Below are 72,089 nucleotides of genomic sequence, written 5' to 3'. Positions count from 1 at the left end.
TTACTCTGACCTCTTTCTTCCAGTTTTGCTTACTTATTTTTACTTAGGTTTGTATTCAATCATTTGTATGCACACATGTGCACTATCAGCCATTTGTGCACATACACACACATACATAGGAAAAGACTTCACCACTTTCATACTTTTATCTTTTTGATTAAACATGAAATACATTGCATTTTACAATTATTGTTTCATGAATTTATTGAGTATTGCTGGTCCGTGGACAATAAATACGATTTGGCTTTTGAGATGTTTCCATCTTAGAATTATGTTTGCAGGATTTTCCATGAAAAGCTGTAGGAATTGGGTGAAATTCATACCTAGATATGCATAAATCCAATGTGTTCTCTAACACAGAAAGCAAGTCCAAAGGTCTCTCTTTCAGTCTCTTCTTGCCCGGGTGGATTCTGGTTCTTGTTTCTGATCTTCTCCTAAAATCAACACATGCAGTAAATACAGCTGGAGAAAAGCTCCAGAGGTCAGAGGTTTCCTGGGTGCACCTTTGTCTCAAGTCCTAGCACTTCACAGTTTAGTGCTTGAGCAGCTGTCTGCCCTTTAGACAGAGGGCTTTGTGTTGTATCTGATTTTTATCATTGATTCTGGTCCTCATTCATCCTATCTAAGAATGGATACTGGAGTTGGATTTTACCCAATTATAAATGGGCCTATATTAAACTTGTTTCCATTTTATTTATTATTTCAAATTTTCATGTGTTGAAATATATTTTATTATACCATACACCTATTTGACTAGTTTTTAATTTTCATAAATTTTACTTTTATAATGTCATTTCTAATAATATTACTTAACATCTTAGATTGAAAACTTAAATTTTTTCTCTTGAATGAGGATGTAGGGGAGGGCAAGAATAGCCAATACTTTTTAGGGCACATACCAATGACCAACCAGTCCCTAAGTTGAACAGTTTTTAAGACTTTCCTTTGGTCCACTGGGCTGAGTCATCAGTGGACTAACCTTTTAATGAAGTCAAAGCCCTCATAATCCAACCACTTATAAACACGGGACACCGATGACCTGAGGACTCGCAATTTATGCACTGCAAGACCCTCAGTGCAGATCAGTAAGATGATTGAGTTTTCTTTTAATTAATATCTGATATACAAACATGAGCCTAATAGTGAAATAAAATAATTGAAAAGTATTTGTTCGCTGCAATGAAATGGCACTGAAGAAATGACAGCCCACCTCTCAACAACTCCCACATTTGAGACTTCAAGCCCAAGCAGACTGTGAGGAGGCCTTCCAGGAAGGAGATTCTGAGGTTAGGAAATATATGCTTATATTTTGTTCTTAATTGTATATGGTATTTTTAAAATAAACTAAGAATAGTACATAGGATCTGTGTATTTATTGCAACTTCCTTTTCTAAAATTATCTCAAAAATGAAAGACATCAAACATTAAAATGACTAAACAGTTATTAACAAATTTCGATAGAATATAAACAATGACTTCATGACAAAAAAAAGACAGCTATTTCTCCTCTGGTGATGCACAGAAATGTAAAAAATCTTGAATTATAGGTCATTTTGAAAACTAAGGGAACTGCTATTCAGTCTTGTGGCTAGACCAAGTCTAGCATCTTTCCTTATCAGATTAAAGTTTATGTGATCCTAAAAACAATGGGGATTTAAAACTAGTGCACAGAACTGGAGATTGATCTGTTCATCTCATGCATCAACCTAACATCATGGTATGTCCAGAAGAGTATATCTCTAAAGGGGTTGATGAGAAAGAAGAAAAAGGAGAAAAACAGAGGAGGAATATGAGCATAAGGAGAAGGAGGGGAGTATGGAAGAGGAAGAGCATGGGTCAGAAGAGAAACATAAGGAGAAGAAAAAGATAGAAGAGGTAGAACACGAAGAAAAGGGGGAAGAATTGGAGGAGGGGACAGTAGGAGGAGGAGAACTAAGAGGAACATGGAGAAGAGGAGAAGGAAAAAGAGGAGGACCAGCAAACAGTGACAGGCTTTTCAGGTCAAGTAATAAAATTAATTTGCACCAAGAAACTACACCCACACAGAAAGTGGGGTCAAGGAGAGAATCAGTGGGCACTATTAACTGGAACACTGTATCATAACACCCAATAATTCAAACCAAGCTGGCACCTTATCTGTTTTGCAAGGTTAGTAGAATCCAGGCTATAAAAATCCAGTGCCAAGCATCAGCTTATTTCTGAAGTCTCATTAATCACAGAGAAAGTCTTTTAACATCTCTTTCACTTTCCAGAAAGTTTTCGCAGACCCTCTACCACAGTGTCACTGAGTAACACATCACCATGACATGTGCTCCTGAGCATTTTTCCTTTCAGATCTCACAGACTGTTTGGTTTTGTTAGGTTATCTGGAGCTTAATTATCCTTCCTGAGCCTATAAATGGCTGCATTTAGAGCATGTGCTACTATTGGGTGTATGATGTGTAAATACACTATAAATATAATTGAATTGCCCGTTTAACTGACTCATACTCTCTCGTCAGCTCTAAATACTTAAGATCATTCTAACTCTTCTCATGTTGTAACAGGTACACATTTCTTTTAAATATGAAAAGGAGGCTTTCTTTGAGTAAGGAATCATTCTTCAGCACTGAATACTGAAAAATATGAAAATATGAAAAAAAGTTAGAAATCTACCAGGTAAACAGAATTTGAAATCAGAAGGAGCTATACTAAATGAAAGGTTTGCCAGCACATTTCACATTTAGGAGACAAATTTTCCTGAGGCCAGCCAGAGGAAAAAACATCTGTTAATTTTTTCCCAAGAGATACTGGTTTTCAGGCATTTTATCCTTTTCAAAGTAGCTTTAACCATAAAAGTATTCACTAACACAACACAATTTTTATAGTTTGAACATTGTTAGTTATTTCAGATATAACTAGGTAATATATTAAATAATATTTTTGTTTTTAATTTTACAATTAATTTATTTCTACATATCAGCCATAGATTCCCCCCTCTTCCCTCCTCCCATGCCCCACCCCTGCCTTCCCCCAATCCACCCCCACTCCCACCTCCTCCAAGGCAAAGACTCCCCTGGGGATTCAACTCACCCTGGTAGATTCAGTTGAGGCAGATTCTGTCAGATGTGGGGTTGGTTAAGATCTTTTCCCATTCTGTAGGCTGTCATTTTGTCTTGTTGTCCATGTCCTTTGTTCTACCAAAGCTTCTCAGTTTCAAGAGGTCCCATTGATTAATTGTTGCTCTCAGTGTCTGTGCTACTGGTGTTATATTTAGGAAGTGATCTCCAGTGCCAATGCATTCAAGACTACTTCCTACTTTTCCTTCTATCAGGTTCAGAGTAACTGGATTTATGTTGAGGTCTTTGATCCACATGAACCTAAGTTTTGTGCATGGTGACAGATATAGATCTATTTGCAGCCTTCTACATGTTGACATCCAGGTATTCCAGCACTATTTGTTGAAGATGCTTTCTTTATTCCATTGTATAGTTTTGGCTTCTTTGTCAAAAATCATATGTTCACAGGAGTGTGGATTAATGTCAGGGTCTTCAATTCGATTCCTTTGGTCCACATGTCAGTTTTTATGCCAGTGCCATGCTGTCTTTATTACTGTAGCTCTATAGTGGAGCTTGAGGTCAGGGATCATGATGCCTCCAGAGGTTGTTTTATTGTACAGGATTCTTTTGGCTATCCTGGTTTTTTTGTTTTTCTGTATGAAGTTGAGTAATGTTCTTTCCAGGTCTGTGAAGAATTGTGTTGGTATTTTGATGGGGATTGCATTGAATCTACAGATTGCCTTTGGCAAGATTACCATTTTTACTATGTTAATCCTGCCTATCCATGAGCATGGGAGATCTTTCCATTTTCTGACATCTTCAATTTCTTTTTCAAGGACTTAAAGTTCTTGTCATACAGGTCCTTCACTTGCTTAGTTAGAGTTACCCCAAGGTATTTTATATCATTTGTGGCTATTGTAAAGGGTGATGTATCTCTGATTTCCTTCTCAGCCTGTTTGTCAATTATATATAGGAGGACTACTGATTTTTTGAGTTAATCTTGTATCCTGCTACATTGCTGAAGGTGTTTATAAGCTGTATGAGTTCCTTGGTTGAATTTTTGTGGTCACTTATGTATACTATCATGTCATCTGCAAATAGGGAAAGCTTGACTTCTTCCTTTCCAATTTGTATCCCCTTAATCTCCTTATGTTGTCCTACTGCTCTGGCTAGAACTTCAAGTACTGTATTGAATAGGCATGAGGAGAGTGGACAGCTCTCCTGATTTTAGTGGAATCACATTGAGTTTCTCTCCATTTAATTTGATGTTGGCTGTTGGCTTGCTGTAAATTGCCTTTATTATGTTTAGGTATGTTCCCTGCATTCCTGATCTCTCCAAGACCTTTATCATGAAGGGGTGTTGGATTTTATCAAAAGATTTTTTCATCATCTAGTGAGAAGATCATGTGTTTTTTTTCTTTGAGTTTGTTTATATGGTGTATTACATTGACGGACTTTTGTATGTTGAGCCACCCTTGCATCCCTGGGATGAAGCCTACTTGATCATGGTGGATAATTGTTTTGATATGGTCTTGGAATCTGATGCCAGTTTTTATTGAGTATTTTTCATCAATGTTCATGAGGGAGATTGGTCTGTAGTTCTCTTTCTTTATTGCATCTTTCTTTGGCTTGGGAATAAGGGTAATTGTAGCCTCATAGAAGGAGTTTCATAATGTTCCTTCTGTTTCTATTGTGTGGAACAATTTAAAGAGTATTAGTATTAACTTTTCTTTGAAGATCTGGTAGAACTCTGCACTGAAACCAACTGGTTATGGGTTTTTGTTTTTTTTTTTGGTTGGGAGACTTTTAATGACTGATTCTATTTCCTTAGGGGTTATTGGACTATTTAAATAGTTTATCTGGTCTTGATTTAACTTAGGTATATGGTATCTTTCCAGAAAATTATCCATTTCTTTTAGATTTTCCAGTTTTGTGGAGTAGAGGTTTCTGAAGTATGACCTGATGATTCTCTGGATTTCCTCAGTGTTAGTTGTTATGGCTCCCTTTTGATTTCTGCTAATTTGGATTCTCTCTCTCTCTCTCTCTGCCTTTTGGTTAGTTTGGATAAGGGCTTGTCTATCTTGTTCATTTTCCCAAAGAACCAACTCTTTGTTTCATTAATTAGTTGTATTGTTCTCTTTGTTTCTATTTTATTGATTTCAGCTCTCAATTTGATTATTTCCTGGCTTCTATTCCTCCTGGGCGACTTTGCTTCTCCTTGTTCTAGAGCTTTCAGGTGTGCTGTTAAGTTACTAGTGTGAGATTTCTTCAACTTCTTAATGTGGGCATTTAGTGCTATGAATTTTCCTCTTAGCACTGCTTTCATAGTGTCCCATAAGTTTGGGTATGTGGTGTATTCATTTTCATTTATCTCTAGGAAGTCTTTAATTTCTTTCTTTATTTCTTCCTTGACCCATTGGTGATTCAGTTGAGGATTATTGAGTTTCCATGAGATTGTAGGCTTTCTGTAGTTTTTGTTGTTGTTGTTGAAATCTAACTTTAAACCATGGTGGTCTGATAGAACACAGGAGGTTATTCCAATTTTTTTTTTTGTGTCTGTTGAGATTTCCTTTGTGGCCAAGTATGTGCTCGATTTTAGAGAAGGTTACATGGGTTTCTGAGAAGAAGGTATACTCATTTTTGTTAGGATGGAATGTTCTGTAGATGTTGATTAAGTTCATTTGAGTCATGATATCAGTTAAGTCCTTTATTTTTCTGTTAAGTTTCGATTTGGCAGATCTGTCCAGTGGTGAGAGTGGGGTGTTGAAGTCTCCCACTATTAATGTGTGGGATTTTATATGTGATTTAACCTTTATTAATGTTTCTTTTACATATGTGTGTGCCCTTGTGTTTGGGGCATAAATGTTCAGAATTGAAATTTCATCTTGGTGGATCTTTCCTGTGATGAGTATGTAATGCCCTTCTTCATCTCTTTTGATTGATTTTAGTTTGAAGTTATTTTGCTGGATATTAGGATGACTACACCTGCTTGCCTCTTAAGACCATTTGATTGGAAAGACTTTTCTCAGCCTTTTATTCTTAGGTAGTGTCTATCTTTCAATTTGAGGTGTGTTTCTTGTATGCAGCAGAAAGATGGGTCCTGCTTTCATATCCATTCTGTTAGCCTATGTCTTTTTATAGGTGAATTAAGTACACTGATATTAGGGGATATTAATGACCAGTTATTGTTCATTCATTATATTTTGTTGGTGGTGTGTGTGTACTTCTCTTCTTTAAGGTTTACTGCTGTGATGTTATGTATTGCCTGTGTTTTTGTGGGTGTATCTGACTTCCTTAGGTTGGAATTTTCCTTCTAGTGCTTCCTGTAGGGCTGTGTTTGTGGATAAGTATTGTTTTAATCTGGTTTTGTCTTTGAATGTCTTGTTCACTCTGTCTATGATGATTGAAAGTTTTGCTGGGTATATTAGTCTGGGCTGGCATCCATGGTCTCTTAGCATCTGCATTACATCTGTCCAGGTCCTTCTGGCTTTCAAAGTCTCCATTGAGAAATTGGGTGTTATTCTGATGGGTTTGCCTTTATAAGTCACTTGACCTTTTCCTTTTGCTGCTCTTAATATTCTTTCTTTAGTTGTTTAATTATTATGTGGCAAGGGGGCTTTTTTGGGGTGTCTAGTCTGTTTGGTGTTCTATAGGCTTCTTGTATCTTCATAGGCATTTCCTTCTTTAGTTTGGGAAAGTTTTCTTCTATGATCTTGTTGAATATATTTTCTGTGCCTTTGAGTTGGTATTCTTCTCATTCCTCTATCCCTATTATTCTTAGGTTTGGTCTTTTCATACTGTCCCAGATTTCTTGAACATTTTGTGTTATGACATTTTTGGCATTGGTATTTTCTTTGACTGACGAATCCATTTCCTCTATTGTATCATTTACACCAGAGATCCTCTCTTCCATCTCTTATATTCTGCTGGTTATTCTTGCATCTGTGTTTCCTATTTGTTTACTCTGATTTTCTATTTCCAGCATTCCCTCTGTTTGTGTCTTCTTCATTGTTTCTAGGTTTCTTGTTCTTTTTAGGTCTTGAACTGTTTCCATCACCTCTTCATTGCTTTTTCATGATTTTCTTTAAGGGATTTACTGTTTTCTTCCACGTTTTTATTTGTCTTTTCCTCTAGTTCTTTATAGATTGCTTCCTATTTTTGTTTGACTTTTTCTCATTTTTGTTATTGATTTCCTCCACTTGTTTGTTTATCTTTTCCTCATTTTCATTTTTGATTTTTTCTTGAAAGGCCTCTAGCATCTTCATGATGCTATTCTTAAGGTTGCTTTCTTCTGCTTCTTCCACCTTGTGATGTTGAGGTCTTGCTGTTGGAGGAGGGCTAGGTTCTGGTGATGCTGTATTGCTCTTTATGTTGTTGTATGTACTTCTGCCTTGAAGTCTGCCCTCCTCGTCTAATAGGTATAAGAGGTGCCTGTGTCTGAGAGAGTTGCTGTTGGTCCCCTCTGTGTTTGTTGTTTCTGTGTCTCAGGGGGCCCTTGTGGGTCTAAACTTAGCTCTTCATCTGATTGGAGCAGACAGCTTCTGTGTCTCAGTGAACTGTTCTTGGGTCAACCTAAGCTAGTTGATTCTATGATTCACGTATTCGTTCTTGGTCTTATCAGGGCTCTTGGTCCAGTCAGAGCTGACAGATTTGGCATTTCAGGAATCCTCTCTTGGTCCAGTGAGAGGTGGCAGATTCTACTGCTTAGAAAGCTACTTTTGGTCTAATCAGGGCTGGCAGATTCCCTGACTCCTGAGTTTACTCTTTGTCCAATGAGGGCTCTCTCTTTCTCTGGGCTGGATGGGAACTCTGTGGACTGGGTGGGAGCTCTGGCCTGGATGGGAGCTGGGGGTTGGTCTTGAAGTTTCAGGAAGTGGCAGGGGTCATGGGCAGATGGGTGTAGGTACAGGGCGTGTAGATTGCAGGGTCCGCTGAGGGGTGTTGGAGATGGGGAACCTTCCCATGTGAGCCCTGTCTGCTGGCCCACAGCTGGGCCCAAGTTGGGTGGGTCTTCCCTGGGAACGGTTGGGGCCTAGGTATGGGACCTAGGGGCAGGCCTCCCTGGTTATGAACCCAGTCACTCACCTCTGGGCCAGATGGAAGCTCTGGGCAGCACACTAAATTTTTATAGCTTGTTTTTAGTCAGTGCCAGTTATTAATTAAAAAATAAATAAATAAAATAATGAAGCTAGGGGTATAGTTTAACATCTAACAGAGCTTGCTATTCAATCATGAGGATCAGATCCCAGCCTCCATTTTGTATGGCTTACAAATTCCTGTTACAAGGTGTTTACTTGAAGCCATTGCGATAGTCCCTGCTGACACTGGACTTAAATATTTGACATTGTGTGACAAAATTAACCTTTTCCCCTTTAAGTTTGTTTTTCTTTGATAAATTGTCTCACCAACAACAAGCTAAGATAAGCTCCTAACTAGTTAGACTTTTTGGTGTCTTCTTATATTTGCTTTATGAATAGTATTCATGTTTTGGTTGCATTTAGTGACAGAAATAGTGAAAAGGATATTATATTCACATTTTCAGAATCAATAGGTGATGTTCATAAGATCTATATATGATCTCCCTGGCACACAGATGGTGTATAGCCTGTGGCTTTTGATTTTCTCATCTTGCCCCTTAGGGACTGTTGGAGATGTTCACCTCTACAATCACATGTTTACCACCAGGTAGTATTTGAGTGATGAATAAAGACTCAACCTGCAATCTATAGAGTCCTGTTCTTGTTTGTTGTAAGTAAAGTAAGGGTATATGAAGAGGATAATAGCAAATATTTTCAGCAAGGGACTGAAAAATAAACATAAAAAGAATCCAATAAAACTGAAAGTTACTGTATTCTTCCTTGTGGGTTTAGGAGAGTTTTGACTAAAGAGAATGGGAAGCCAATAGAAATGAGATTATGGTGAAGAACATGGTTAAAACCCACTGCCCAGCTTGTATATTGTTGAGATCCTTTTCCCAAACCCTCCCTCCAGCAGCCCTTGTTTCTGCTTACCTTTAATGTCCCTTGTATCTTCCCCTGTATAACTAAATTTGGTTTCTACTTTTTGTCACTGAATAACAAATAATTCAATAGTTTAGACAATCATGGAACACATTTTTTTTTGAGACACCACCTTGCTCTGTAGCTCAGGCTAGTCTCAAACTTGTAACCTTTCTTCTCTCAGTCTCCTGAGTTCTGGGATGACAGCTACACACCACTAAGCATAGCACATTTTAACTGTGGAAAGTATTTCATAGCATCTTTCATTTTCACCTCAGCTTACATTTTTCCTTTCTCTTTTTGCTTCTTCTGTCTCTTGCTTTATTTGGCAGTGGGACAATAGCAGACAGACAGACAGAGTATTAGTAGAATACAGACAGAGTATTAGTAGAATATTTTAGGACTTGTCACTTCCCAACCACAATCCCAGTGGAGATTCACATAATACTTCCTGTATCTGCCAGTAACTGGGAGTGGCTGGCAGACAACTAATTATACATTAGAAGTAGAAGATGGATATGTATGGATTTATTTATAAGTAGATTTATGTATTCCCCACTTTGAATACAATTACATTGCAGGCAGAGAAGTTGAAATATTTACATAGAGTTTATTTTAGAGACATGAAATATTTATATAGCAGGGCCCCTAACCCATTTCAAATAGCTGCATCAAGTATGTTCTGGAGGACCTTTTGGCATTTAGAATTTCTCACTATTTCCTTCTTTTAGAGGCAAGTGCCAAAGGTGACTAGAAATTACAGTAAGAGCACTCACTTCTGCAAGCAGAATGGCTCAGGATGGTGAAAGACTCTTCATAGGTAAGGCTTGGGAAAAATAATAGATATCAAGATCCTAGAAGTTGCTGATGCAAAAATCACAGCTCTCACCTCAAAGGAGACAAGAGGTGGGTATTTTTTTGAGCCAATATGAGTGACCATAGCAACATAGGTTCATCTTACACCAAACTCCATGTTCCAATATAGTAACAGTTTGATGAGGTTTTACAGGAACAGAGCAAAGGAGTCACAAGTCAAGGCACCTTTACAATAATTGAATTTATGGATGAGGCATTAGGTGGGTGGGTTAAAGTGAAGTGTAGAAATCTCTGCTATGGGCCTCAGATGTGATCTGATTCCATTCTTAATTTCTGCTTAGTATGAGCTAGCTGCCCTTTTGTACTTTCTGAAGGATTTACATAATCTTCACAAGTATGTTACCTCACACACAGACCAAAACAATAAATAGCTATGTAGAAGGCTATAGATAGCACAAGATAGTTTGTCTCTGTACTTGTAACATTCCAAACTTCCTGTAGTCACTGAGGTTGTAATCCTGTAATCCTGGCAGAAGGCACACTAGAAGGTGCAAATTCATTAAGAACTTTGGTTCGCAAATTCTAGATAACATCACAATGTCCATTAATGTCAACATAGAAAGTGAATTGATGAAAGGCATCCTTGAAATCATTTTCAAATGTTATCTTGGTGTCTTTTTGTTTGATTCCATGCAGTTTCCTACAACTTCCCAATGCTCAGATCCTCACTATTATCAAAGCAAGCAATGTTGACAACACCATTGCCCTGGAAACTTCCAGGCAGCCCTGGCCACATACACATACAAGCACTGCTACGTGAAATCACTTAGGGTGTGTAACAATAAATATTTATAAAGATACATACAGTTTGGGAGGAGAAGAAAGATAAGGGAGGAGTTGGAGAGGTAGAGATGGCAGGGAGTGTGGATGCAGTGCTTATGTTTGAAGGTCAATTGGCACATAAACTATTTAAAAAGATGAAAATAACACCAGACAAGACATGTCTGGTATATATACCTCTTAAGATCCTGAATACATGAGTTCTTCTGGTTGAGTTTCCTTTTGAGAATGGCTTATATTAAAAATCATATTAGAAATGGCAAAATGTTTGGAAAGGGACTAGAAAAAATATCCTCACATTAAAATAGAGAAGAAGAGAAACCTGAAAGCTGATTATTTTCCTGAAGTGTTTTTTTCAGGCTATATATTTTGATCATATTTTTTTTTCCTCCCACAAGTTCTCCCCCAACCCAACTTCATGTTCTTTCTCTGTATTAAACAAAAAAAAAACAAACAAACAAAAATAAATAAGTAAATCATGCAAATAAAAAAATAACACACCCACATACAAACATCCAGTCCAATTTCTATGGGCCTACTATTCCTGAGCATGGGACCTGACCTGGAGTGTGGTTGATGTACCCAGTATCATTCATTGGAGAAAAGGGATGTTTCCCTCTCCCAGGAGCTATCTGTTGTAAATAGTTTCTTGGTTAGCAATGGAGCTTTGTATCAGCTTCCTTTTCTCCATGCTAGGAGTTTGTCTGGCATGAATGTGCACAAGTCTTGTGCTTCATGCCTGTTCTGTCTGGAAAGCACTGTTTCTTTGGAATTATCAACCACCTGTGGATCTTACAATCCTTTTCCCTTTTCTTCAACACAGATACCTGAGCCTTGTAGGGAGGGGACCTGCCACTGTTAATGAAGCCAGTGACTCAATAGGTCATGATTCCTAGTGGAAAACCTAGACTACCGTTTTTCTAAAGCAATAAAATGACTCCCGATGACTTATTGCTGTACCCATAGATCACTGCCTCACTCAGCCCTCATCAAGAAGCTTCTTCTGTAGAAATGGGAATTAACACAGAGATTCACAACTGTACAATGTTTTCAACGTTTAATTTTTGTGAAATGTGTGCAACATGTGGTCAAATGATAAGTTGGGGGCAGGAGTATTTTCTCTTTATCCATCATTTGGGTTCTAGGAATGGAACTCAGGCCACCAGGCTTGGCAACAAGCACCTTTACCTGCTATGCCAGCTAACCAATCACCTATACATTAACTCTTACCACCAAATGTTAAATAGATTTTCCTCAGTTAGGTTACCATAGCCCATCACACAGATACTTATTAAAGAACAGAAAAAAGAAGGAAAAAAACAGTAAATGACAGAGTGATGATTTTTTGTGGTCTTTGTCTGTAATTCTGGCACCCAGGAGACTGAGGCAGAAATATCAAGCATTCAAGGTCATCCTTGGCTATATAGTGAGTTTGGGGTTAGGCTGGGCTATAGAGGACCCTTTTTGAAGGGTTTTTGAAGAGGACCTTTAAAGGACAACAGCAACTCTGTGCTCATATGTTAAATGAGTGAGTTCTCCCTATTCCCTGGACCCCCTCTGGCCCCAAAACAAAAGTGATAAGCAGATTTATGAACCAGTTCCCATTAGGAGGCTCTAAGGATTGTAAGAGAGCATGTAACTTGTTCACAGTCACACCAGGGGAGCTATGAAGCCATGATCTAAACTCAGGTCCGAGTACAAAATCTATTTTATGTGAGTCATATCTCTGTTTTTGGTCCCTAAGTGCAGGAAATCTACCTTTACTGTGTTCATATTTGCCACAAACAGTTTTACATGGAGTTAATAGTGGCTCAAATGTTCTAGTATTTCTCTTTAATGTCAGCATTTTGCGAAAATTATCTAATTTCTTTTAGAAAAATACAATAAGATCAGCAAAAGCAAAGAGATCTATCACTTTATATCAAGTATTGATCTTACATAAAGAACTTAATTTTCTGATCAAATTTAAACCACTGTACAGTTTCAATGACTGAATGTTGTATGGTATTTTGTTTGTGTTCTGATAAATAAAGCTTGCCCAGAGATTAGAGGGCAGAGCTAGCCACTAGTTAACCATGGAGTCCAGCCAGTGGTGGCACACATCTTTGGTCCCAGCACTTGGGAGGCTCACATTTTTAATCCCAGCACAGTTGGAGGTGGAGACAGGAATATAAGGAGGCTAGAGAGAGAATTGCCTCCCTTTTGGTCTGAGAATTCATAGAGATAAAAACTCTCTAGTGGCTGGCTGCTCTGTTTCTCTGATCTTTCAGCTTTCACCTTTGATACCTGACTGTTTTTTTTTTTTATTATTAGGACTAATTAGGATCATGCTTCAAGTGAATCTATATTTCCCTCCTTCATACAATCTTATAATTTTCATTCTTTCATATTAACCTCTCAAAGATGTGTTCTTCACACAGTTCACGTGTTTTATCTCTACAAGACATGGTAACCAAGCCAGTCTCAGAGACTGAAATGATAACATCATTTTTTTTTCTGTTTGTTTCACGGAAAGATTTCAATAAAACCATAATGTATATGCTCTTCTTGACTGAACACACGTTGGATGCTCATCTACCTATCATTGATCTTGCTATCTCAGAACAGGGCATGGTCCAGGGCCTGCCATGTGCAAAGGAAAAGAGTTCAGTATTGTGGGCTGGCAAAGCCCAGTGTCCATTGTACCAAGTGTTAGAATAAGAAACAGCCAGATTTCCTCTGTACGGCCACATTTGCCTGTAAGATTGTGAGAGAGGAAGAAAAAGGTTTAGACAGAGGAGATATGTGAAGTGAGACTTGAAGGAAGACAAGCCTGCCTGGTCTGTTTACCCAGGGGCATCAGAATGCTAGGCTGCACTGAGTAGCCCAATCCACAGGCATTACTTTGTTTTCCTTCAGTCCACAGGTGCACTGTGTAGTGGGTAGCCATTCCAGCTTGGATCTGGAAGTTCCAACCCCCATTGAGACTCTGGCAACTGTCACACCTATGAGGCAGGGCCAGGGGAGGCACCTGGAGACCCGAGACCCGGATGGGCGAGCACTCTCTTTGGTCAGGACCCTAGATGGTGGAGGTGGACCAAGCAGAGCTCCAGAGAACACCGCTGGACTTTGATACACCTTCCCCAGACCCCACAACCTTCTTTCCCTTTTTTGCAAGTTATCCACTAAATAAATCTTCCTTTTAACTATGTGGAGTGGACTTAATAATTTCACCAATAGCACTATCAGTATAGCCTACACTGTAGTGAGATCTCCTCAGGGTTACAGACTCCGTTTTTACCAACTGCTCATGTGGCCTTTCCTTTCCTCATGTCACAAAAGAAGTGTTCTTTCTTCTTCCATTCACAAAGACATGGATCCCATCATGTACTCTCTATTCTAATTCACTAATTCTATACCAACACACTCCTAAAGGTTCCATCCCCAGGAGTCACACCATTACATTAGAGCTTCAGTGTATGAATTCTGTGGTGACAGAAGAACTCAATCCACAACACTGGTCGTAATTTCAGCAATATGGTATGGTCATGAAGCAGGTGTTGTGTGCAGTGTCTGTATACAGAGTAGCTAGTGTGAAGCAGGGCTCTGTTACATTCCTGAATTAATACATTAGGTATAATTTATGGAAGTCTTTAGTGGTTGTCAATATTGTTATTTGGTTTATTTGGAGATGGGGTAGCCCAATAGCCAAGGAATAAATAACAGTTACTTACAGGTGAGTGTAAAACCAAATGGGGGCAATGTTTTATTCTCTGAGTCAACAAATCATGTTCCTTAAAATGGATTTGGGCAGTGATCAATATTAGGAAGAGCGAAATCCAGTCATGTGAGCAGCAGCAGAATGTAAATGCAAGTTGTTGGAAAGCAATTGAGATCCAGAGCCATGTTCTGAGGATATGCCTAGTGAATGTGGAATAAAACAGTGTAGATTATGATATTCTAAGGAAGCAAAGTTCCTGATATGTCTGTTCTCTTGTCTGAGGTTCACACTACAGTTGCAATATTTCAGCCTTTGTGATGATACTCTAAGCATTTAAGACAAAGAATGAAAAATGGAATTTTTATAAGTAGAGTCAACATCCCCTCCCCCATTCTCAATAGCCAAAACCTAGTTATAATGCTGAGTTTCAAAAACTATAATCATTTAATACAAAAGTGAGGCTTCTGGTGAATAATAAAGTAGAAAGAAAAAAAAAACAGATTGTGGTCTCTGGCTATCTTAGAGTTTTTATTGCTGTGAAGAGACACTGTGACCATGTCAACTCTGATAAAAGAAGATGATTAATTGAAGGGGCTCACTTATCATCATGGCAGGGAGCATAGCAGCATGCAGGCTGCTCTGGTGATGGAGGACTAGCTGAGAGTCCTATATCTAGCAGGCAACGGGAAATTGACTGAGATACTGGGTAATATCCTGAACATAGGAAATCTCAAAGTCCACCCCGACTGTGAAACACTTCCTCCAACAAGGTCATATCCACTCCAACAAAACCAAAACTCCTAATAGTACCACTTGCTATGAGATTATGGGGTCTAATTACATTCAAGCTACTACACTAGCATAACACATAGTATATCTGTCACTGTGTGGATTAAGTGCTTCCATAAATCTAGGCAGCATTGCTCCATTGCTATCCCCATTAGTGATTAGAGTTTAGCAATTTTTTTCTGAAAGATTGCAAGGACAACAGACACTGCGACTGTCTTTACTAGGACAGAGAAGTTACATAAACAGCAGGTTTTGAGTGTTTTAAGCTGAGTGGTGACATAAAATTGATGAGATCAATTTGATCCTCATTAAGCTTTTACTGATGGTGGTCACAACTGCCCATAATGCTGTTTCTGCAGGCCCAATGAAATCACTATAAATGAGGCTATCATAAATATTATACTAGTAATTTGGAGTCCTTGTAATCATAGCTTCATCCCCTGTGGGGACAGATGGCCTAGAATGGTGTGTGTGGGCTTACAACGGCTCCCACTTTATTCGAGCTGTGGGCCTTTTCTGTACTCTCATCTCTGAAATCAGGCTTAATGAGAAACCCACATTTACTTGCAAACTGCAAATGATACTTCGCATGAAGGCCTTGGCCTTGCTGTTTTTCAGTGCAAACCTGAGTTTCACAACTAATGAGGCAGGGGTCAGGGCCGAGACTCATCATGCCCTCCAATAAGCTAACAAGGAGAGCGAATTTCTTAGATGACTACTTGAAGCCATTTGTTCTTTGTCACCACAGAGCTTCTGTTTAGGGGTCACCAGACAAGTCACCCGGGAGCTGTAAGGTGCTCGATTCTCTTGAACTACTATAAATTTTGGTAACATCAGCTCCAATAAGCGAGTTACATCAGAGGCTTCATCTGGGAAGACGTTGAAGCACCAAGGAGACTTCTGCATGCCTTTGCATACTTACACTTGGGGGGCTTGAGAGTTAAATTTTCAGTTTTTATATTTCTTGTTTACTGACTCATGAACATGCTCAGTCTACTCACTCTGTCTTCCAAACCACCACTGTTTTATGGTACCCATTGTTCCAACTGTCACTAAGAAGACCTCATTTCTGAGCCCCTGCTTGTGCTTGTGATCACCGTAAGAAGACCTCTGCCTGCAGCACAGCCATCCAACTGTCAGTTTACACAAATCTCCTTCTCTTATGACCCCTCTATCCCCATTTTTTCTTTTCAGTTTTTTTAGACAGATTCTCATGTAATCCAGGCCGGCTTCAAACTCACTGTGAAACTTACCTTGAGGCCTGATCCTCCTGCCTGTGTTTTTCAGGTGTTGCAATTACAGGTGTGTGCCTTGGTACCTGACTTTCCTTCTCCTTCTTCTTCAGTTGGATTTGTACTGTATTTATGTCTTCCTGAGACTCCGATGTCTCATAGCATAAGTTTCAGAAAATGGCATTTTTCATATTCATTGTGTAACAGCTATTTTGACTAAATGTTAAAAATACAATCTAGTTTTTAAATGTTTTTAAAGTTCTGGAATTTCCATGACATAACAAATATAAGGAAAACAATCCTGAGGATAATTTGCCTACTTTTGCAGTTGTTTCATTCACCAGAACATATTCCTTAAGAACCCAGAGTGTGTCAGCAGCCACTCCAGGTAGCATGAGACTTTCTAATCTTTTGGGTTTTCTTCCAAGAATAGAACATATTAAAATAGCAAAATTGTGTGATCCTTTTGATCTCTCATTAGTATTTATGTTAAATTTAAATTATAAAGCTTTTGAATTATCAAACCGTTATAATCCATTTTGTGGAAAACATTATTTTATACTGAGTGCTTCTTGATATTTAGATCAGGATTTCACACTGCGAACATATGTGAAAAGAAATAATGAGAAAGACAGGCAGAACTGGATCCTAGAAAATAATCTGTACAGTGAATCACAGAGGCAGCAAACAACAGGAGGAATGAGAAATGTGCTTGGAGAGGACTCAAATTTGAAGAAATAAATCAGAATGGATCAGTTGGGAAAGTGTTACATGAATTTTAAAAGGTCTTATTAAATAAAAAACACAGAGCCAGATATGGGGTTAAAACCTGAGAGAACTGAGGAATAAGAAAAGCCATAGCTAACCTCACCTCACCATCTCTGCAGTTTCCAAAGAACCTTACTTCCTGTATACCCATGCCTATATGCCTTTCTGTTCTGCCATCTCATTTCCTCTCTGCCCAGATACATCACTTCCTTTTCCTGTCCAGCTATGTCACTTCCTGTCTCTCTGTACAAACCTCCAGACCTTTATGGATATTGCTGGAATTAATGGTATGTACCACCACTCCCGGCTCTGTTCCCAGTGTGTCCTTGAACTCACAGAGATCCAGACAGATCTCTGCCTTCTGAGTGATAGGATTAAAGGCATGCGCTACCGTTGCCTGACCTCTATGTTTACTATAGTGGCTGGTTTTTTCCTCTGATCCTCAGATAAACTTTATTGGGGTACACAGATAAAATACCATGACATTTACCTTTTTTTTTTGTCTAATATAAAAAGAATTTTAAAAAGTTATAAGAAAAACTATGTACAATAAGTATAATAACTATACACAATGTATACAAGCAATAAATAAATCAACAATGTCTAGTCCATTTGCATTTGAAAAATTCAGAGAAAATATTCCATTATCTATCCTATTTTTGTGAATCCAAAGGATGGGTATCTAATTTGCCTTCTATACTAATTTGCATTACCAAACTGTCTTTTGATGTCTTTCAAACTTATACACTTAACACCTCTTAGTGAGTTTCTTTTCTGAATTTTTTTAACAGGGAAAACTATAACTATAGCTATCTAATTTTCAACTCCCTCAGAAACCCGAGAAGCAAACATTACCTAGTAAAACAGGAAATGCAAACAAGTGACTTGCAAAAAATTTAAGAAATGACAGAAACAGCTGGCTGCCTGGACAGTCACCTGAAGTTTTTCTGAGATATTGAGGCATCATTTTGGCCACAGTCTTAGCATATCTGACAGACTCATTTGTGAAGCAGGATGTACACAAGGCCTACAGCTTGACCCCACGTTCGGTACAAGTAGACCATGTACCAGATAAACTTGAATTCCACCAGTGTCATGTCATGATTCAAGATTTTAAATTCAGGAAATTACTGGTAATTTTGGAATTCAGCCTCCCATTCTTCTTGGCTTGTGGGTTGCTTCATCTCCTTTATTAAGTGCCAGTCTACTATCGAGAGGCCAGACTCTGTCAGCCTAGTTACTCCTCCAAGAATAACTGCTCCAGCTACAGTTCCATTGCACACCAGGATCCATCTGCCCACTGCCTGCTCAACTGCCTTCAAAGAAAGGGGCAATGTACCTTTTCCGGACTGCAAAACCACTTCAGTGATAATGCCATATTTCCCTCACCTCAGAGGATGCCTATTGCCAAAGCTGCAGCCACACTTGTCTTGGCAAAGATCTTCAGTCCTTTGTTTTGTGTCCTGCATGTCATACTGCCAGCAGTCAATACAAGGGCACTTTCTTGCACAGCAGCTAACTTTTGCCACAATGAAAGTTAACTCCATGTGGAGGTTCTTCAGTGCCCATCATTTTCTCTGAAGTAGATTGGTGTTGCCAGGAGCAGACATGTCTCACAGTCATAAAAAAAAAAGAAAAAAATCTATGTTACTAAAACATCTTAAATGTCATATTCTGCAGATCTCTGAAGTGTTTAAGATGACCTGTCTATTTAAAATATATCTCTGCTTGACCTTGAAAACATACCTAATATGACTACAAATTTGATTGTAATGACTAACTACTAACTTTCATGTCTTTATATCTTAATTAGTTGGTAATAATAACTTTCAAGGATTAGCAATTTGCATTACATTGTTAAATGAACTGTATAGGTACAATATCTTGAACAAGATTAGAAATATATGTATAATATTTTCTAACAAAATCAATCTCAAATTTGTATCAATATACATAATTTGTATATAATATACAAAAGTCCAATCCAATGTAGTAGTTTTAAAAGTAGATTATATAATCTAGCTTATTATCTATATCATACCTGTATCCTCTCTTTTTTCTTTTCAGAGTAGATTCAATAACCTACCCTTTATTCTATCATTTCTATATCTTTTTTTCAGGGTAGATCCAATAATATACATTTTGTCTATATTCTCTTTTTTTAAAAAAGAAAAAAACAGAACCTTAAATGTAATCTCCTTTGTTTAGCCCTTTTCCTGACCATTAACAATAACAACTTGTAACCAACCATCCTAAACATGACAATTACCCAAAACTCACTGAAAGACCAAAACCCACCCACTCCATCTCTTGGAGATGTGGGCATCGTGTTCTTAAAATTATTTTCTGCTCTTTGGAGGTGAAGCCATCTTTAGGGGATCCTGAAAAGAAAATTTTGAATTAATTCTCAAGTCCTGGGAGAGATAGCTCTATCATTTGTTGTCCAGTCTCTGTATAATGCAAAAGTGCAGGGCTTGTCTCTAGTCCTTGCTTGAGTAGTCTGTGAGGCTGGATCATCTCAGCTAGCCATCTTGAAATTATCCTGATCAGTTTGTAGTCCAAAGGTGATCTTTGGTTGATGTTTATCAGCTTAGTGATATTATCATTATCCTAATGGCATCTCATTGTGGGGCCCCATCATGTTTTTGGAGACTTCAAATTTGCTGTTAGTCATGGTCATGATTCCCTGCAGAAAACTGAGAGAGATGAAAACATATATAGACAGCTAGATGAAGCCTTATGTGGCTAATATAGCTATGAATTTATGGGGCTGTGATCTATTACAACAATGGAATACCCACATTAACATTCCTCCAACCTCAGAAACAAACTATAAGCTAACACATGCTTCTGAGAGAAATATTAGGAGGTGTTATAAAGAACAGTCACCAACCATCCAGATTGTATAAGAACAGGGCACAACAACTGCTGATCTTTCAAAGACACCAACAGCTCTACCCTTAAAATAGTTAACAGACAAGCCTTGATTTAATAAAGATAGCTAGACAGGAGAGGATAGGCAGGACTTCCAAGAAGAGATAGGAACTCTGGTAAAGAATCTGAGGCACAAAAGATTAGCCAGCCAAATGTGGAGGAAGTCAGCCATACAGTACTAAGTTATTGAAGAGAGGTAGTGAGCAATGTGGCAGAACATAGATTAATATAAATGGTTTAAGTTTTAAAAGCTAGTTGGAAACAAGCCTAAGCTAAGGCCAAACTTTCATAATTCACAAAAAGTCTCCATGTCATTATTAGAGAGCTACTGATCTAAAAGAAAATCTGATATAACTCTCACATCTAAAAACACTGAAATTCAAGTTTTTTTGTATATTAGTTCATGACTAGAAGCTTCCATACCAGCTAAAGCAATAGATGTCCTACTAGGTGAAGCTATGGCAAATGACCACTTTGTGTAGAATAATGGTTATCGTGTTTAGAGTGTCTGGCTTTCTTCTGCTTCCACTCAGAAAATAGGGTCTCTTTTCTTTTTTGTTTTCAGACTTTATGCTTAAATATATAATCCTTTTTGAGTTCATTTTTTAAACGATGTCAATCATAATAAGGGCTCTCTTTTTTTCTCTGCATTGGGAGGTTCCACTTTCACCAACAATCCTCACTGAGGTGCTTATCCTGTCTCTAGTGTATATTCTTGGCCCTTTGTCAAAGACCCATTAACTATGTGTCATAGCCTCATAAATTACACCCTGAATGTAATTAATTGTTAATTGATGTGGGAGAGCCCAGCTCATGTCAGGTGGTACCATCTCTAGGCAGATGGTCCTGGCCTGTGTAAGCAAAGCAGATGAAAAAGCCAGAGCAAGTTAACCAGTCAAGAGCATTCTTCCATGTTCTCTACTTCAGCATCTCAGTTACTGCCTCAAGAGTCTGGCTTTACTTACTGCATTATTTTCCCTTGATGGTGGGTACTGACTTTGGTAGTACAAGTCAAATAAACACTTTCCTACCTAAGTTGCTTTTGGTCAAGGTGTTTATCACAGCAACAGAAACCAAACTGGACAGCTCAAATTTGTGTGAATTTGTATCTCAGCTCTCCATGGTGATTGTCATGTTTATGTTTTAATGTCAGTGCCGTGTTGATTGGATTACTTTAGCCTTATAATAAAGTTTGAAGTGTGAATTGCTGGGGTCTCATGATTTATTTTGCTTCCCAATGGTTTGTGAGAGCATTTTGATCTTTTGAGATTCCAAACAAATCTTTTGATTGCTTTTCTATGCCTAAGAAATATCATTGGTATGTTCACAAGTATTGAGGTGATCTACAGACTGCTATGAGATTAATTTAAAGTAAATTCATTACTCAGATGCATAGTCACAGTTTGTAATCTTTTTCAGTTCCTGAGATGACTATCTTATAGTATCTGGTATATAGAATTCTACTTCCTTGGAAGTAATTTGCTCCCAGCAAATTCTTTTTTGATGTTATTGTATATTGATTAGTGTATATTTGTTTTTTTGGGTGGGTTTGTTTTTTGTTAGTGTATGAAAATGCAACAGGTTACTACATGACAATTTTGAAGCCTCTAACTTTAATGAACTTTTTTAAAATCTGTGTAGTATATGTTTTATTTACTTTCCTTTTTTTTTCTTTTTTCTCGAGTAGAGGGTGATATCATTAAAATATTCTGTGTGGGAGACCACAGTCTTCATGAGCACAGCTAGTCTGTCTGACTCATTTCCTTTTCAATTTAGAAGACTTTTATCCTCTTCTTTCCTAATACCTCAGGCTACAGTCTCCAAGACCATGCTGAACATGAAGAATTTTTGCCTTGTTCTCATATTACAGTTAGCACTTTCAACGTTTTTACCACTGAGTAGAAAAACAGATCTGGGTTGGTCAAATAGAAAGAACCTTCTTTATGTTGATGTATGCTTCTTTTGAATGGAGGTTTTGGAAGTAATTTATTTTTTGTTTTAAGCTTCACTATAAAAATTCTTCAGACAAAATTCATAATTAAATAATTTAAAACCTTGTCACTTACTTTCTTGTATACACTGAGAATGTAATGTTACCAGCTTTTGCATTTTTACTGTGTAATAATGGTTAATTGGTGAGCATTCCAAGCCACCTTTCATCCATAGACAAATCCTGAGAGATGTTCTGTGTGCTTTTCTCAACCCACTGTGGTAGTTTGCTTCTCAGTACCTTAGTGAGGGCTTATGCATCTATGCTTTTCAAGGATGTTGCCTGTGATAGTGTTTTCTTGTTGGGTTGTTATCTGACCTTAATATGAGGATAATGGAGCCTCATAAGACAGGTTTAGTAATATTTTCTGCTATTCAACAGAAGTGCGAGGAAACTTGTCAGTAATTCTTTAAATGTTTAAAGATTTCATCAGTAAAGGCTTCTGTATAACCCTGTGGTTTTCTCTACTGAAAGGAAAGTATCTAATAAATCAAAAACCTTCATCATCGCTTGTCTAGATAGTCTATTTCCTTTTGATTTAGTAAGTTGTACATTCAAGGAAATCACCTGTTTTTCTATTTCTAAGAAACTAGTCAATTTGTGAGTATAGAATTCTTCATGAATGTATATTAGGATTCTTCAGATCTGTAATACTAAGTGGAATGACTTGTTTTGCACAAATAATTTTAGTTATTAAGTTCTTGTCCTTTTGTGGGGGATAGGTTAGTATAGCCTGTTGTTTGTTTAATTATGTTTTCCAAGCCAACTCTTTGTATCCTCATCCTTTCTCATTTTCTTTCTGATTTTGATTTCATGGATTTCTGCTCTAGTTTGCATTCATTCCACTGTTCTTTGAAATTAGTGTTCTCTCCTTTTTCTAGTATGTCCTCTGAAATTAAGTTGTTTCATTTGTATTTTTCTTTTGTTCTTATGTACATATTTATTGTAATGACTTTTATTCTTAGAACAGTTTTTTTCTAGACCTTACTGCTGTGGCTGATTGATTATATTTCAGTACGTGGCCAGTTTGTTCATCATCTTTTACATTGTTGCGCCTCTACCTTATCATGGTTACATTTTGTTCCAGGTTCTTCTGAACAGGTTTTCATTTCTTCTTTGCATCTTTTGTTGATGAAGAGTGTTCTGTTTAATTTTCATATTTGTTTTCTTTAATAATTGATTGATTAATTCCCAAATATTGTACTATTTTGGCCATAAAAGATACATTAGCTGAATATAATCCTAAATTCATTGACATTTTGTACCCCAGTGTCCAGTGAGGTTTGAGAAGAACTTGTCTCCAGCTATTATTGCACTCAATGCTATTATGTGTCTGCAACAGCCTTCAAGTGATGATATTCTGTCTCCTTGGTGAATTTTAGTGCATATGTTCTTTGTTCATTGTAATCCAATATCTCTGCCTTATTTTTAAATTTTCCCATAGTTAGCATTTTTGCTTGCCAGAGGCCAAATGTGGTTGGGCCAGCCTGAGCACTCTCTTTTGCGTACCCCTATCTAGAACAGAACCATCTTTCTAAGTTTTCTAATTCAGAGAAACTATTTATGAAGAATGAATTTGTATGGGACTCTTCCACTATAGTCAAAAGTGAAAGAGATGCACAGGCAGGGAGGAGACTACTAGTCTGTTATACCAGCGCTGTGCTTCTGAAGCTGTGGCCAGACTTTGGGAAGAGGTGTGAATAAAGGAGAGAAAACACTGAACTGTGCTCATTATTTTTAAAGCTTTTGAATATCTGTAATATTTTTTCCCTTTTATTTTTTATTACAATACCATTCAGTTCTACATATCAGCCACCCTGCTCCCCCTCCCCCTCCCCCCAGTCCACCCCCCATTTTCCTTAGCAAGTAGAGGACTGAGATCGACCTGGTAGACTCAGTTCAGGCAGGTCCAGTCCCCTCCTCCCAGGCCGAGCCTAGCGACCCTGCATAAACTCCAGGTTCAAACAGCCAACTCATGCAATGAGCACAGGACCCGGTCCCACTGCCTGGATGTCTCCCAAACAGATCAAGCCAATCAATTGTCTCACCTATTCAGAGGACCTGATCCAGTTGGGGGCCCCTCAGCCTTTGGTTCATACTTCATGTGTTTCCATTCGTTTGGCTATTTGTCCCTGTGCTTTATCCAACCTTGATTTCAACAATTCTCGCTCATATAAACCCTCCTCTTTCTGGCTAATTAGACTCCTGGAACTCCACCTGGGGCCTAGCCGTGGATCTCTGCATCCAGATTCCTCAGTCCTTGGATAGAATATCTGTAATTCAATGGATGTGTAATGTCTATAATGCATGCTAGCAGTAGATAGAAAATCTCTGAGCTAGCAAACACAGGCACTACTTTTGGGTTAAACACTGCTATGTCCACTCAGGAACGCACTTGTGTCATCCATAAAGCAAAAAATGTGAGCAGGATAAAACTCTCAAGTCTCTCTACTTAAAATTCAATGATTCTGACTCTTTTGAGTGGCATTGTTGTTTTATCCTTTTGCAAAATGAAAAGGTTTGTTATGGTGGCTCCCTTCAGTGATGGTGACAATGTTTTTCAAAGATATTGAGTGATATATAAATTCAGAGTAATTTCAGGCAGGTTTAGATAATGTTTAATGCTCTCTGTTAGCTTTCATAAAACTATGACAACATTTGAGCATTTGCTGTATTGCCTAGTACACATATATGTGCTATTAAATAAAAGAATAAAGTCTTGAAATATGTGTTTCCTAGAGCAGGTGCAAAGCATTTGTTTATTTTTTCCTGGCAAAAGTATTGAATAAAATGGAAATTAAAACCCGCTGCTAATCTAAAAAATGTTATTTGTTATAATTTTTTTCTTTCTTTTCCTGCTGCTTCACAGGAACCTGGAGAAGACTTTGGGCATTATTCGTACTGGGGGTAGATTTCCCCACTGTCCATAAGCTGACTTTATGTTAAAGTTTGGACAATTCTCCTTCTGTACTTAGATTCTCTGCATCAATTGATTACTCCCACTGTCTGCTTTATTTTACTGTTCATCCAGAACAGTAAAATAAAGCAAACAGAAAACCTCACATAAATGCTGAATTGTAGAAGTTACAATGCCTCTAATATATTTGGGAGCTTGGGCCTAAGAATGTTCATTTGTTTTGTTTGTTTTAGAACTACACTGGCAAATCACTGTGTTAAAATATTTTCACAGCATTTGTGAATCATAGATATTTTTTGAAAATGATGTTCTTTATGTTAACTACCTCTTTACTTATTTGTGATACAAAAAAGGAACAAGCTTCTAGAAACTCACTTTGTCTAATGTGATTGTGCTCCAGCTGGTCATTCTCAGACCTCTTGGCATGGTTCACTTTCTGTTCCATTAAAAACAGTCAATCAGCTGGGCAGTGGTGGCACACGCCTTTAATCCTAGCACTCAGGAAGCAGAGCCAGGCGGATCTTTGTGAGTTCAAGGCCAGCCTGGTCTACAGAGTGAGATCCAGGAAAGGTGCAAAGCCACACAGAGAAACCCTGTCTCGAAAAACCAAAAAAAAAAAAAAAAAAAAAAAAAAAAAAAAAAAAAATTCAATCAACAGACACATAATTGCTAATTCATACATTGTTTAATACTCTATTAAATTTCTAGGAACACAGAGAGATCTTGTTCATTGATGTATATCCATCAGCAGGGCAGTCTACAGGATGGAGTAGAATACATGTTTGTTAAAAGAAAGAAAAAAGGAAAGGAAGAAAGAAAGAAAGAAAGAAAGAAAGAAGGAAGGAAGGAAAGAAGGAAGGAAGGGAAGGGAGGAAAAGAAGAAAGGTGGTTTATAGTTATCTCATGGTTATTATAAAATATCTTGAAATTAGAGTTGAGATTAGTCTATGTATACAAATAAATAAATAGCAATAGGTCACTGCCTTTTCTTGTTTTGAGTGTCTGAATATGATAACAATATAATTATAGTTTTGTTGTAGAGTTTCCACCTGGAGAAGAAATAAAACTGTAAATGTTTTCCTGTAAAATTACTAAAATACTGATTTATTATGATACTTAATTTTAGAAACCACAGCGTCCAGGATATCTTCAAGCTATTGTCATTTTTATCAGTATTATTGTCTATCCGTAATAGCTAACAAACATTCACATATAATAAAAAAGGAGCTGATCAAAGAAAACCCATTTCTTCTTCTTTGTCCTTTTAAAGTACATATTTCTGTGATGGATCATGGAAATAGTCTTTCCTACATGTATCTTTGTGTGCTCACAGCTTGCCTGGGGACAGATTTGCTGTGTGCTTCGGGAAAGGGACAATATCAGAGTTATCAAGTTAGAGTTACTCCAAGATATTTTATGTTAAACTTTTACAGAATATATATTCTGGAGAAGTGGTCAAGCAAGTAAATTAGTAATTATTATTCAATCTACTATCAAGAATTATGGTGACACAGAACCAAGGAGGTGTGAAGAATGGCTTTGATGACAGCAATGGTTTCAGTACATTTTTATACATGAGCTCAATCTTAAGGTATAAGGGAAATTGAAATAGAAATTAGAGAAGGGCTCAGACAGAATGACATAATGAGGAAACATGGAGTTCTGAAAGATTCTCAATAATTTTCTAGCACTAGGAGACAACTAAACATAGATCTAGAAGTTGGGAATATAGAAGGATGGATAGCTACCAGCCTTTAGCATGAATGTTCAGCTGGCTTTCAATTTCAAATTCAGAGTCTGAGGACAGTTAGACAAGGATGTAGTCTTTGGTGGTATGGGAGACATAATACAGAGGAAGGCATCTATCTATTACTGAACACCTTTACTACTGGAGTGTGTGTTTGGTAATCATTTGTCAAAGCTCAAATGCTTTATTATCACTGAGTTCATCTTTGCATACCTGAATCCTACATGGTACTTAGGCAACCTTGATAACTGAAATGTGTAGAAATTGTATTTTTTGGCCACATATGAATGGTAAAGACCATTAACACATATCTGAATCACAGGCAGATGACCAAAGTATTGAAGCCATAGATTTCAATACAATTGGAATTACATGTAAAATATTGCTTGGGTAGAGAAGCATATGCCTATAGTCATGGCTACTAATGATGCTGAAGTAGGAGGATGGACTGAGTCAAGGTATTTGAAGCAAACCTGGACAACGGAGTTCCTGTCTGAAAGGGAAATAAGGAATAACACCTGGAAGGACACTGTGAAAGACAAATTAGCATGTGATCCATGTCCAAGATCTGCTTCTCAGAATTAAAATGTTTCACTACACCTTCTAAGAGGGCTCATGGCTGGTGGTCAGAATTAAAATGTTTCACTACACCTTCTAAGAGGGCTCATGGCTGGTAGTCATCATTTGCCAACTCACACAAGTTGATTCTGATGTAGCTATAATTGCCTTGTCCATGATCATGCTCCCCATCACAGGGCTCTTGCATCTAATTATTGATAGTTGTAGATGGGAAATCATTGACCCTTCTTAACTCAGAATTGAAAAAAAAAATGATTAGTGAATAACTCAGAATTTCCACTGAGTTCTTCTAAACTATGCTGTATGTCTGATTTCCCAAAAGGAGCACTGCCTGCTCTAATTTATTTTTAACTCCTTTTTTTAAATGTTATTTCTCAAAGCAGCAAGATGCTGCATGTGGATTTATTGGGAAGAACTCAGAAGAGATAATCAAAAGGAATGAGGAAAGGAAGGCAGATTGGAAAGGGGCCAGAGGAGGAATGACCTGCAGCATACATGGAGCTAAGGCCCTTGAAGATACATTGAGATTCTTCTGTTGAGAATTCTTTGTTTAGATTCATACCCCATTTTTAATTGGATTATTTGGTATTTTGATGTCTAGTTTCTTGAGTTCTTCATATATTTCGGATATCGGCCCTCTGTCAGATGTGGGGTTGGTGAAGATCTTTTCCCATTCAGTAGGCAGCCATTTTCTTACTGACTATGTCCTTTGCTGACAGAAGCTTCTAAGTTTCAGGAGGTCTCATTTATTAATTGTTGCTCTCACTGTCTGTGCTGCTGGTGATATATTTAGGAAATGGTTAGCTTTGGTCTCCTGTACCAAAGCGTTCAAGGCTATGTCCACTTTCTCTTCTATCAGGTTCAGAGTAACTGGATCTATGTTAAGGTCTTTGGTCCATTTGGACTTGAATATTGTGCAAGGTGATGGATATGGATCTATTTGCATTCTTCTACACATCAACATGCAGCTATGTCAGCACCATTTGTTGAACATGTTTTCTTTTTTCCATTGTATAATTTTGGCTTCTTTGTAAAAAAAAAAATCAGATGTTCATAGGTATGGGGATTAATGTTGGGGTCTTCACTTCAATTCCTTGATCTATGTGTCTGTTTTTATGCCAATACCAAGCTGTTTTTTTTTTTTTTTTTTTTTTTTTTTTTTATCACTGTAGCTCTATAGTAGAGCTTGAAGTCAGGGATGGTGATGCCTCCAGAGGTTCCTTTATTGTACATGATTGCTTTGGCTATCCTTGTTTTTTTGTTTTTCCATATGAAGTTGAGTATTGCTCTTTCCAAGTCTGTGAAGAATTGTTTTTGGGATTTTGATAGGGATTGCACTGAATCTGTAGATTGCTTTTGATAAGATGGCCATTCTTACTATGTCGATCCTACCTATCTATGAGCATGGGAGATCTATTTTCTGATATGTTCTTCAATTTCTTTCTTCCGAGATTTCAAATTCTTGTCATACAGATTTTTCACTTATTTGTTTAGAGTTACTCCAAGATATTTTAGGTTATTTGTGGCTATTATAGTGGATGATGTTTCTCTGATTTCTTTCTCATCCCATTATCATTTGCATATAGGAGGGCTACTGATTTTTTGAGTTAATCTTGTATCCTGCCACATTACTAAAGGTCTTTATCAGTTGTAGGAGATCCCTGGTAGAATATGAGGGTCACATATGTATACTATCATATCATTTGCAAAGAGAAAGTTTGATTTCTTCCTTTCCAATTTTTATGCCCTTGATCTCCTTTTGTTATCTTATTGCTCTAGCTAGAACTTCAAGTACTATTTTAAGTAGACAGAACAATCTCAAATGGCTAAAAGACATTTAAGAAATTGATCACAATCCTTAGCCATCAGGGAAATGCAAATCAACACAACTCTGAGATACCATCTTACACCTGTCAGAATGACTAAGATAAAAAAAAAAAAAAACACTGGAGAGGATGTGAAGTAAGGGAAATACTTCTCCACTGATGGTGGGAGTGTAACCTTATACAGACACTCTGGAAATCAGTATGGTGACTTCTCAGAAAATTGGGAATCAACCTATATCAAGACCCAGCAATACCAGTCTTGGACATATACTCAAAATATGCTCAACCATACCACAAAGAAACTTGTTAAACTATGTTCATAGCAGCATTATTTGTAATAATCAGAACCTGGAAACAATCTAGGTGCACCTCAACTGAAGAATAGATATATAAAATGTGGTACATATACACAATGGAGTACTACTCAGCAGAGAAAAACCATGATATCATGAGGTTTGCAGGCAAATGGATGGATCTAGACAATATCATCCTGAGTGAGGTAACCCAGACTCAGAAAGACAAACATGGTATGTACTCACTCATAAGTGGATATTAGATGTAAAGCAAAGGATAACCAGGCTACAATCCACAACCCAAGAGAAGTTAGGTTAAAAAGAAGGACCCTAAGAGCTACATGCATGGATCACCTCAGGAAGAGGAAATAGATAAGAGGGAGGAGTGTGGGGAGGGGATACGAGATGGAAACATAAGAGATGGAGAGGGAGAGCAATGAAAGTGATATCTTGCTGGAGGTAGATATTATGGAGTTAGAGAGAAACCTGGTGCTAGTGAAATCCCCAGGAATCCACAAGGATGACCCCAGCTAAAACACCTAGCAATAGTGGAGAGGGTACCTGAACTAGCCTTCCCTTGTAATCAGATTGGGACTACTCTAATTGTCATCATAGCACCTACATGGAGTAACTGACAGAAGCAAATGCAGAGACCCAGAGCCAAATACTTGGCCATGCTCCTGGAGTGCAGTTGAAGAGAGGGAGGAAGAATTATAGGAGCAAGGGGGTCAAGATCACGATGGGGAAATCCACAGAGACAGCTGGCCTGAGTTCATGGGAGCTTAGGGACTCTGGACTGATAGCTGGGGAACCTGCATGGGACTGAACTAGGCCCTCTGACTGTGGGTAACAGTTGTGTGGCTTGATCTGTTTGTGGGGCCCCTGGCAGTGGGACCAGGGTTTATCCAGGGTACATGAACTGACTTTTTAAGGACCATTCCCTAATGTGGGATACCTTGCTCAGCCTTGATGCACAGGGGAGGGACTTGTTTCTGCCCCAACTTGGTATGCCAGCCTGTATTAACACTCCAAGGGAAGAAATATATACTATGAGGAATGGATGTAGGGTGGGGGGAAATTGTTGGGGGTGGGAAAAGGGGAGGAAGGGGAAATGTGGATGGTATGTAAAATGAAAAAGACATAAATAAAATTTTAAAATTACAAATTAAAGATGGTACTTTGGAAAGTTTCTTCTAAGTGTTGTTCTTACAGAATCCTTCCCACTTGAGGAAGGAAGCATAGGCTCCTGTCCATAGATGAAACTGTCTCTTAGCAGTTGATGTTCCAAGGAACAGTTAGTGAAATGGGTAAAGCAGCTTTCTCTTCACAAAGACAGTTCTCTTTGAAGGAAACAGGGATGACTCATGTGATATTTATATTTTCAGCAGAGAGGGGGGAAATGCAGACCTTAAAGAGGAATTCCAAACGAAGTTTCTAAGTCTTCCTTACAATTATTCAGTCAGTAGGGCATTCGCTGTATCTGATAGTCTGCTTGTGGTCTCATTCTTTCTTCACTAATTCACTCTCTCTATCTTTCAGAAGAGAATCATGTCATTGTCATCATTTATACCTGAAGATAAGAATATTTGTTCAAGATTATACAGTTGTTATGATATAAACTACATTGTTATTATGCACCAACTCCGTATATTAAATATATTTCTTTGAAATTTCTCAAGAATATCCACATCTCAAAGGTGAGCAGGTTCACTTAAACTGAGTGAGACAATAAGTGTGTTAAGTACTATCTGGCAAATAGAACTGAGCCCTCAGAGGATATTTTGTTTTATATCCATTTCTCTCACAGAGGTAGGTTTCATTACACCTCCCACTTGCAAAACATGAAGAATGTCAATCAACATAGGAAAGGATAGAAGGTATTTTTGAGCTCAATGAAAGCCACTTGCTTAGACTATGAAAAGCCCTGTAGTCCATTTTCAGCATTACAAATACATAAGTAAATTTCCTTGCTACACGAACAACTGTGAACGTTTCTCCTGTTATCCAACACTCCAGAAGGTGTTTACATGTGAGAAGAGGGGTAAGCTAGGAAGGGGACTCACAAGTAGAAACTAACATTTCCTTCTCTACCCTCTTAGAGTGAACCTAATGTTGATTCTACCCACTTCCTGTTCTCTATCAGCTTCGTTGTGACCTTGAGAACAATAACCTCTGTGCCCCATTGAAAAGATGTTGATATGTGTAGTTAAAATGGGCAATATTCTCTAAACAGAAATTGAGACTGAAAAGAGGAGTGTACTAATAGGGAATTTTACCTTTGTCTTTATGTGGAGCTCAACCCACATTAAAATTAGCAAAGACAGAAAAATAGCAAGAGCTTCTTGCTTCTGTGAGTTAAAATGCTGTCTTGCTAATACCTTCATTCTTTACAATGCCTAAAAGATGCTTGCAGAACTAGTTCTCAATTAGAATAGATGGGAGTCAGACAGGGCAGTTAGAATACTCCAAGTGTATGCATCACACTGTACCAAATATCTCAGACAGCTAGTGTCCAGGGTAACCTTAATGTCACCTACATCCTTGTAGTTAGGTTTTATATCTACCATAAGAGTGGTGCTTGTTTTAATTTGCTGCATACTTGGAGAGCTTTAAAGCTGGAATACCAAAGTTTATTACCCAAATACATTTTTATACCATTTTAACCCAAAACTTGTACAATCAGTTTCTTTCAAAGAGACATAGTCTCCATTTGAATCCAGTTGATTTTTGCAGTGAATCCTGAGATCTCAGCATAAATCTGTACAGTTGTTTAATGAACAGTCTTATTTCCATAGATACTATGTGTACAGAGTACAGTGGATGAGAGCTGGATATATATTTAATGGAAAGAAAAGAGGCTTGAACTAAATAAAGACTTAAATGTTACTTGGATTTAACAGTTCCTTTCACATTTGGGAGCTGAAGTACTAAAGTACAATGAAGGAATATGTGCCTCGGATAATTCCAATGAGGCAGTGCTTAAAAACAAGAGGAATCTTAACATTCACAACTTCAAAATGAAACAAAACAAATGAACAGCTAAAAGATAGGAAAAAGAAAATGTGGATGGAAGCTTAGGGAAACTGGATGGAAAATTCATTTAAAGAATGGCTGAATGTGACTTTCAACAAGGTCTTCCACTAAGAATCATTACATTCTATAGCTTTAGGGAAAAATAACATGAAATTGGTAATGCCCATCAATTTGAAATGGCACAAAACCTATATGAAGCAGATAAAATGGAAGTTGAAATATGGTCTGGAAGAGCAAATAGCCTGGATGGATATCTGGGATGGGCTTGGGTGTTGACTTTATGCATGGTTTCTTAGTACCCACAGTAGGCCATGTTTAAGCTGATATTGTGACCAACATAGTACATAGGATAGCCAGCCAGCCTTGAGGGACATACTTGCTTTTTAGCAACAGTATGAATTTCCTTCCCACAAATTGATGGTGAGACATACTGTATTCCTGCTCCCTTCCTATGCCATGGTGGCTATAAGGTTCACTAGTAACTGGCTATAGATGGTTTTCCTGTGATCTCATTATTCTAGTTTCCAGGGGACCGCAAATTGTCACATTTTTTTTCTCTCTCTCTCTCTTTTTTTTTTAGTTTTATAGAGAAGTTAAGAAAAATCTGGTATGAATTATTCCTTCATGCCTAGAAGCATAAATCTTATTATTAATTGTATTTCAAGTTAAATATCAGTGTAGACAAGAGGCTGACAAATCATGTGATCAGAGTCAGGTACAGTTAGCAAGGGTGGACTAAGCTTTAATGGTTTATTTCTTTTTCTGTTTATTTGTATGATTCATTATGGGAAGTAAATAGAGGTGTAATTGTATGCTAAAATACTCACCAAGACAAACAAATATACATGTGAAAAAGAAAACATACTTATTTCTATGAAACAAGAGATACTACTGATTTGTAAATGTAGGAATAATTTAATTACTCAAAAAAGGACAGAACAGATTTCTTAATCAACATGCTAAAAATATGACAGTACTTGAAAATAACTATTAATGAACTAAAAAACCTTATTGAACAAGGCCATTTGTGTAGTAAGGCATTTCTCTGCTCCTTCAAAACATTTCCACAACTAAGTCATCATTGGGAATGATGTGCCCTGAAGGACTGCCTGTGAGAATTCTGGTCCAAAGCAGATTTAAATTTACAGCTCAAGCCTTGCATTTGGACAAAGGATTTCCATATTATACATGTAATGTTAATAGTTCTGAGCAGGTATGTGGCCCATAGTTATAATTTTAGCACTTGGGAGGCTGAGGTAGGAGCATTTCTAGGAGTTGTAGGTTAGCCTGATATACATTTTAAGACCCCATATCTATCCTCCACCCCCTAAAAATACTAATTAAAGGCATTAATTATGGCTGCCTATGTTTTCAAGCGCATGAACTTTATCACAGAATAATTTGCCCATGGTACTGCTAGCAAAGTAAGGACCTAGAGACACATGCATGGGTCAAAAGAGGTTTCCTTGCACAGAACTGTCACTCAAGAGCTCCTGCATCATTCATGTGAACTAGAAAAACTGAGGAGGATGAAATTCAACATAGTAAAGCTGTTCAGAGACGAATTTGAAGGCACTGGCTTGGCACTCTTAAAAAAAACATTTATTTTGTTTTCATTAGCAATTTTACTGTTTTGCATACAAATAACAGGAGTCTGTTTTGACCCTGTGTTCTTCTGTATTCTTTCAGTCAAGTTGGACATTTTTTCCAAATGGATAACTGGTCTCATCAGACAAAGTTTCTTGTCAATAGTTTTAATTAGAAGTGATAAAACAGTGAGGCCAAAAATAGGAAAAAAGTTTTCAGGAAAATATGTGAATAATTTTTATTTCTTTTAGCTCTCTTTTCCCAGATTTACATATTCAACTGTGGAATATTAATAATTGACTCATAGAAACTTACATAAATTATAATTTTATACAATATCATTATCTTTCTTAACCCTTAGAACAATTAAGAAATTAACAAATGTATCAGGGGGAAATGTTCTTTAAGATGAAATATCATGGAACCAAAAATGAAGACAAAGCTTACATAAGTGGAATCTAATATTTGAGGGCAATGTCTGAGAGGCTTCATGACTACTCAGATGTCTTCAGCTGAGTGAGCTGCAGCACGAGTAATGCACTTAAGAGAATCCCCTTGAAGGTCAGAGGTTTATTTGTGAATCAAGAAATGGAGAACCCAGGGATAGAGCTCTACTGACTAGAGGAGTGGCATAAATGAATATGTATAAAAGCTGCATAACCTGGTGCATGAGCTGGCTTTTTGGAGCCCATTACCTATGGTGGGACATCTTGCACAGCCTTGATGCAAGGGGAAGGGCTTGGACCTGCCTCAGCTGAACATTCCAGGCTTAGCTGATGCCCCATGGGAGGCCTTAGCTTTTTGGAGGAGGGGATAGGGGGTGGATTGGGCGAAAAGGCTTTGGGGGGGGAGCAGGAGAAGGCATGAGAGGAGTATTTGTGGTTGGTATGTAAAATAGATAACAATTTTCTTAATAAAAAAAAAGAAAAAGAAACAAAAGCTGCATAACAAGGTGATCACTTACACAGAGACAGAAGCAGAAGGAAGGCCTGAATCTCAGGTTTAGAAGTTGGGAGACTGAGTTAAGGAAATAGAAAATATTCAGTGACAGAGGAGGGGCCATAAAAGGTTTCTATGTTATTGAATTTGGCTCAAGGTATGCCAGGAAATATGTTTATGAAGTCAGTGAAGAACTTCATGCTGAAGATAAAGTTCAGATTCATAACCATACTGTACAGAATAAAAACCATAAAAAGTAGCAAGTCCAACTCAGGAGTAAAACCATAGAATTTTAAACCATGAGGTCAAAATTGAAATATTAGATGCTGTTGTAGTTTATGATATGGCAGCATAACATCCAATCCATCCAAATTTTTTTTTTTTTGAAATAAGGTTACTCTGTGTGAATTTGAATCCTGTCTTGAAACTCACTCTGTAGCCCAGGCTGGCCTCTAACTCACAGAGATTCATCTGCTTCTGCTTCCCGAGTGCTAGGATTAAAGGCATGCACCACCACCACCTGAATTCCATCCAAAATTTAAGGAAAATAAAGTTATTATTGTGATTGAGAAGAAATAACACAGCAATGAACCTGGAGAAAGAATAACCCTTTCTGTACCATTGTTAGCCATGTACCATGAAAGGGGCTTGACCACTCCTACAAACCTATAAAAGTTGACTCTAAACAGATTAGGGGTAAATTATGTTGTGTGGCATGAATCCTGGACGTCATACATGACAGGTCAGCACTCTAAACCGAGCTGCACCCCTAGCCCTTTGTAGTTTGTTCAGAGACAGAGTCATGCTAAGTTTTCCACATTGGTCTCAAACTTATTATCCCCCACCTCAGTCTCTTGAGCGGCAATTAAAGGCTCAGGACACTAAACCCAGATGGGCCTACTTTTCAGAGCTTAAAACATCAAAATATTCAGAAAAAGCACAGATACGACTATTAACACATTTTCTAAAGCACATATATGTGTGTGTGTGTGTGTGTGTGTGTGTGTGTGTGTGTATAATTCTAAAAACATAAGTAACAGACAATAACAAATAAGCTAGACCTCATTAGAAGAAGGATCATTGCAAAGCAAGCTGGCACATAACTATAATCACAGCACTTGGGAGGTAGAGACAGGGTCAGGAGTTCAAGGTCATCCTTAGTTATATGACAAGAGGGGAAAAAAAGGGGGAAAGGGCCACATAAGGAAACTCTGTGCTCCAAATGGAACTGTCTAGAAGATGTGAAGCCACGTACGCATTGGGAGACATTTACAAACCTTTGTACCCACAGATACTGAATTCAAACCGATACAGAACTCTTAAATCTCAAAATAAGATTAAAATAAATCAATGGGTCAAAAATATAAATAAAGACATCTCTAATAATACAAGTATAAATAATTGCATCTCCCAAAATGTGCACATATTAAACAAATGGAAAGAGTCTTAATAATGTCATCATGGCACACCCTGGTACTATGGTACTCCACCTAGAACATCTATAATAGCAAAAGGGAAGTAGAGAAATTAGTATCTTCATGCATTATTTTAGGTATTTTGGAAAGCAGTTTGGCACTTTCTCAAAATATTAAATATAGGATTGTCAGATCACTCAGCTATAAATCCAATATAATTTTTAAAAACTGGTGGAAACAAAGAAAATCCTTTACATTTATCTTGGTAAGATGATTCATAATAAATTGAAAGCTTAATGTTTGTTAATTTTTGAATTAGCAAACCACATGTGCATTCAGTGTCCATTCAGTGTAGCACCATTTATCAAAAGAAAGGAATGAAGTATTGATGCAAGCCATGTCATGAATGAATGAATGTTGAAACATAAATATGAAAGGGACAAATCACACAGGACTGGCCAATCTGAAATATTAAGAATGGGACTCCCCAAAGATGGGGAGAGGAAGAGATAAGGGGAGTGGTGGTGAGAGAATTCACTTTGTCTTTCTGAAGCCAGAAAATCAACTTTAGAGCTGAATTTTCTTCCTGAATTGTGGACATACTGTCATAGGAAAATGAGGCTCAAACTCATCTATGATTTTCCAAGGAGTAGGGGGTGCAAATCTGCTAAGAGGTGTCTGCATTTTAAGGTAGATACCTTTCTATCTTTTTTTTTTTTTGTTTATTGAAACATGGTCTCTCTATGTACCCCTGGCTATCCTAGAGCTCATTTTGTAGACCAGGCTATCCTTGAACTCAAAGAAATCCACCTGCCTGTCTCCCTAGTGCTGGGATTAAAGGCATGCACCACCACCATTTGGCTGAATGTAGATTCTTAAACATCTAATCCTGCAAGGGTTCCCCAAACCTCAGGATCACCTTCAGGCAAGGGCTCCTTGATGCTCAAATGCCCTTTAATAAACTTTTATAGGTGTCCAATAAAGAGTACAGCAGGGCTTGGAGATCCAGTCCAAGCAATATTCTGACTCTTCACTTCCTTAGGGGATAATCCTAAAATTTCCCCTTGTTTCATGTTTCATGTCTAGTGGTAAAGTAATAAAATTTATGTTGGAGAGTTACATTATGGTATCACAAAATATTTTTTCTCACGAACATATAAATCATGGAGTGATGTCAAAAGAATTTGAAGAGCTACTGCTTTGTAGAAATTACTAGTGACTGATGGCAGGTACTTGACCACTCTGAATCATACAACTGTAGAAGAGGCAAACAGTGGGGATGACCACACTGGGTTAGTTAATGCAAACTTGGTGTATAAGCAGAATTGCATCCTTCAAATGACTGGTATTTCTTGATATACACATTTTTGTTATTATTATGAAGTGGTATACCCTTGTTAATACGCACCTTAGATAGTCACTTTTAAAAATAAGGAGAGAACTCAAGAGGCTGAGACAGGAGGATTGCTGCAAATTTGAGAATTACCTAGGCTACAAAGCAGAACAAAACAACTTCACTGGTCTCCTTCCCCCTTGAAATCAGAGCTTTAAATTTCCATAGAGCTATTGTTGTGGTGGTGGTTTTCTTTTCTTTTCTTTTTTCTTCTAAAATACAATTCAGGAGGGAGCTACTTTGTGTCTGACTATATCTATAACTATTGTAGATGTTACTACAGCCAAAAGGGTTGGCATTCACTAAAATATTAATAGTCCTGTTTTAATAAGTTGAGATTCTCACAACAAAGTTCTTCAGTAAGTGCACCTTTAAGTTTAGCCTCATCAGTAAGAAAACTGGAATAAAATGGTAAATTCTAAGGAAATGCACTACTTTTCCACCCTTTATAGAGTCTGGGGATAAATGCATTATTTTATCATCAAATACTTCTTCAATACTGAGTTTATAGCAGATTGTTCTTTGAAATTTTCCTTACAAATGGCTTGCTGAACAGAACATGGTCTAACAGCTGAGCAGTCGGGACAGCACCTGCTGCCCTTCATCCTTTGAGTCTTGCATGGGCTTGATTCTTTGATGTAGATCAACTTCAGCTGTGGCATTCACAGTAGCAGCAAGGTTGTCTTAAGACTTAGGATAACTAGCTTTTTGTTTAGAAAACAAAAGTCCCATCAAGATACTGGTGGTCCTTGTTTTCCTCTAATTTATGGTGTCTACTTCAGTACATTGATTCTTGAAAGGAATGTCATGTCCATTTTCTTCACACACACACACACACACACACACACACACACACACACACAGAGAGAGAGAGAGAGAGAGAGAGAGAGAGAGAGAGAGAGAGAGCGCAAGAGAGAAGCGCAAGAAACACTCATTTCTAAATATCTTTATGTGAAGTCAGCCTTTCTTTTAAAATGGATTTTGCAAAATGGTCGAGTGCTTTAAAATTATGCTGTTTCCTTTTTCTGGCAAAATTCCTAAATAAAGCTTGTTAAACATTGGATGCTTGATATACAGCATTTAGAAACTACACAAAATCCGGTGATAGATAAGGTACTCTGGCTTCTCCCCCTACCATGAGTTAGTGACAATTGTCTCTGTGGTCTTGCTGAGGAGTTTGTCCGCAGGAAAACAATCCCTAAAGGTGTATGAACTCCAGCAGCCAGCTGCACACTCTTGAGTAGCTGACAGGCACAGAGATCAGAAGAGAGAGAACCCAGAGGCACCAGGACCAAGAGCTGCAGACTTGGTGTTGGTCCTGGACCCTTTCCGTGATAGAGACCTCCTAATGTCACCTGGGTAAGGGCGGGGCTTCTGAACTGCCCTGACTGCTGTTTCACTCTATCGCAGCAGGTAAACCATTATGCATCTAATCAGAGAAGTATTTTAAGCTTGCTCTCCAAAAAACATCTCTGCAAAAGCAGCTCAAGCTGATAAGAGAGACGTCTGCTCCGGACCCTAAAGAGTCTGGAGTCCTTTCCAGCCAATTGTCTCTCACCCTGCGGAGCACACAGTTTATTTATTGAAGGAGGTTGGTCCTTGCCACTGCCCTCCCCTCCTGTCTTTAGAAGGAGCGGGGAAGAGGAGATATCGGGAGTGACCAAGTGCAGCTGGCTACCAGGGCAGCGACCTGGGCGCGGCTCCTCCCGCAGCTATGGCCGCCCCGTGAGCCCTGGACCATCCTGGACTTGCCTTCTAAAGTGTCGATCTGTGTGTGTCAGGGGACTGGGAGTGGGGAGGTTGGGGTTGGATCTCTGGAGAGGACTCCTGGTTTCCTATGGAGAGAGGTCAGTGAGCAGCGACTGATCAGACCAGAGGAGGCAAAAGAACAGGGGCGAGTGAAGGAGTACCCCAGAGGGGGGCGACATGAAATTCAAAGATGCACACTACCTGCTTTTCTTGCTGCCTGTATGTTCTCAGCACCAGGTGAGTTCAGAAGCATGAGGCCCCAAGCCAGGCGGCTGCTCTGGTCAGGGGAGAGGCACTTCCCACCTAAACAAGATGCTAGCTGAGTGATTAAGGATCAGAAGCTTTGGAGAGAGCAGAGTCCTTCCACAAGAGCCCTTCCACAATTTCCCCAGGTTCCTAGCGAAAGTCTCAGGATTGCTTCCCTTCAGGGATCAAGAGCTTCTCTTCAGAGCAAAATGTAGACACCCCATCCCCCAGCCAAAGTTGAGAGAGAAAGGAATGTCCCCAGAGTACATGTTTACATTAGACCCCTGCTAGCAATTAGAGACACCCCCCCCTCGTGTCCCTCCCCCTCGTCCCCCAGCGTCCCAGTTCTCCAATGGAGGGAATTCTAAGGTTTAGGGAGCCTGGGAAAGCAGAAGGTACTAAGACTTGTGCAGTAGTCCTCCAACTCCTCTGGTGACCAGGCTGAAGTCTTGAGTGGTAGCAGGTGGCTTCCTTTGGCCATGTTTAAAGTTACAAGATAGTACCCAGGCAGAGAAGTACCTAGTTGGGAACAATGATCAGGCACTGTGCTCCATCACTGGCCGCAGATGAGAATTTCAGCCCCAGTACAGAGGACCTATTTTTAGTGGAGATTTCAAAGGCACTGACTGAGAAGTGCTTTGTGACTGCTGCTGAGGATGGAGTCTCAAAGTGGGTTTGGCCTGTTTCAGTTCCTTGGACTGAGTTTATTCTGCATGCCTTGAGCACCCTACTGGCACCAACCCATTTCCCTTGGCCTCTGTGAAATAAAATAACACACAGGGTGTGGGTTCTTTCAAATCCGAATGAATGGAGACACTATCTGATTGCATAACTTACCAAAAATAAAGGAAAGACACACAACTGTACAAGATTCAGAGAGAAAGGATGAAGCAGGCTCACAGGCTCTTAGAAGCAACATGATGAATTCATGCTCCCGTTTCTTGTACATGTTTCTTTCAGGCCAGCATAACCTAACTTTCCTTTCCATGCAGAAACTGCTCCATTTAGCTCCAAAAACTGATAAACTTGGTCTTTACTTGAGCACAACCCAAGTGACTTTACAAGACTGAAATCAATCTGAGGGTTTTTTTTTTTTTAAGGATTTGCTTGTCATTGCAATTTATAATATATTTTTTCTTAAAAAAAAGAAATCTACTTTTTTATCCATTTTTTAAAAAATAAGACTTCTGTAAATAATGAGCTCTTTTGAATAATGTGGTAAACACCAAAAAAAAAACTAATAAAGTTTTTCTTCCAGTCCTTGACATTTGCTCTCACTTTCTGCTTTAATTTGTGCATTCTTTTGAAGAAATGACATATCTAAAGTTTCTATTTAAGTAGATGCCAGTCAGCATACTCATTAAACAGTAAAAGGTGGAACAAGGGAAACCCAACCTACAGTGGTATGAAAGACAGTTAAGCATTGCTTGAGTTCCCATAGTCCATTTGCTTTTTAAAGCAGTTGCCATTTGAGTAAGCAAACTCTATAGTCTCCACCCAAAGCTTGTTCTAGTTCCTTGATGCAAGAACCACCAACTTCCCTATCTAGGAATGTATTAATTTCTGTAGGTATCATTAAGACTGAAGGTCAATACATTTATTGCAAAATTATAAGTTTTTCTTATTTGAAACTAGACAGGAACATCCTATGATGTTGCATTTGAATTTTACAAAAAATACAAGATGGAATCTAACAATGAATTTCCATAATTAGTAACCCATTTACATAGTTGCTCTGGGCCATTGTTACTTTCTGATGGTGAACATAGTTGAAAATGAATGTGACACTATCAGTGTGTCACTTGCCAGAAGAGAATGAATGGGCTTTAAAGGTCTATCACAGAAAGCTATTCTCCTTCTAGTACTCAACAGTTCTCATTGTCATGTGACAAACATAAAGGTTAAAACCCAGACTGCAAAGCTCTGTCAAGACTGTCACATTAGTTCAGATGGCATGGCACTGCTGTACTGTTGAGCAACACGGTGAGTTTAGCCATGGCCACATGTGACTGGGACTTCTGTTAGCTAACTTTCCTAGTGGTTCTTTATATGAAGTAATTACACTGTGTTGGATAAATCCACAGAGGGTGACAATTGCCACTTGTTAACTCTAAAGTTCCTTCTAAAGTGTGGGGAATGTGGAGCTGAAGCTCTTGATGCGAAAGTACATTCATCCTGCTGTGTGTCTCTCTGAGTAGAGCTCCTCAGAATTGCTTGTTTTTTCTGCCATAGGCCTGATGTTCACCTCTTTCTGGAAAGAAAAGAATTCCTGCTTTGAAACAGATGCTGTGGTTAGTTGAAGACAGGTACTTTATGATAGTGTTCTAGTTACCAGGGTGGCAATTCTCAGATAATTCAGCCTTTTAAATAGGAAGGATTGGTAGCTGTCTGTTCTGTTTGTTCTCCCCCTTACCATTACAACTAATGACCCTATAGACATCAAACAGACATCCCATAATTCCATCAGCATGAACAATATCAACACTCCTGGCTTAGACTTACTTACTTGTTCTGAAAGAAACACGAATGTTCACCTTCATTCTGACAAGCATTTTCTGAGTTAGCCCCATGGAGCCTTAAAAAAAAAAGACGTTAATTTCCTGGCATATTGTCTCTGTTGTTTAGAAAGCACACAGAAATTCAAAAATATAGTCAAGCTAATGGTTTGAAAATGCAGCTAATACAAAGATCCATTTAATGTGTGCACAAATGCATGTGGTCAAAGAACACAAATGCATGAGAAGGTTGAAGAGCTTTGGAATAGAATGGTTGTACTTTTCAAATAGTTTTGTTGTGCAGGAGGATTGAATTGCTATTCCAAGGCAATGCCTACACTTCAGAAAGAAGTGTAGGGACTGAAAGAATGGTGGGGAGAGAACAGTTCTTTAGAGTTCTTCCTGAAAAGGAACCATGGAGTGCTGGAGGAGGCTTGTGCATTAGCTGCTGTACCTCGGTTCTTTTATGCTGTGTTCGTGTTCCTGATGCCTTTGGAAAGAGACCTTTGAAGTGACTTGAGAAAGAGCAAGGAATAGCAGGGGAGGAGTGAAAGTCTACCAGCTTCTCATGGTTGCTTATCAGGAACAACTTTGAGCAGATGGTTGGTTATTGTCCTCCCAGGAGGAGTCACCTGTGAGGTCTCCTCTAGGCCCTTGATCAGCAGCTGTACCACATGCTTCTGTGGGAATCTGTTTCCAGATAACACTGTACACCATGAATACACAAGGCACCCATCTCTTCTGTGCCTTATTCCAACCTCAGGATGAAGCTGTAGTGTATGCCCAAGGAAGAGAGGACACCAATAAACTCATTTATACACAAAGACACTTTTAAGGAAATGCATTTGGTGTGGGAAGGAGTCTCACTTTAACTACAGTGAAATGATGTGAAGCACTGAGTATCTCCACCCAAGTCCTTCACACAGTGAGTCTGATGCACACATTTTTTTTTTATTAAGAATGTTTTTAATCATTCCACACACCAACCACAGATCCCCGCCTCATCCCTCCTCCCACTCGCCCCCCCCCAGCCTTTCCCCATCCAGCTTATCCCCCATCCCCTCCTCTGAAAAGGTATGGCTTCCCATGGGCAGTCAGTCAGCAAAGCCCAGCACATTCAGCTGAGGCAAGTCCAAGCCCCTTCCCCCACACACTTTCAAAGAATTGTATTATTTAATCCCAGAAGTGTCTTTAACAGGAGTGTGTGAAAGAAAATGCGTTTGCTCCTGAGGCTGCAGTTGCAGCCCTAAGTACCTATTTCCAGTAACACTCTTTAAAGTGCCATTTTTTTTTGGAAACTCTTTGTAGATCACATTTTCTCTGTGACTGATGGAAGTGACAGTTCAAACCTTTATGTATTGATGTGCATTTGTACCAAAGCAAAATCCATGCAATTGAAGAGATGAACTTGACCATCCAACTTGTAAGCAATGTACCTGGGTTTGCTAAGGTGTGAAGTGACATTTCCTCATGTATGGTTTGTGACATCATACGTATAACTTTCTAAGTAACTGTTAGAAGATTTACTAAAAGTCACTTTAGTAGATGGGGCTCAATTATTTAAGTTATCCCATGAAGCAGGTAGTATTTAAAATCATGATTTCTTCTATTGAAAGTATATAAACAGAAAATAGGTGAACATAAGTTTATACATAAACAGGAAACATATGACTATTCATTTTCTTAGTTTTTTCTGTGATGTTTTTATTTTCAAAAAATGAGCTTTCTGTGTGTCAGTCACTCAGCACCTAAGTCATTTTACCAATAAAGTAGATTAGTTATAACTATACATCTTCTATAAAGACATACAATTATTATATATTACAAAAATTTGAATAAGTAACAGCCATCATTTTATATAAAGCTCCAAGTGTGAATTAGGAGACAATAAATTATACCAAGTCAGACATTTCAGTTGTAACAACCTGCTTTCCAATGACAGCAAGATGAAGGGTATTTTATCTTCAGTCTCAACATCATGGATCGTGAGGTAACAGGCAGACTTTAGACAATGGTTTGTCTTCATATGCAGATTATTTTATGTAGCAATATCACTAATCATAGAACCCACCCAACAAAGTTGTAAAAACTGAACTAATTCATGAGAATAGTTTAGAGTGTTTTGTGGAACAAAGTAAGTACCCTGTGGAACTGTTATCAACTATTAGGAACATTTTCATGTAATTCTTGTGTACTGACATAGAAAAATAAGGTAAATCTCAAATGCAGATCAGTCGGATGGCATACAACTAGAAGGACACTCTTGTCATCTAAAACAAAAAACAATAGGGAGAGAAAGGAATCAGGGGCAGTGACTGTGACTTGGTATCTGGGCCCCAGTTCTTAAGATTGTTCTGCTGTCTCAGTGTCTGGTTGATTCTGTGTACTTTGCTGAACATTATGAAAATTAGAGCCACAGTGACCTTGTAAGTTTGCAGATATGATTCCTGAACTGTGCACAGCCATGCTTAAAAATGGACATGAAAAATTTATCTTTGTTTCAACCTATGAATGTCTTGAGTGTATGAGTGTTTGTTGCTAATATCATGTGCCAAGTGAGTGGACCATGGAACAGGAAGTGATATTTAAGCAAGAGGAATTAAAAAGTAGAGTTCATGTTATGAAGACGCTGGCAGATGCTCTTAGACCAGAGGAGGGGACTACAATGTAGTTATGTCTGAATTGTCTCCTGTTGTTTTGGGGTGTTTGGATACCACCAAGTGTACTTTAAGGAGTCTATTCTTGGGAGACGAGCTGCGAATAAAGGCTCTGTTCTAGTTCGAAGCTCTACAGTTTAAAGAGAGAAAACTGGGAGTCAGAGTGGGTGAGATTTCTCTAAGGCCAGAGAGAGAAAGTAAGACAATCCCCAGAACTTCCCAAGGGCTTTCCTCTGTCATGTCATTTTGCTCCATGACAAATCTCTTTTGTCATCAGGAACACAAGAACAACTGGTTCCCGCAATGTATTAGGAGGATTCTATTTTCTGTAAATACAAGGCAGTATTAAAGGGTTGTCTCCAACCACAGGTCATCCTGATATACAACATGTTATCAGAAAGGGAGTTACAGCAAGGAGAAGACCCTCCTCCTCACTCTGTGTTCTGTTAATTTTAGAAATGAGAGCTGGCCCCAAACTACCCAGGTCACCTTTAGATCCTGAAAGGGAGTTGTTAGTGCTTTTTCACCTCTGTCCACAACTGACTGAAAAGATATGCCCAAAGTGGTGCCTGTTGAGCCTTATACTATAATGTGAAGTGCTATTTTTTTATGGCTATGAGATCTGTTTGAAACTATTTCATATAAATGTGCATCATAGACATCTGCACAACTATTACTCAGAGATTAAATCTACAGTCGCACCATCAAGATTAAGTAAAAGATGTTTAGGTATATTTCAGAGTGTAGCAGGTAGGTACAGCTAAGGAAATGCTAAGGCAGTACATGCTAAGGCAGGGGTAGCTTAGGTTACAAATCTGGTGTCGGTTAGGACACTTCAGACAAGTAACATGTCACTTAGCAAGTTAACTAAAACTGAAGATAAATATATTTATTAAATTAATTTCAAAATTCTAGGCAGGTACAACCCAGATGACAAAACTATAGTCTAATTGATGTTAGTATTCTGCTCCAGAGGAGAAAATGGTGAGGGAATTTCTAGAAATATGAAGGAAACCCATCTGTTTGCAAGAGTGCATATAGAGAGCTCCTAAAAAGAAAACATTGGACTCTAGAGTCTCATGATAACTTTTTTGTTGATAACGAAATAACTAAAGATTGTGATCACTTGGTCTCCCACCTTGACCTCTTTTCAGGTGTGCACCTCTTCCTTAGGAAGTCATGTAAGGACTTGATGCACTGCCACACCTCTGTAGTCCTACTAAGCAAGATGTCAGTAAGGATTAATGCAGATTTTCTTCCTGTCTCCTATGGGGACTGTGCCTTCCTCCAGCCAAGCTGAGGGGGAGAACTCCTAATGCCCATAATTTTACTGAAGGCATCCTCCTCAGGTCTACAAACATATACCCATCTGTAGCTTATTTATTAAGTGGATGATGGAGTGGAATGGCGAAAGGAACCATGATGTTTGCCCGATTACATGGAATTACAAAAATCAGAGAGTTACAGTCACAGGAATTTGGAATAGCAATTAACATCTCTTTGCCACCTTTCTCCAGTTGATGAGAAAGTGATAACAATGCCTCTCTCATAATGTTGTCAAGAGGATTAATTATGATAATATATGCAAATACAAATGACCAGCTCAGAAAAGCACAGCCCAATACACCACCATTATTACATGATTTAAAGGTTTTGGCAAGGCTTATTTTACCAACATGTTCTTACATTCCAGAAAGTGATCTTTAATAACAACTTTCTCACACTGGTATACACAAGCAAGTCAGAACTGCTGGGAAAGATATTTTGAAGTTCAAGCCTACCTTAAACTATGAAGACATTTCTTCCTTATTAATGAAGAAAACCATTTATAATATGGTGCAGAGGCCAGTTCTTTATCATCCAAACCAGCCCCACTTGGGAAGACAAATTTAAATGTCCATGATATTCTCAAGGAAAAAGAAAGTAGGGTCACATTATCCAATTCAGTTCTAGAGCCTCTAAATAATGTTGGCAATATAGTTAAAATTAAAAAAAAATAGAGTTATTAAAAGTATAGTCTAACAATGTTTCGTCAATGGTTTTGAGGAGAGTTCATTGAGCAGAGTTCATTGTTTAAACTCACCTGATAATGGCAGACCCACAGGGTACATCAAAAGTGAGGAAAAACACACACATTGACAAGTCTAGGCACACTGAGGACACTGAACTGCTTCTACTCTATAGTTCTCCAGGGGCAAGGCCTAGTCTGAGTGTGATCAGATGGTCTAGGGAGTGCTGGAGTGTCAGAGGGGGTAGGAGCCTAGCACAGGAGAGCTTTTAGAATGTTGTGTGCATGGTAAAGAGAGATTTTAATCAAAAGAAAAGTTCACAACCCATGGCCTTTCTGTCTTAAAAATACACAAGTTCCTCTTTCTTATGCTCAAGATCATTCCTGGCTGATCTTTGCAATAACTGAGCCTTTGGCATTGAGTAGGAAATGGGTAAATCTCTGCATTACAGAAGATACAAGAAGACATGAAAACTGAAGTGACATGTTGGCAAAAGGCAGATGTGGTTGAAAGATCCAGTTATTATTGAGAGTGCGGCTTTTATCTTTCTTCCATAGGCAGAAGTGTAACAAATAAGTTCACAAGAAAAGTGGGGAAAATTTCTCTTTTCCTGACACTGTAGTTTGGAATGTTATAGAAATATACTGAATCCTTGCTTCTCGGTGTTCTGCACAGATCTTTATTTTAACTTTATAGAATTGAGAATTGTGGTTAGAGGTACAGTCAACATGGCTGAGGATGAAACAAGCCTCTAGAGATATTATAAGTACTTACTTGCTGTGAGTTAACCCTTGTGTTTTAACAATATTCACACTATGCATGTTATATACCTGTTTTTTTTTTTTTTTTTTTTTTTTTTTTTTTTTTTTTTTTTTTTTTTTTTTTACTTTGAATGAGTTTAAATGATTAGCCCAGATTCTTCTAAAAGGAAAGCACTCAGATCTCAGTCAGTTGTTTTGAGGATGACGCTATCAACAAAATCCCAATCCCGATGCTGCTTATAGAATCAAGACTCCATATAAAAGCACACATACAACACAAAAATAAAGAATAAAGGTATTCTAATAACCTACTAATGGGAGCTGAAAAGATGGCTCAATGGTTTAGAACATTTAATGCTCTTCCAGAGGACATAGGTTCAAATTCCCACCATCCGAATAGCAGCTTACAACCCTTTGTAACTTGAGTATCAGGGTCTCCAACATGAACATATATACAGGCAAAGAACCTATCCACATTAAAAAGAATACTAATAATAAGAACGTTGACCTTATTTATACTCATGAGATGGGAGGATGTGTGATATTAAAGTATTCTTAAAGTAAATCAAAGAAATGTAACAGTTTAAAGGCAGGACAAATTGTTTTCTTTAGAAATCCAAAATTTTCCAAGCAATTTCATCTTTCCTTTTCAGAAAATGTATGTGGCCTCTGATGAATGTTTCTTAAAATATGCTCTTCATTGTGTGAGAATGAGCATCTCCTGGAGTGAATCTGAAAGAGACAGCTCCAGGCTCATGTGTTAGGCAATCACAGATCAGTTCTCTAAGGCAATGGATTTCTATCTTAATGTGAATGCCTCCAGTGAACATGAAAGTCTAGACATCACCTCTTCACAGAGTTTGGAACTTCTTGAGTTAGTGGGCATAAACTAAAAGTGAACATTGTCTCTCACATCAGGGGACTTTGGCAGTGTGTGACAAAAATCACACTGTTTACTGTGTATAAATGCACTTAATAAGTGGATAGGTTATATCACACCAAAAGGCATTTATCAGTCAGGTTGCAAGAAGAGAATTCTCTGCCTCGTGTGCTGTTCTCCAAAGAGGAAAAATAATCAGATAAATGTTATGAAACTATTTACATGGACTCTCGGGGGCACTAGGAATATGAGTGCAAGAGTGAGGTGAAATCGCTTGGATGCTCTGAAAAGTGTGGCCTTCAGCTTCAGCACTACAACCCATAAGAGGCCGGCAGCAATACCCACAACCTGCATGAGCGGGAGAACCATATGTTGGTGTCTTCTTCACACAAGAGGTCTGAATTATCATATCAGGTGGAAGTGATGTTACCCAGTGAACAAGTCTCAATCTGTCATAGATACAATTGGTTTTCCATGATGTGGAAATCATTTTCTGCATGAATTTGCTGAGTTAGTTAATGAATGAAATCCTTCTGGACCTTTGTTTCTCAATTTTTTTTTGTCTGCAGTATTCATTTTCTCTTTTTGTGTGAAAAATAAAATAATACAGTAATATAATTTATGTAATAAACATGCTCAATCTCCTCCCAATTAATCTCTGAGGTGTTTCCAGATGTTGTCATGGATCATAGGTAAGGAAGCTGAGACACACAAGGAGGAGACTGAGCTCTTTTAAAGCCAGTGAAAAATTCAAGTGGTTGATGGGTAACTGCTCCCCATACTGGTAAACAAATTGAATGAGTTTAGATTGAATTTGCATCATTTTTATCATTCTGTTTTCTTCCCCTAAAAAACATAAAATAAAATAATAAAATGGCTGAAGTGTGTACCTAATAAAGGAAGAAATAAAAAATTGGAATTTTCTTTGAAATATTTTCTACCATGTCTACTAAAATTAGCAGATGATTCTTTCCATAATGTTTCTTTTACTTCATTTCTACTACAAAAAGAAAATTACCATATATTAGTAAATAAGTCTTTTCATGTGTGGTCTGTTTGCAAGACTGTCAATGATTGTATTGTCCTCCTCTGTGGATACAGATGCTGCCCTGACAATAACTGTGGGTCTTTAACAGGGCTGTAAGAGCTGAGTTGACACTCTGATATCTCCAGCTCCTGAGTCCTGTTGGTGTAATTTTGGGCAGTGCTGAGATTCAAGCAGAAATTCTTAAACCAGAGAAGAACAGTAGCTAAAGGTTTTTTTATTTAATGCTTCTTCAGCACCTCATGGAGTCCTTACATTATAGAGTCAGATGTTGAAGATTAGAGAAGTTACTAAATTTAAGATCCCAGAATTAATAAGGAGCTGCAATAAGATCCCATGATTTAATGGGCATAAGCAAGGTTGGAGTGCTGAGACAATAATGGTTACCAGTAAAATTTATGGCGTTCAGGCTTATGGGAAATAAATCAGAGACAAAGGGGCTTGTGGGAAATGCATGCAGACTCGTGGGAATAGGCACCAGTGCCAACCAAGACTCGGGGACATTCTTGCTTACACATGGTTCAGTGTGCCTCCATCTAGTTAGAGATTTCACCTTTACACATGTGGAGAGTGACAGTTTTGTTTTTAGCTCAGCTGAGTTTGAGCCTGACCACCTTGTCTAAAACAACAACAGTATTAATATTAATCCTAGCCACCAAGAAAGCAGCAAGATATATATGAAGCCTAAGAACTCTGGAGTTGCAATTCTGCTATTGACCAGAAGATGGCACAGTTGATCATTTTACGCTTGTGTGCTAGACTTAACCCATAATAGACTTGACCTGTTAATCTCAAAGTTGATACGAGTGAGATTTGATTTCAAATAAAAATCATTGACATGGAGGTTTACATTGTGTATATTTATATAATAAACATAATTGCTTGTTTTTAATGTCTGCTTAGCGGCCACACCTGAAGCTACTGATATTTTAACTGTCATCATCCCATCACCTACAGTCATACCCTGCTGCTCAGATCAAGGCCTGGCAGGATTTCCATGCTGCTGGAGCCAGCGAAGCTGTGGCCACGGCAGCCAAATGTTGTTTTTATCTAAGCTGTTCTATTTGTCAAAAAATACTCTGGAGTCAGATGTTGAGGTGAGAACCTGGTAGATCCGAGAAGCCGAGAAGCAACCAGCTGACCTTCCTTTTTGGTCAGAGACGGAGCAAGGCAGATAGCCTCTCTACACCTCCCGGAAAAAAAAAAAAAAAAAAAAAAAAAAAAAAAAAGGCTGTGAATCTGTAAGTACTTCCTATTCCTTCCTGTGTCTATCTGTCCGTATTGCTGGGTCCATACTCTCTACGGCTAATTCTTGTTAACTAGTGGCTGGTTCCGTCCCCTAATACAAGGTTAATTTTGAACAGAGTCTCAGAGTTTCACTGCTTGATCAAATATTCCACAATAGTTGCTTGTTTGAGGATGTTGCTTAGTTGTATAACATGGGCAAATTTCTTGGGTCTGTTCCCAGTAACAGCCTCCAAATAAAATAGCATAGCATGAACTATATATTATACAGAGGTAAAGTGTGTGTGTGTGTGTGTGTGTGTGTGTGTGTGTGTGTGTGTGCCATATCTCATTTCTAGCTCTCGGAGACTTTTTTGTGATGTACTATTCAGACTAATTTTGTTACCAAATGTAGCATTTCCCTTGTTTACCTTCCTCCTTAAGGGGCAATGTGCCTGAAAATTTAATATATTGTGCCTAAAAATTTAATGTGCCAATTCCCCACACACATTTCAACTGAGATTCATAACTTCAAAATAATTCTTAATGACAACCTTACAGGGCAGTAGGAACCTTGTGAGAGGAACATAATGTCATACCTTTTTATATTTTAATCTTAATATCTCGTGCATGCCCACACATGTTCACAACACTCATATGGGCCTTAGTAATAATCTCATCTTATAGATGAGGGGACTGTCAGTGACAGCAGCTGGATGGCCCAAACAGGAGCTCTGGGTTCCACATTTGCAATGTCAAAGTTGCTTTGCATGTGGACAGTTGGTGAATGAAGGGACCAGCTTGTGTCAAGTCTGGATCATGTATCTCAAAGACAGAAGCAGAGACAAGCTTGTGGGGCAGAAATCAGGCTGGGGTTCATCACGGTGATTCTCTGTGTTCATGTTTTAAGGTGAAGCAAAGGTCTCTAGTGGTCAGTATTAAACTGGACCACACTGTGCTGTGCTTGGTATGTTTGGAAAATCTGGCTATGGTCACCTTTGTTTTCTGTCTATATGTTAATTGATGTCAGAAGCTGCCTCTACATCTTGTTAACTTAATTGTTTAAAATGCAGTTTTGTGTATCTGTTAGTAAATCTCAACACATTGTTGCTTTAAATATGGTATAAATTTACTTCTTTTTCATGAATTTCAATACAAAATACAGAAAATGAAGAGCTAGTTTGTTTTCCATGGTTTGGAATTGGACAATCCATACAACTTTATATCATTGATAGGCCTGAGATATTTCCATGGTCATCCACCTTTCTTCTAGCAAATGTGTATATACTTATACATTGTCCTTCAGATGATGGCAAGAACTCATGCTATCCACCCTCACCACAGAGCCAGGGTGGTATGCATTTAACAAAACTCTGCCTTTTAACACACACACACACACACGCATGTTGGGTACTAGCACACTGGGTATTTCCATTTTTTTCAGCCAAACATTTAATAAATTACATGGGCTATTAAACAGTTTCACTATTGGCTTAATTTTGGATGGCTTTTTGACAACAAATTAAATGAAACATGTGTTCCAAGACTGCTTAAGACTCAGCTGTGGTGTTCAGAAGCCTAGGTATTAGTGTCTTTAGAATAAAATGTTATCATAAATCAAAGAGACTCTCTTTCCCTTTCTGTGCACACACACACACACACACACACACACACACACATACACATACACACAGTGTTTAATGCCTGTGTCAATATAAGTGTAGATATATTAATATTTACATGAATTTGTAAACATGCATCCCCATTTTACATTTTAAAGCATGTCTTGGCTCTTACAAGTCTTATGCTACAGGTAAAGAAAAGGCCAAATCTAGGTTTCACTATGGAAGATCCATTAATAAATTCCATCAGCACCAAGCACACACTATATTCTGGGCAGAAATAAGTGAATTTTTCTTTCAGGGCCTCAGCAGCCATTGTGTGTCCCTGTGACCTTTCTGAGAATGATTGTAGACAGTGTTTATTCCAAACAACAATGGAAAAGTGATGGACTAAGAAAATAAGAGCTTTCCAACTGAATACTAAGTGCAGGAACAAACATGGACTGAACTGAGGAAGTGTTTGATGTGTGCTAGAAATGTGCCTTGGGCAAGTACAGTCAGGGTTCCTCAGCTATGGGCTGTAATAACAAGCTCATATGACTGGGAAATAGAGTAATCCTAAAGAGGCAGACTGAAATTTCATCATTGTGCATCTGCAAAGGTTCAGTCTCTGGTAAAGTCTAACTATGGATGGCTTCTTTGAAAGAGCATAAACAAGAGAAAGACGGTTTCAAAGAACAGGAAGCCAGAAAGAAGGGAAAGGCTTGCCTGTTTCATCAAAACCCTCATGAGAGGTAGATAGCTCTTTTGGGAGGTCATATCCTTTGAAACATATTTTCTTACTACAGTTTATGTCCTGAACAACAAGATCACTAGAAAGAATCACTAAATATCACTAGAGAGAGCCGGGTGGTGGTGGTGCATGCCTTTAATCCCAGCACTCGGGAGGCAGAGCCAGGTGGATCTTTGTGAGTTCGAGGCCAGCCTGGGCTACCAAGTGAGTTCCAGGAAAGGTGCAAAGCTACACAGAGAAACCCTGTCTCGAAAAACAAACAAATAAACAAAAAAAGATCACTAGAAATATCATTAGAAAGAAGATTTTGAGGATTGGTTGGTCTTTAGTAAGTAAATACATTAAAATAACACTTACAAAAAAATATTCCAAAGGCCAAAAGATAGTCCAGGAAATGACTTTAATTGCCAGGGATCTGAGATACATAACCAAGGCGCTTCATGAAGGAGGCCACCATCTGAAGAAAAGAGTGGAATTCTCTAACTCTGGAGGTAGGGAAGATAAATCCATGGAAGATGCCATAGAAGTAAATGACTGTTAGACTTAGCTTCTCTCAAAGCTAATAGGCCTTTCAACTCACCTTTTTACTTGAAAAAATTAATTCCTGGGGAAATGTCACCTTGTGTAAAGGCATTAAGATGAAATCTTTGAAATGCCAGTCCCCAGTTGTCCATGATTATGATTCTTATTGATTTGCAAGGAAAGACCACAGGCCTCCTATGCCAGGGTGGATTTGCATCTGTGGTACATTTTGAGATCAAATTCCCAAAGGGAAGTGTTGTCTGTGGAAGCTGATGCAAGGAGAGGAGGCTGACCCAAGCAGAAGTTGGCCTAGCTGATACTGAGTCTCTGTCTTTCATGTTACCAGTTATGTAGTCTTAAATGTTCTGTGGGAGTTTATTTTAGTCGTACTGGGAAAATAACCAAATTGAAGTTCAGATGTAAGGAATATCAGATAAGTTTTTTTAATCACTATATTTGAATAGAACATGCTACTTTTATTTACCATTGAATTATAGAAATGTATGCAAAAAGAAAACTATTTTTAAAAAATTCTTAATAGTAACAGTAGTAGCAGGTTTTGTTGTTGTTGTTGTGTGTGCGTGCAGGAGAGTCACAGGGTTTCAAGCTTATATAACATGTGCTTTACCAGTTGGCCTGTCTCACTAACTCCATAAAACTATTCATGTAAAGTGTGTACAGGTCTTACATAGATAGGATGTATGAATAAGTCATAATTTCTGCTGTGAAATTGTGTGATCATTAAAGATAGAGAAACTATGACTGTGTAGGCCTCTAGAGCTTGCTTTTATTATTTTCTTTCCTTCTTTATTCTTCTTCTTTTCTCTCTTCACTCTCCACCTCCTCTCCCCCATTATCTTCCTCCTCTTCCTCCTTTTCTTCTTCCTCTTTCTTTAAGTTGCTTAGGTTGTTCTCTGGCTTCAGACTTCCAAGTGCTGGGATTACAGGCTTGCATACCAAGCTGTGCTTTGTCATTTGAATTTTAAAAATGACACTCTGGAAATTGTCTTTAAATGTCAGATGCTAACTTAGCACATTTTCCATGAAGTTCTATTGACTTGGGAACAACAGGATTGTTCTAAGGGAAAAATTCTTTAAGGTAGAGGAACCAAGCCTTCTAGATTTTATATTTATTACTAAACAAATATTCTTAATAAATGAGAATGATAATATTATAGTACTTATGTAGTAGATATTACCTCATTTAATTAGTGTGTTACATTATTCATCCTACCTAATGCAAAATTGCATTAGCTTGCTAGTTAACAGAAGGATATGAAGTTAATCTAAGGATTGTAAAAACCTAACATATATGTTCATTATCATTGGAGTAATAAATGTTAATATCATTTTTTAGTTGGCAAAAAAACTTGACCTTACTATTTCCCCCAAGACAGTCTAAACTCATGATTTAATTTTAGTGAACACAGAATACCAACCTGAAGACATTCTTTATATACACAGCCAGAGAAATCTCTCTCCCTTTCCCTTGATCAAACATCCAGAAATGTACTGAAGGGCATGTTTGTTGAATATGTTTAATAGTTTTGAGAGTATTAAGTTGGTAATAGGAGTCTCAAGAGGGTGGTGATCTTTAGGTACATTTGTTAGGAATTTTTCTATCTAGTCCTCACAGTGGTTATTTTTCTTCAATAGTTGCAGCAGCAATCACAGGTGTCAGGTAATCTTACAAATGCTTTATTTTTATTTGATTTCTTTAGTTAATCACATTCCTTGGCTTAAAATTTTACTTCAGAAGCTACATGGCTCAGTGACTTTACAGTACAATGAAATCCCTAATATCTAGAAATCTTTAATTTTCAGGGCATTAGAATTAGAGGATTTTGAAGTCCTGAGTCCCCATAAATGGGGAATCTGGTCGAAAGAATGCTGCAGTGGGATTATCACCAGCAGAATTAAATGAATAGCGCTTGGTCCTCCACTCACTAGTGGATGACTGAAAATGGAATTGCCAGCAGCAGAAAGGGAAGGCAGAGTAAACTAATGCAAAGGGATAGCTGTGTGTGTGATTGGATTTGAACAGCATTGTCAAGTTATCCCTGCAAGACAAAGCAGGTGTGATGATGGAGTTCCTGCCAGAGGAAACACACAAATAAGGTCATTGCAACATTTTTGAATATGCACAGAATTGTGTGTGGAAAGTAGAGTTTCTGTAAGTCACTGAGTAATAGCAGAACTCTTAACACTGGAAAGGGAGTTGGAATATTTGCTCATTGTTCTCACTCACATTTTCCTGCTTGTGTGTTATTCATCCATTTTGATGGAAGTGTAATGGATCTGCTTGTATAAGAATTAGAATCTGAGCCAGACTAGGTTTAGGAAACCCTGATACTACAGCACAATTGTAAATAGCTCAGAAAGTTAGGGGTTTTTCCAATGCAAACTCACTAATGAACAAAACCAAAAGGATTATCTTCATCTTGCAGAATAGCAAAACCCATCCAGGGTAAACAGGAAAAATGACAGCATACACTTGAGTTCATTTCATCCCAGACTGCCATTCAGATTTCCATGTGCTAGCTACCTATCTCTCTGAGTAGTGAGACAGGCACACTGGCATGCAGCAAATTTTGTCAAATGCATTTGCTCACTACCACTAAGAAAAAAAGAAGAAAATAAATCTTATATCCATTATAAACAGGCCCCTCTACCAGGGCATATGGGATCTTGATTGCACATTTCCCATTTTCCCCACTGCAATCCCAGGTGACATACTCTAGAGGACAATAAAGAACATTCTGCTTCCAGTGGAAAGGAATGAAGCCAAGTAGGCCCTTTCCTTAATAGTTTCTTGTTCACATGTGGCTTAGGGTTTCTATTGCTGTGCAGAGACACCATGAACATAGCAACTTGTGTAAAAGAAAGCATTTAATCGAGGTTGTGGATTATAGTTCAGATGTTCAGTCAGTTATAATGGTGTGGAGCATGATAGCATGCAGGCATACATAGGACTGGGCACATCTTGATTAGAAGGCAACGAAAAGTGGAATGAGTCACTGGGTGGTATTTTGACCATATATGAGACTTTAAAGCCCATGTCCACAGTGACACACTTCCTCCAACAATACCAAACCTACTCCACAAGGCCACATCTTCTAATACTGCCACTCTCTTTTAGATTATGAGGCCAATTACATTCAAACTACCACAATGTGTGACTTTACCCTCCTAGGAAAAGACAAGAACAAGGTCAGGGCTGCACCAGGCAGTTTTAATATTTTAATAATCAGCTCAGAATATTGTGTTTATAGCACATGCTGAAGTTGTTGAGGACTATAATCAAGAAAGGGAGATGAGCTAAATTGCTCTAAGGCCAGATATAGAAACAACGTAGAGTCAGTAAACCCCAAGTAAATTCATTGAAATAGATAAATCATTGTGCATAAAACAAAGCAAACTGAAATAAAACCTAAGGTTTTAAGGTCTAGTATAAACAGAGAGAAAGGAAGGAGAATTATAGGGATGCCTGGTAGTGATATCATATAGTATTTTTTCTTACCCTCCTTAAGAAAGATAGCCAGAGATATCAAAACAAAAGAACAAACACCTCCCCACAAAAAATAAACCCACACACCAAAAACCTCCATTGACCTTTTTACTGCCTAAAATCTTTGCATGGTTTTATTCTCTTAAAAAAATACATAGCTGAGATTGTCTTAATCATTGTCTTCATTACAAAGATAAAGTCACTGAAGCTTGAGGAACTAGGAATTTACAATACTATGTGTCCTAAGTACTGCAAATAGGAGATGTAGACACATACCTGTCTGTGAGCATACTAATTAAGAGTATAGACAATTTTCCAAAATCCTTGGAAATGAGAAAGTTGGTGGTCCTGAGGAGTGACTCATTAAAAACTTAATCACCCATACATTGTGTGGAAGAAATTCAAGTAGTAGCTAGTTATTCAAATTGCATTTCTGCCTCCATCAAGTGAAAACTATTCATTTCCCTTTTTTTTTGCCTTTAGGCAAAAGATATGTGCTCCCCAAATCTTGGTTGCATTACTTCATGTTGAAGAGTTAAGCATTCTCTACTCTTTAGTTCTTTAGTCACCAAGTCTCTTACAGGTGAAGACAGATGCAAGACTTAGTGATCAGGGGGACTTTACTTAACCCTGACTACCTGGTTAGCTGGTCACATTACAGTACCTGCGTGTGGTTTGATTTTGAAATGGCCCTTGCAGGTTCATATATTTTGAACTTGGTCTTCAGCTGGGAGCATTGTTTTGGGGAGGTATTATAATCTTTTGGAATTGGGCCCAAGTCAGATGAAGTGGACCTCAAAGGGTGTGCCTTAAAAAGGCTATGTCCAGTTCATACTGTGGCCTGCTTTCTGTACTTCCTGTTTGCCTCAGTGATGTGAGGATCCCCAGCAGTAAACTTCATAAATTTTGCCTCACATTGCCTACCATAATTGACAAGACCCTTCTGAGATCATCAGCCAAATAAACCATCTACAGGTGTGGGAGACCAGTCCCCACTTTTATGACCTAGGCTACTCTTGAGTAGGGAGAAGTAAGAAATATTAGATAGAAAGAGACACCTAGATGATGAATGAAAAAACAGAAACACAGATAGCCTTAGGAGGGCCTGGATCCTAATCTATCAGCCCAGAACTTGATTCCAAAGGGATTTTGTCACAATGCCAAGGGGAGGAACAGAAGATCTCCCCCTTGCTAAACACAGGCAGTTGTAGATCCTTCCAAGCACTTGATACTCAGGCCCGTGATCCAATCATTCTCTTTATGCAGACCTACTGGATAAAGCCACTAGGAAACCTAAATGGGCTCCAATAGGTCCCCCTTCTTAATATATATAAAAAAGCAACTCACCATTAAGAGCTCACAGCCATCACCATAGCTGTCACACCTCTCAGTATAGGAGTACAGGATGACAAAGATAGCATTTCTTTTTTGTAGTGGGTCTAAGGTGACTACAGCAGTCTTAGCTGCATCAAACCCCTTCTAAATAAAAATCTCTTGATGCAACTGCATCAAACAAATCAGTAAACTCTTGATGCAACTGCATCAAACTTAAAGACTCCCTTAGCTTCATCATTAATATTAACAGGCTAACATAATTCTAACATAAATATTGCTTTACATAATTACAATTCTCTCAAACTTACATCTAAAAGCAAACTCTTAATAGAACCATTAACACTTTAAAAACTTTAGCAAAAATCTAAAAGCAACTTTTTTCATAAAACTCTATATACTCTAAAGCAACCTCTTAATATAACCATTTGCATTTCTTACTAACACAGCATAGTATAAACTTCTGATACATTTGCATCAAATTTAAATACTCTGTTTACTTCACAGAATCTTGGTGTATCAATATCAATAGGTTAACATTTTAACTTTATCATACTATACACAATTATAATTCCTATAAACCTACTTTCAAAAGCAATTTCTTAACAGAAGCATACAAACATAACATTAATCCACTCAACTAACAAGAAAATATTTTTTAAATTAACTCGACTAAGGAATATTAATTCTCCATTTCCTTTATAATTTTTTTCTTTTTCTTTTATTTTACAATACCATTCAGTTCTACATATCAGCCACGGGTTCCCCGTTCTCCCCCTCCCCCCTCCCCCCCCCACCCCCCCATTCCCACCTCCTCCAGGGCAAAGCCTCCCCCGAGGACTGTGATCAACCTGGTAGACTCAGTCCAGGCAGATACAGTCCCTTTATAATTTTTTTAAAACTAAATCTTGAGCTTAGTTAGAAAAAAAACAAACTTCTTCATTTAGGATAACATAATAACTAACATTAATATTATTATACACAATTATAATTCCTACAAACCTACATTCAAAAGCAATATTCTCAATATAACCATTAACACTTTAAAAACTTTAGCAAAACATTGAAAAGCAATTTCTTCTTTTTTTTTTTTTTTTTTTAAGATTTACTTATTTATTATGTATACAGTGTTCTGCCTGCATATATGCCTGCAGGCCAGAAGAGGGCACCAGATCTCATTATGGATGATCGTGAGCCACCATGTGGTTGCTGGAATTGAACTCAGGACCTCTGAAAGAGCAGCCAGTGAGTGCTCTTAACCACTGAGCCATCTCTCCAGCCCAGAAAAGCAATTTCTTAATGAAATGCTTTACACTTAAAAGTAATCTTTTAGTATAACCATTTGCTTTTCTTACTAACAAAACATAATATTAATCCATTCAAATCACAAGAAATATTTTTTAAATTAAATTGATATGAATATTAAATCTCTCTTTTCTTCATAATTTTTTAAACTATATCTTGAGCCTAGTTAGAAGAAAATTCAAACTTCTCCATTTAAACAGTTCCATTTTAACGCAAAACCAGTTCCATTTTTACATAAACAGTTCCATAAAACTGCCCTATTTTTAACACAAAACAATTTGTGAATCACCACAGTTAATAAAGCATATATGCATACACAAAACTGCATCTTGAGCTTAGATAAAAAATGAAAATCCCCATTTAAATATTTCAGTTTTAACACAAACAATTACATAAAACAGTTGCTAAGTCATCACCATTGATAGAGTCTATATGCATAAGTAAATTCAAAATTGTCCTATTACATTGAAATCACTCCTGTATAATCCGTTTCTTAAGTCCTAAAATTCAAATAATAAATAATAAATTCTGGTACTAGCCTTCCAAATGTGAAGAAACCCATAACCAAAACATTTTCATAGTTCTATCTCAATTTTTAAGTCCAAAAAGTTCAAAAAATTTTCTGGTATCAGACTTCCACTTTCAAATATAAAGAAACATTTCTCACAACCAAAAACTTTTCAGTTAACAATTTTAGTTCAAACAAGCATCTCTGCAACTTTTGTTCTCAGGGACAGAGGCATTTTCAATTACAACAGCATTTTATGGCAGTCTTTCCCTTAGGGAGAAATCTATTAGCTCTAGAAGAGCTGGTTGGTGCAAAGTCCTCTCAAAAGAGACTTTTTTACAGCCAGCAAACAGAAACTGCAAAGCTTTTGCTGCTAGCTCAGGCTTTTACAGTCCTGGTGTGTCTGTGCTTCCTGTAACCCAGGCCGTTTCCAATATCTCTGTGTCATGAGATAAGAGAGCTCTCTATCACCTCACATCACAGGGGCTCAGAGTTACTCCAGCTGCTACAAAGTGAGATGTGGCTTTCCTACTGCAACCTTGGTTCTGGGAGGAAATCCAGCCACTATGAACTGCAGTTTTCTTGGGTCACATTACCTGCTTCACCTGTGGTCCCATGTTCAGCAACCTCTGTATGTTGCCCTATCTGCATGGCTGAAGCCTCAGGGTAACTCCATGGTTTCAGCCACATTTTGCTTCTGGGATTTTGGGCTGCATCAGTCTTAGCAGTTCCCACAGAGCCCCATTCTGGCTGTTCATCCTGTAGCATAGCTCTCACCTCCATATCTGCCTGCGCTCCAGCTCTCCAGCTGCCCACTGGGCTCACAACCTCTCCCATGGCACCACTGCTGAGCCACCTTCTTGGCTCTCTGCCTCTTCCATGGCATCTCAGGCTCTGATCACCAGGCACTGTGGCTCCAAGAGACAGCCTTGCTTTAGCAGCTCGCATCCAAAGTCTTTACTACACTCCAAGCCACTGTCATTTACCTTTCACACGTTGTAGTGTCTCCACTCTGCTCTTCCATATAACAGATAAACTTGAATTCTGCCAGTGTCATGTCATGATTCAGGATTTTAAATTCTGGAGATTGCTGGTGTTTTTCGAATTCAGCTTCCCATTCTTCTTGGCTTGGGGGTGGCTTCATCTCCCTTATTAAATGCTAGTGTACCATTGCGAGTTTAAACTCCATCAGCCTAGTTACTCCTTCAAGAATAACTGTTTTAGCTACTGTTCCACTGCACACCAGAAGCTATCAGTCCACTGCCTGTTCAGATGCCTTTGAAGAAAGGGGCACTGTACCTTTTTTGGATTGCAAAGCCACTTCAACAATGGTGCCATATTGTCCTGGCCTCAGAGGACACCTGCTGCCAAAGCTGAAACCACACTTGTCTTGGCAAGGATTGGTAGTCCTTTGTTTTGTGTGCTGTTTGTCCCTCTTGGGAATATGGGCATCATGTTCTTAAAATTATTTTCTGCTGTTTGTGGGCAAAGGCATCTTTAAGCCACACAGCACACTGCATGGTGCATTTAGCTTTTGCTAGTACAAAAAAAAAAAGTTTCTGGGCTACATGCTGCTATAATGGAGGCATAGACCCACTGTGTCCAAGAATTGAGGGTACACATGGACCAGAGATGGAGTGAATTACCTCTGCCATGTTGAAAACCTGAGGTAGGCAGAGTCAGGAGCCAAGGCTTTAGCTTAAGTACAAGCCATTGCAGTTTAAAGTAATAGATTCACAATAAAACAGATTCAGATGAGATAAACCTTAAATTGTTTACATGTGTGTAAAAATGTACATAGACTTAAAAAAAGAGGAAAAGGAGGATAGTTATGTAAAGACATAGATAGTTTTAAAATAAAAAGTCATTAAAGAGAAAGTAAAAGTAGTATAAAAAATAACCCACATAAAGATGGAAATCACACAGAGAATCTGGATTATGTTGTCTTTGAGATTCTTAACTGCAGAAAGACATTTGATTATAAAAGTTGCTTAGTTAAACCAATATGTATATTTTTAACGTATCTTGACTTCAAAATTTTGATCTAATGATATGTTGTTTTAGAAAGGAGGCTCTACTTTTGTTTTTGTTTCCACAGGAAGCAAAAGGCTATGGATTTCTTCCAGGTTAAGGTAGATCAGATTTGATCAAGCCAGACCTCCTGAACCTTAACAGATGGTACCTATCAACAAAGGTTAGAGCTGGCCCTCCTAGGACTTGATCATAATTCTTAATTTTCTCAGGATCCCCATAAGAACACAACAGCCTTTGTCAGCAGGAAGTAGCCTAGAAAACTATACCCACATTCTCCCAAAATGGATTATGGATATTTAGATTTGTTTAGGTTGTTGGTTACAAATTGTTATTGGTCATAGTTAATCTCTTTCTAAAAAAAAAAAAGAAATGGGAATATGATATAGAAATATAGGATATAGATATGATAGAATAAAACAGTAGGTTATTTAATCTACTTTTAAAGAGCAACAACTTGCTTAAAATATTTTACAGTGCTATCAATTTTAGTTTATTGATGCAAATTTAAAGTTAATTTTATTACATTTATTACATTGTATGTATATTTCTACTCTTGTTTGAAGTATTTTGTTTGTGCAACTCATTTGAAATTGTAGTGTATAGTTGAGAAATACAGATTAATAATTATTCTTCTATGGTAGTCAAACTTATAGTCATGTTAAGTTTTCTAGGTATTCATAGATATAATTCAGTTAGATGGGTAGTCTTCAAACACTTCAAAGACCTACATAATATGGCATTTAAAATGTTTTAAAAACTTAGACTTTCTGGATAGTGAGACACATCTCCCCCTGGCAGCACTGATTTACTTCAAAGAGGAGGATGGGCATTGAAGACACTTCATATGGAGTTTATCTTCTTGGCAAAAATAGCCATTTGGGCAAAAACTGTTGCTTGACAAAAATATTGTGTCAGCTGGATGTGCAGGACCCATAGAAAGGTGATCAATGAATTTTGCAAGGGGAGATGGTCTTTCAGGTTCCTTCTTCACAGAGGAAACTGCCAGACATTCTACAGGACACAGAAGCAACTGAGAGACTATAGGCCTGTAGGCTGAAGAATAGATACACCAACATTAAGGAAGAACTTTGGGTAGCTGTCCAGGTAACCAGCTGTCTCTGTCATTCTAGATTTTTAGAAGTTGCTTATGATGCTTTTCCTGTTTACTTAGGTAATATATCCTTCTGAGGTCTTTGGTGTAGCTGAAAATTATAATTTTCCTTGGTTATGGTAAAACATAAATTAGATATGAAACTTTAGACTCACAAATATAGGATAGATTATTTTCTTTAATTTTGCCAAATACAAATAGACTAGATATTATAACTATAATTCTTGCTTGATAACTATTTTGTTATACATAATTTTACTATTTTGAATTAAAACCTTCCTCTTGAATAAAAAGAAAAGGGTAAATGACAGGTGATAGCATTCTGTATGCTGTGAAAATATCTTGCTCTGATTGGTTGATAAATAAAGCTGTTTGGTCTCTGGCAAGGCAGCTTAGAGGTAGGTGGAAAATCTAAACAGAGGTAAAGAGAGGAAGGAAAAAGGAAGAACAGAAGAGACACTGTCAGCCATTGCCATGAGAAGCAAGATGTAAAGATACCGGTAAGCCACAAGCCACATGGCAAAGTATAGATTTATAGAAATGGGTTAATTTAAGATTTAGGAGCCATTAGGCCATACAGTTCATAATTAATATAGGACTCTGCATGTTCATTTGGGTCTGAGAGGCTGTGGAACAACAGGACTGCGGGAGCTAGGCGGGGCCAGGAAAACTTCAACTAGACAAAGAAATTATTACTTTTGTTCGGAAAGAGTCATTTGTAATTTCCTTTATGTTTGAAGAAGAAATAGGTAGTTATCCAATGTTTTAGGACTTCATAACCCAGAAGGGGTATTTTCTTTCTCAGTACCTATTTCTACTAAATAAACTAGACTACGTGACAGAAATATTCATTGGAAACTGTTCCAAAGGTGTCAAAGCAGTGTATATTCTGATATAGAAGAAAAGACTAATCCAGAAATGTCTATTCAAGACTGATACATATATGTCATGTACTTAAATACATTTTATACATATCTACATGTTTGTTTGTTTCTAAAAGTCATGGCATTGAATATTTTCCTCGCACAGATTGCTAGAGATCTGTTATTAATCTGATATTCCTCTTAGAATAATTCCCAATAAGGAGTTACAATAAGCTGAAGAGCAGCTGGCTCCAGAATTTATGTAGTTAGCTCCAAGGAGAAGGAGGCCTGTGCTGAGAGGAGACAATCCATGCAACTACTCAGCAGCAGCATTTTTGTGCACTTAAATACATATGTAAGTGAGTACTGTGACTGCTGTTACATTTCAGGAAGGTAGACTTGTCTACAGCAAGAAACTTGTAGATAATGACAGTAGAATGAGAAAATGAAGTAAGCACAGAATTTCTAAGGTAATGTTAAAAAAAATACTTCCCAAGGTTAAAAAGAGAAAACTTGGCCATGACTATGAAAACATATAGTCTATCTTCTTCATTAATCATCCCATCATTGTCCACTTTGCTATTCCAATGCCACAGAAGTCTCCACACTTAATTTAATTAAGAGGAAATATGTTTAGAATCACCAATTTAACAATTCTGCTCCAGAGAAGCAGATCACAAAGAACTAACAGCTGCTTGGCCATTCAAAGGAGATGGCTCATTTCTTTACATATTCAGGTTTTCCTTTCTAAGGGGCTCATCCACTGAATACCAGAAAAGTTCATGCCATCATGAATTCTGAGTGATGAGACATGTTCCTGAATGATTCATACTAGGAATGTGGTGTATCATTCATTTTTCTTGCCTCTTTCAGTTTTTTTTGGCTGTTTTGTTTTTGTTTTCACTAAAACACAAGAGGTTGGACAAGGGAGAAAAACCTGTTTGGGATAGTTTAATGTTTAGACCGACTTTCCAGGAGGTTTTCTAACTTACAATTCAGCTGATGGCAATAAAGATATATGAGTACTGTGCAGAGACTACCAAAGAAGCACTGTGGTATAAAGATGCAGGAACAGCTTTTTGCTCTGGACACTTCTACAACAGGGCATGTCTTCCTAGATGTCTGTGCCTTTAATCACACATCAGAGCATATGACAGCCTTAATCAGGAGACAGAATATTTAGCATAAATATTCAAATAATTTTGGGGAATTTATTCTTATGACTGCTTCATTTTAAGTTTATCTTGGATCACTGCAGTATTGTTTTGGTGGTGTACTCTTTTGAAAGAGTCAACACACATTTTGTGCTTCACATAATTACATGTTGACATGGTTCAAAGGCATGCCCATCACTGTGGAGTCTTGCAGCCAGTCTCTGATACAAGAGTGAGGAGAGCTCCTTAGGTATCCCTATGTTTTTTGTGGATAGTGTCTTGACTCATAAGCTTCTTAGTATTTGCTGAGCTTGGGTAAAAAGCCTAACTTAAATCACCAGAGTAACTACATCTGAGGTGACCTCTAGGTCATTACCAACCCTGATGAGTCTACATTGGCTGTCACAGAAACAGAAAGGCAGAAGTCAGAGATCACACGCACAGCTTTCCATTTGACAATAATAATCTTCTTGGTTGTTAATTCTATTTCTGGTCTTCATTTTACTGAAAATGATTAGGATATCTTCAAATATGATTTGTATTCTAAAATGCATCCACATTTATGACTTAGAAAATTAAAGATCAGTGAAAAGTCTTGGTACCAATTTCTGCACTCTGATCATATCCTACTTGCTTCTATTAAACAAGTAATAGTCTTGGTGGATTTATTTTATGTGTATTCAAATGTTTATGTATAGAGGGACACTGTGGTTATGAGCACATTCATGGAAGGGTCCGCAGAGGCCAGAAGAGGGTATCTGATCCACTGTAGATGGAGTTTCTAGTGTTTGTGATCTACCTGATGTAGGTGTTAGGAAGCAAATTCCAGTCCTCTGGAACAGCAGCTCTCTTACTTGCTAACCCATCTCTCCAGGCCATCATATAATAATCTTAGGATGAAATAATTGTCCAATGATTTATATTTTATATTTTAACACCCTTTTCATCTCATGGTATCTATGATATTATCCCTCACAAGTTATCCCCTGGTAAGTTGTATTAGCTTTAGGCTGAATATGAAAATTTTTGTAGAGTATTCTTTTGTTATATGCTGCCTTTTAATTGCTTCTGGCTTTAAGAAATGCCCCACATTCTTTATTGTTATTTTTAATTATTTAATACAATACATTCTGACCACAGCATCACCTCTTGCCTCCATTCTTTCAAGCCACCACCACCACCTTTCTTCTTCCTGAGATCCACTGCTCCTCTGTTTCCCTTTAGAAAAGAGCAGGTCTCCAAGTGATATCAACTGAACATGGCATAACAAAATGCAAGAAGACCAGGCACAAACCTTCATATCAAGGCTGTATGAAGAAACCCAGTAGGAGGAAAAGGGTCCCAAGTGCAGGCAAAAAAATTAGAAATGCCCCACTGCCACTGTTAGAAGTCCCACAAGAACACCAAACTACAAAACTCAGCATTGTTTTTTATCAAGGAAGCATAAAATGATAACACTGCATACCACTCAGAAGAAATACAATTACACAGAGCAACACCACCTGCTGGAAAGAGTCTAGGAAAACTAGATCATGTGCACATCACTGTTTTGAGTGTTAAATGGCCACTAGTTAGGAATACAGTCTTTTTGTTTCCTAAAAATGCTGTCTGTGTAATTATTATCTATCCTAAATCTCAGAAATTTCACAATTGCATTCTTCAGCATACTGCATAGAATTTAGGACTCATACTAACCCAAACTATGTGCATATTTGAACATAAAAGCTTAATCTGAAATAGCCTTAAACTAAAATAATCCTCAACAATTACCATGTAAATGGAAAGAAAAAATAAAGTCATGCACTAGAATAGACAGGACAGGAGCTAGTGTAGACACTTGTGGTAATTTGGGTACCTCTCCAGAGAATTGTATCCATTGAAATATGTCAGCTTCAGCATGTTCAGTGACAGATGATTTGCTCAACAGTAGGTTTTGTTTTTGTTTTGTTTTTAAACACATAGGGAGAGTAGTGGTACAGGGCTTGGTAAGGAAAAAATGATAATTTGATAATTTCAGTAGTGTACATATTGTATCATATCAATCATTTGCCTTTGCTTTGTTTATTATTGGCATGGCCCCAGTCAGTAGCCCAAGTTGTTCCTGTTCTTCTCCCTCCCCATTCTCCCTCAAATTCTTCTCTATGTTTAAAGAAGACAGACATTGTTTGAGGAACTTAACTTGTCAGTCACTGTATTTGAGTTGATCTACTTCTTTTGAGTTTCATAAAGTAATTGTTTTTGCTATGGCGACTCCACTTCTTGAAGGGTGCTAAAGTTAACAAATCAATTAACGTCAATTAATCATTTATGGTACATTTGATTGGGAGGGAAAGTAACTCACAAGTGCATATTGCCTGATACTGACAGCATTGTCAGTTCAAGTGTAATTCAGTCAGCTTTTGTTCAGATGTGACACATAGATGCACAGAAGAACTGGTTTTACCTAGTGTTTACAAGAATTCTAACTTTCAAGTTTAATCCAAATTTAATTTTCTTATCTAATTTTTGGATGAAAACTAGTGTTGAAAGAATATAGAAAGGTTTAATTATAGTTCTTCATTTCTTATTTTGATTTTGGTTATATTTGATCACAAAATTTACATGTTTCCTTTTTGGCAGTTTATATATAGTTTTGGTGAAGCTTATCATGCTTAAAGAAGATATTCTTATTTTGTGACAATTACTATGATGAATTAAATATGTGTAATGAGTCTGGGCTTCATTATTGTTCAAAGTCTTGCCAAAATGAAGTGTATATTACTGTTTCCATGATAAGTCACACTTTGCCATCCAGGCAGAGATCTCAAGAGCACAAGAGAAAGGGGCCAGTGTATCTCAGAGTCCTCTGTGTTCCTATCGAAGTGACAAGACTATCTTGGGCATTGATGCCTGTCTTGGGCATGGGCTTCTGTTTGTGCTCTGTGGTCTTAGTTATACATTCTTCTAACTGGCTGGACATTGGGTGCTGTGGTGGTTTGAATATGATAGTCCCATAGGCTCACATATTTGAAGGCTTAGTCACTAGGAAGTAGCATTAGAAGGATTAGGAGATGTGGCCTTGTTGGAGGAACTCTGCCACCAGGGGTGGACTTTGAGGTTTCAAAAGCCCATGCCAGGCCTGGGTCCAGTCAATCTCTCATGTGTGTGTGCGTGCATGCGTGCGTGCGTGCATGTGTGTGTGTGTGTGTGTGTGTGTGTGTGTGTGTGTGTGTGTACAGGTGCTTGAAGACAAAACCAGACTGACTGGAGCTAGAGTCAGAGGCAGTTGTGGGCAGTCAGACAAGGATGCTGGAAACTGAACTCCAGTTCTCTGAAATAAGAATTCATGCGTCATCTCTCCTGCCCTATATTTGAGGACATTTTTAATATTTGACTGCATGTTTCATCAATTCTCAGTATATTACTTTATTAGTAGTGAATTTGAATTTTGAATCAGAATGTATGTATCTTGTGTGTCTTTCCATTCTGCTGACACCAGATCTACCTGCGTGACTTACTGTTTCTCCCACACTCCAATTGGTTGGTATATTCTAGAAAGTTCTCTGTGCTCTTGGACACTCTCGGCTCTATAGTTCTGCCTTCCTTCCCACGCACAAATGCACACAATCCGCACTTAACCCAGCCTTGAGAAAAAACAGTCCTTACTCAGGCACGTCCTTCTTTCCTTACGAATTGGGTCACTCAGCAGCTCTGCTTTTGGGTCATGGCCTCATTTCCACTGCAAATTCTTCATCTCCTTGAAAGCTCTAAAATTTTCCCAGAGAAGAGCCTTAAAAATCTTTTAAATGCAAATCTTGGAGTACAAATGGAGCTGAATAGAGAACGATTTATAATTGGTCAGCCATAGAGGATTTTGGCTTCTATTTATAGAGATCAGCAGCAGGATTTCACAGATTGACCCCACTGGGCTTCCATTCCTGGCTGCAGGACTTGCTGAGGTCTAGCTGACTGCTATTGAGAATAAGTCTCAGCACTCTGTTCCTAGTAGGTGAGCTAGTTTTGCTTTTGTTGACAAAATGAAAAGCTTCCTTTCATAAAACCTCAAGGCTAATTGAAAATAAAAAAGAAAAAAAAAACATTTTTACAGACAAAACCAATTTTCTCAGTTTCTTCCCACCATGTACTGCTAGTTTCAGGAGACATGAATAGACATTAAATGAGTGAAGTAATTTGCGTGGGAGAGGCACTGGCTTGTGTGATACACTGATTTATTTACCACAGGATCTTTATATTACATATATTATATATGTATGATTTTCTAGGAAGAAATAAATATACAGAAATTAGCAAGTTAATTTAGCCAGTAAAGAACATGTGATAGAGAATATAATTCCTTAAAGCATACTTTATAAACCCAGGTGACGTGCACACATTTAAATGGTGAGTATAGTCAGAAGAAATATCTCTTCACTGAGACATGCAATGACCTACTTGGGGACAAACTCACTCCTGATTAATTTTTATTATAATATTGCATTTAATTGTCTCCACCACAGCTACTTTCATTCGAAGTGTCTTCTACAAGGCAGCTTGGACAATCTTGGAAAGATAATGTATAGTATATTGAAATTTTCACTCACAGTTCATACCCCGACATAAACCAATACCTCACAAAGCCTTTCTGCTCATATTGCCATGGCTGCTAAAAACTGTCCTCAATCCCTGACTGCCATGAAGAGTTATAGTGAACAGCTTCTCTGTAAGATGCGCATCTTCTCCATGCTGAGTTGAATTTTGATATGGCATTGATCTCCTGTCTCTTGAAGGCCTTTGTGCTAAGAACTACTTCCATATGATTGCATGGTTGGGAGGCAGTGGAATCTGTAAGGGGTGGGGCCTTCAGTCTGTGGGAGACTTATCCTTGGAAAGACACAGTTTGACCTAGTCCTTTCCTCCTCCTCCTCCTCCTCCTCCTCCTCCTCCTCCTCTTCCTCCTCCTATCTTCTGCTTCTGGCCATGAGGTGAATCCATTTGCTAGTCTCTAGGCTTTCTGAATCCCTGCTGCACCCAAAGTCACAGAAACACCTGATTCCAGTCTGAGACCTCTGAAACTCAGAACCAAATAACTCCTTTCTTCCATAAGTCACTAAGCTATTTGTTCATTAATAGAAAGATGATGAGCATTGGTATCTGCAGCAGGGAATCGATTGCTAGAACACTGGCTTGTTACAGTTAACCTACAAATATACTGAACAGTCTAGAATGAATATAAATCCATTCTTCTCTCTGACTGATTCTTCAGAAATGTGTGTGCCTGCCATGCACACTCATTCCATACCATGGGACACACTCCCATCTTTAATCATTTGCTAGTTGGTATAATTTTGTGTGTTTTCCAATCTCTTCTAGACATTAAATTGTTTTCATTATTAGGTGTTTATTCATGAGAACTGGTATGCTAACAGGTACATTGTAGCTAACCAATAATTAGAGTCACAGAATGAATGCAAGTATTATGCTCTGTCCCCTTCTGGATTTTCAGTTTTGAGTTAAAATTACTGAACTCAATCATTGCAGCCTTGAACTCATCTTGCATTTGCAAGCAGGTCTGTGGCTGCTAATCACAGTCATCCTGAAAGTGATCAAGTCTGAAGGGATTGCCATGCAACAATAAAAAAAATTCTGTGGTTAGTGGTCTCTGAGAATCGGTTAGGTTATATTTTGAGCATACATAATTATTGTTCACCATTATGAAGATGTACTATTTCTGCCAACTATCTGCTCCCGTCAACAAGGTTAATGCATATTCATCTAAGGCCATCAATCATTAGATACAAGATTTAAACTACATAGTACTAAATTATATGTAAATAAAATCATTAGTTTTCTCAAAACTCACTGGTGGTTGTCTAAGAGCTTCTACAAATTGTGGTTTTTTTAATTAATAGAAAATGTGTATATGCTCATTCTATAAATATAGCTTACAGTGCAAAACAAGTTATTGAACTTTAACTATGGAGACTATCAAATCTACATAAATCGAACCTCTAAACTCTTAAAAATATCAGGCACTTCATATTCATTTTTGTAAATTAACAGTATTGGCTTGCATATATGTATAATATGTTGCTGTAGGTATGAGGTGAGCATTTCTACTTTTTTAAAAAATTTGTTTTTATTCTTTGTGCATTGGTGTTTTGCCTATGTGTATGTCTGTGTGAAGGTGTCAGGTCCCCAGGAACTGGATTTATAGACTGTTGTGAGTTGCCATGTGGGTGCTGGAAATTGAACCTGGGTCCTTTGGAAGAACAGTCAGTGCTCTTAACCACTGAGCCATCTCTGCAGCCCCTCTACTTTCTTATAATATGAAATGCATTTAAATTTAGGTAAAAGAACCAAAGTTGAGGAGTTAACTCTCTGGTAACAAGTAAAAATAATAAATGGTTTGTACTTAGATTTTTATCTTTTTATTGAAAAATACTACAAAATTTGGATATTTGTATAATGTATAGTTTTCTACCCTTTCCATATTCTGGTTTTAATTTTATATTATACC

Source organism: Peromyscus leucopus, chromosome 1, assembly GCF_004664715.2.
Source record: "Peromyscus leucopus breed LL Stock chromosome 1, UCI_PerLeu_2.1, whole genome shotgun sequence".
NCBI lineage: Eukaryota > Metazoa > Chordata > Mammalia > Rodentia > Cricetidae > Peromyscus > Peromyscus leucopus.
The sequence above is the reverse complement of the archived record's forward strand: the minus strand, read 5'-3'. Positions refer to the sequence as shown.